Source organism: Papaver somniferum, chromosome 10 (assembly GCF_003573695.1).
Source record: "Papaver somniferum cultivar HN1 chromosome 10, ASM357369v1, whole genome shotgun sequence".
Classification (NCBI taxonomy): Eukaryota; Viridiplantae; Streptophyta; class Magnoliopsida; order Ranunculales; family Papaveraceae; genus Papaver; species Papaver somniferum.
In genome coordinates this window covers 70,405,345-70,477,433 of record NC_039367.1, presented here as the reverse complement: position 1 = coordinate 70,477,433, position 72,089 = coordinate 70,405,345, and the positions used below count along the sequence as shown (strand labels likewise).

General features: G+C 37.4%; 2 protein-coding genes and 1 pseudogene across 3 annotated transcripts; all 3 read right to left on the bottom strand.

The window, feature by feature from the left end:
* Positions 1 to 16,258: 16,258 nt before the first annotated feature.
* LOC113315152 lies at positions 16,259 to 20,953 on the bottom strand (annotated as a pseudogene).
* A 10,767-nt stretch (positions 20,954 to 31,720) lies between these two features.
* Positions 31,721 to 33,389, bottom strand: LOC113319430 (CST complex subunit TEN1-like). 2 transcript variants are annotated; one of them, XM_026567685.1, is made up of 4 exons: positions 33,152 to 33,257; positions 32,683 to 32,852; positions 32,270 to 32,426; positions 31,721 to 32,142 (listed from the first exon to the last, which is right to left on the bottom strand). In XM_026567685.1, exons 2-4 carry the CDS (start codon positions 32,814 to 32,816, stop codon positions 32,020 to 32,022), a joined length of 414 nt encoding a protein of 137 aa, XP_026423470.1. In that variant the 5' UTR covers positions 32,817 to 32,852; positions 33,152 to 33,257; the 3' UTR covers positions 31,721 to 32,019. The 2 variants fall into 2 exon arrangements, with proteins under 2 accessions (XP_026423470.1, XP_026423469.1); XM_026567684.1 differs by lacking the exon at positions 33,152 to 33,257 and adding an exon at positions 33,273 to 33,389 and having other exon boundaries at positions 31,729 to 32,142.
* Positions 33,390 to 33,683: 294 nt separating this feature from the next.
* On the bottom strand, positions 33,684 to 39,903 carry LOC113319124 (phospholipase D zeta 1-like). The gene is made up of 20 exons (XM_026567402.1): positions 39,442 to 39,903; positions 39,210 to 39,311; positions 38,981 to 39,099; positions 38,746 to 38,887; positions 38,440 to 38,610; positions 38,172 to 38,345; positions 37,822 to 38,064; positions 37,626 to 37,742; positions 37,361 to 37,500; positions 37,074 to 37,223; positions 36,795 to 36,951; positions 36,290 to 36,706; positions 35,999 to 36,109; positions 35,726 to 35,872; positions 35,456 to 35,653; positions 35,239 to 35,340; positions 34,989 to 35,120; positions 34,808 to 34,873; positions 34,660 to 34,721; positions 33,684 to 34,556 (listed from the first exon to the last, which is right to left on the bottom strand). Exons 1-20 carry the CDS (start codon positions 39,670 to 39,672, stop codon positions 34,304 to 34,306), a joined length of 3,234 nt encoding a protein of 1,077 aa, XP_026423187.1. The 5' UTR covers positions 39,673 to 39,903; the 3' UTR covers positions 33,684 to 34,303.
* Between the last annotated feature and the right edge of the window lie 32,186 nt (positions 39,904 to 72,089).

Here is a 72,089-nt window from a genome sequence, read left to right as displayed (position 1 = left end):
TTATTCCTTGAACCAAAGTTTGCAAACTTTGTTGATCAAGAGAACCGGCGTGGTGGCATGAGCCAAGTCCGCGAACTGGGGAAGTTCTCGTCCCGAGAATTTCTGCTGGAGTTTGTGAACTCCATCCGGGAACTTAAGTCCATGAACCCAGTCCGCGAACTTAAGTAGGTTATATCTAAAAACGATGTTTGTGACCTTATTCTTATATAAACTAAGGAATGCAAATTGCAAACGGTGGCTATATAGTTCATGAACCGATTCGAGTGAATCAAAACGCTTTTGCTTCGATTGTGTCTGGTGTAGTTACATAAGATTTCCTTGCAATTGAACAACTCTCTAACTAGTTCATTTGAGTCACTTGAACTAGTTAGGGTGAAGAAGAATATGGTTGATATGAAAGTGATCATATGGCTAACCATTTGGTTGACTATTGTTGAACCAACAAATGTACAAGTTTAGGTACGGTCACACAATCCTAGAAACGTGCATTTCATTTGTGTGTAACATGCTAGTTTTCGATCTTACGGTTGAAAGATATTAGCTCGAATCTAATCAGGTTTTCATCTAACGGTGAATATCGAATACTTTGTTACCAAGCTAACATTGATTGCAAACCCTGGTTTGAAAGACTATATAAGGGAGAACTCTAGCAACTGGGAAACCTAATCCCCACACCTTCTGTGTGATACTAGTTGTGCTAAGCTAGAGTCGATTCTCCTTTAACCTTTGGTTTCTTCTTCTAAACCAGGTTAACGACTTAAAGACTTCATTGGGATTGTGAAGCCAGATCGATACTACTTTATCGTAGTTGTGTGATCTGATCTTGATGTTTCTATCGAACGAGTACAATTGTAATAATTGGCTTGAGATTGATATCTCTGATAGGCAAGATATAAAAGTAATAACAAACACTTCGTCTCATCGTTTGTGATTCCAGAATATCTTTTTTCGTTGCGTCGATTAGGATTATTATGAGGTGATTGATAATACTAGGCTGTTCTTCGGGAATATAAACCGGTTTATCAATTGGTTCCTGTTCACCTTGATTTATCAAAAAACGGAACAAAATTCGTAGGTATATTCGTGGGAGATGGATTTATCTATTACTGTAGAATTTTCTGTGTGATACAGATTTGTTTATTAAAGTCTTCGACTTTGGGTCGTAGCAACTCTTAGTTGTGGGTGAGATCAGCTAACGAAATCAAGTACATAGCGTCCTGCTGGGATCAGAGATGTAGGAGTATAACTGTATCTTGGATCAGTGTGAGATTGATTGGGGTTCAACTACAGTCCATACCGAAGTTAATTTGGAGTAGGCTAGTGTCTGTAGTGGCTTAATAAAGTGTGCTGGACTAGGTCCCGGGGTTTTTCTGCATTTGCGGTTTCCTCGTTAACAAAATTTTGGTGTATGTGTTATTTCTTTTCCGCATTATATTTTTTTATATAATTGAAATATCACAGGTTGTGCGTTGTTCAATCAATTAAAATATCTGACCTTTTGGTTGTTGATTTAAATTGATTGACACTTGGATATTGGTCTTTGGTACCATCCAAGTTATCTCTCTAGTATTTGATAAAGACTCGCAGATTTCTATTTGCTTGAGTATATATCAAATCGAGAGATAGATATATAAACTCTTTGATGTACTTTTTACCTAGATTGAGTCGACTGTCTAGTTGATTCTCTAGAAAGTATATTGGAGTTTGTCGATACATATTTCTAAGCGAAATATTGGGTGTGTTTTTTTTACCCCCACTTTTTCAATTGGTATCAGAGCAGGCAAACACGTTTAAAAGACCTTACAAGTATGTGTTTGTGGCAATCTGAGTCTGAGGACAGAATCTCTGACATATACGCTTACCAAGATGTCTTCTAAAGCTTTTAACTATGCCAAATTTCTTGGGAATACCTCAAAGGATTACTCCTTAGCTGATTCTTCCGAATCCCGAGGTAAGAAGATTGGTTCATCTCGTGATGACATATCTCTCTCTGATGAGATATTGGTCACTATGGCAAAAGCTGAAATGAATCTCACCAGAATCTCAAAAAACTCTGCCGAGATTATTGATTTTCAGGATCATGATCATCTTATTGATGAATTTGAAAAGTCTCTTGATCGAGAACATGAACTCTATAGCATCATTCAGTCCTTCTCTAAGAATATTGATAAACTTCTCCAAGAAACTACTCTACAACGTGAAAAGATTAGTGTACTTGAGGATATTGTTAAGGAAGACTCAAGTAGAGAGAAACGTTTGATCGAGACGCATTCATCAGGCTTCGTGTCGAAAAAGAGAAACTAGAAGCATCCCTTACTCTAGTCGATGAACAGTGCAGATCCTCGGAAAAGGAAAACTCTGTCTTAAGAAGAAATTCTTTTGTACAAACTAATTCTCATGGATTGCAGTACATGAAGGATCTTCCAGAAGAAGGTTCTGTCAAGAAAGGTTTACATAACTTGCAATCTTCTCATATGGCTATGAAGTTAAAGCAGGTGTCGTTTATTGCTTCTCCTCTACGAACCTGTACATTCTGTGGGAAAAAGAATCACTATGTTATCCATTATTTTTCCAGGAGGAAACAAATTTCTAAACTTCATAATTTGCTTCTTTCCACCGTCAATGGAACAAATAGTCAGTTGACTACTGCAGTGAATCGCATGCCCATAGAAAACCATAAGCCTTATAAATATTATCTCTTTCCTAGAAATCATCACAGGGTTCAAATGCATTCTAGTGGTATAAATTCTTGTGCCGCCGATAAAATCATTCCCTGTGTTTATAAGACTGTTTCTGGTAAATCTAAGTCTAGAAAATGGATTCTTGTCTATTCTGATCCTCTTGAACCAGTTTCAAGAGGTCCTAGATTTAGTCCTCGGAGAAAGCCTTCTGACGGATATGATAAACACACCGTGTCTTACTCTTCTGGGATGAAAGACAACCGAAGAAAGGCGAAGAACACGAAGATCAAACTGTCAGATGATATATACAACTCCTTTTCTCGATGATCACAGTGGGATTAATTTCCACTCTACCACCTGACTCCAGTTATTCTTTTCCTTGTTTCTAACTTGAGAGGTGCAAGGAAATTTATTGAGAAACACTCAAGTATGTTGTATATTATTTCGGTTTGAGTTTTTTTTGTTTTTTGTGTGCTGACGGTCCATAAACGTCTGCGTCCTCCTCTTGAGAGTTCTTAGGGTTTCCAAAAACAAGAGTTTCATTCTCCTGTTTACATTCACATATATATTACTATATATTGTGTCTCTCCATCCCTAACAAAAATTATATGGAGAACTCTGCAAAATCTCAAGAGATTGTGAATCTTGATATGGAGGAAGACGCTCAAGGACGTGAGTCAATTCAAGAGCTGGTTCTAAAGAAGATGCTTGAAAGAAAGGATCACAATTCCTGGATTGATGATTCTGTCAAGGATTTGATTCGTGTTCAGAACGATTCAAAGGTAAAGTTTGCAAATCTTCAACTGCAAATAAACCAACTCTTGGATGGTCAGGCCATAATCCTTGCTAATCAGAATATTCTGATACAGAATCAAAAGAAGCTCATCATGGACTGCACCAAGGCTAGACAGCTTGCTCGGATTGTTGATCACAAAATTAGTGTTCTAACTCATGAACATGGTGTGTCTACAGTCAAGAGAATAAAGGAAATCAGTGATACCTTCTTTGATGGATTCATTGAAAGATATGAGGTTCTCAACGAACTTTGATTTTCTCCTTTACTTTGCTTAGTAAATCTTCTATTTTCTTGTTTCTGTCAGAAGAATAACTAGAGTTTAGAATAACCATTATTGTGATTACACATAGCTATGTCCAACGTTTTCATCTTCTTGTTTTTGGATTTATTGATTTAAATTCTAAATCTGTTTGGAAGATGATTTTTGTAGTATTAACCTTTATGGTTTTATATATTGCAATATTGTTATGGGATTTGTATGTTTACGTCCGTGAACTATGATTGTCCCATACCTTGTCAAAAGTAAAGTCTTGCGTATGTCGATATGCATGCATTGATAAAAGAATGAATAGACTTTTGACAAATACAAAAGTTAAGCCTATTATGTCAATTATTGATGAAAGATAGGTTAAAATCTTTTGTTTGCAAGGATTATGTCTACTGAATGTCGTTATGCGAATAGTGATGGAAAATAAAATGAATCCTTGTGTATTCCGCGGTATTGATCTTCCCTGATCCATATTTTATGTATTACTGTGAGGCTCCGTAAAGTGTCTTGTGTTGAGCATTAAACGACCAAGTTGATTATTTTTATGATTAGCTATGTTGTTGTTCCGTGAAGCACGTTATGTCGAGCATATTCAACTAAATTAATCATCTTGTTTGGTTATTTAGTTGTTTCTCCGTAAGTTTTCTTATGTCGAGCATGACCAATTAAATTGATTACTTTTGTGATTAGTTTTGTTGTGTATTTCGATTAGATTAATTATGGGATCTCTTGTGATTAATCTAATTGTATATTTTTGAGTCTCCATAAGTTCACTTATGTTGAGCATTTGTCGATTAAATTAATCATGGGTTCTCTTATGATTAACTTAATTGAGTTTTTTGGATTCAAATTCATTCTCGTATGTGATTCGTTATGTCCAAAGAAATCCTTTATTTCTTTCGAAATTAAGGTCGCTCTTGTTGTTCTTTCGGGAATGACATTATATGGGGGAGAGTTCTTAATTGAACTTGTGCTTAATTTCCAAATATTTGTGGGGAGTGCGGCTGTGGAATATTATATGGGTTATCTTGTATATTTATAAACTCCTTGATGAATGCATTTAGCTTCGGCTTCATGATTGCATCTAAATTAGATGATATATTTTTGCTTTGTTTGGTCAAGAAATGTCTCTTTCAGAAATTTCATTAGGATCTCGTTCTCGTACCTTTGCCAATTTTATTGACAAAAAGGGGGAGAACTAATATGTAGTTCACACTACAAATACATATGGTTTTCGGATCATTATGTAAGGGGGAGTGGTTTCCATGTGAGATGGAGTATTGACTAAGGGGGAGTGATACATATCACCATAGTATTGTTGTTGAAGTTGTGATACAATTGAACTTTGACGCTGTGTAATGATACTATGACACTGTATAACAATGATTGAGAACTCTTGTTTTCTCATTGTTATAGCTACGAATTTTCAACAACGATGATGCTGAACTTACAACCTTTGGGATCATTGAGTACTTGGAAGTGACGAAGATTTCAAGTAATGTTGAAGATTAGGCGTATGGAATAGGAGCTACAAAAGTTAATTTATTTATTTTTTGTATTCCATATGTATTGATAGTTTTGTCACTAAAATTGACAAAGGGGGAGATTGTTAGAGCATTGCTCGGTCGAACTCGCATGCGTTGCTATCTCAAGCATGTTTTTCAATGTTAGTGATCAAAACTATAAGTCTTGATCTCTAGTCTACTATAGCTAAGGTCTCAGAGTATGATAGAAAATGTAGTTGAGCTCAAGAACTCCATGGAAAATATCATACAAGACGAAGGACTACTCAAGGAACCGGTGGATCTTCATCGACTAAAAGGTATGTGGAGACTTGAACTTATCTATCACTCAAAAGTCTATTTATCTCCTATCTTGAGACAAAAGTCGTTTTGCTATATAGACTTAGATTATACACATTTGCTATTTCGAGCCGACTTTATCTTGCCTATATATTTCTCGAAATATGTGTTGGTAAGCTTTTGCTTTAACCAAGTTCATCTTTACCTAGTGACGAAAGTCATGACAAGTTTCAATCACTTTGAAAATTGCTTACTTTGGCGAAAAATAGTTTGTGAATAACAACTATAGAATATCAACGTCCTCTAAGAATGTTTCAACGATTGAAATGAGAGTTTAGATTCTATAACCATTGGGGGATATAAGCATTGTTGTGGAAACACATATATGTATAAGTCCTTATTCCTTGAACCAAAGTTTGCAAACTTTGTTGATCAAGAGAACCGGCGTGGTGGCATGAGCCAAGTCCGCGAACTGGGGAAGTTCTCGTCCCGAGAATTTCTGCTGGAGTTTGTGAACTCCATCCGGGAACTTAAGTCCATGAACCCAGTCCGCGAACTTAAGTAGGTTATATCTAAAAACGATGTTTGTGACCTTATTCTTATATAAACTAAGGAATGCAAATTGCAAACGGTGGCTATATAGTTCATGAACCGATTCGAGTGAATCAAAACGCTTTTGCTTCGATTGTGTCTGGTGTAGTTACATAAGATTTCCTTGCAATTGAACAACTCTCTAACTAGTTCATTTGAGTCACTTGAACTAGTTAGGGTGAAGAAGAATATGGTTGATATGAAAGTGATCATATGGCTAACCATTTGGTTGACTATTGTTGAACCAACAAATGTACAAGTTTAGGTACGGTCACACAATCCTAGAAACGTGCATTTCATTTGTGTGTAACATGCTAGTTTTCGATCTTACGGTTGAAAGATATTAGCTCGAATCTAATCAGGTTTTCATCTAACGGTGAATATCGAATACTTTGTTACCAAGCTAACATTGATTGCAAACCCTGGTTTGAAAGACTATATAAGGGAGAACTCTAGCAACTGGGAAACCTAATCCCAACACCTTCTGTGTGATACTAGTTGTGCTAAGCTAGAGTCGATTCTCCTTTAACCTTTGGTTTCTTCTTCTAAACCAGGTTAACGACTTAAAGAATTCATTGGGATTGTGAAGCCAGGCCGATACTACTTTCTCGTAGTTGTGTGATATGATCTTGTTGTTTCTATCGTACGAGTATAATTCTAATAATTGGATTGATATTGATATCTCCGATAGGCAAGATATAAAAGTAATCACAAACACTTCGTCTCATCGGTTGTGATTCCACAATATCTTTTTTCGTTGCGTCGATTAGGATTATTGTGAGGTGATTGATAATACTAGGCTGTTCTTCGTGAATATAAGTCCGGTTTATCAATTGGTTCCTGTTCACCTTGATTTATCAAAAGACGGAACAAAACTCGTAAGTATATTCGTGGGAGACGGATTTATCTATTACCATAGACTTTTCTGTGTGATACAGATTTGTTTATTAAAGTCTTCGACTTTGAGTCGTAGCAACTCTTAGTTGTGGGTGAGATCATCTAAGGGAATAAGTATATAGCATCCTGCTGAAATCAGAGACCTAGGAGCATAACTGTACCTTGGATCAGTGTGAGATTGATTGGGGTTCAACTACAGTCCAAACCGAAGTTAATTTGGAGTGGGCTAGTGTTTGTAACGGCTTAATACATTGTGTGTTCTATCTGGACTAGGTCTCGGGGGTTTTCTGCATTTGCGGTTTCCTCGTTAACAAAATTCTGGTGTCTGTGTTATTTCTTTTCCGCATTATATTTTGTTATATAATTGAAATATCACAGGTTGTGCATTGGTTAATCAATTAGAATATCCGACCTTTTGGCTGTTGATTTAAATTGATTGACACTTGGATATTGGTCTTTGGTACCATCCAAGTTATCTCTCTAGTATTTGATAAAGACTCGCAGATTTCTATTTGCTTGAGTATATATCAAATCGAGAGATAGAGATATAAACTCTTTGATATACTTTTTATCTAGATTGAGTCTGACTGTCTAGTTGATTCTCTAGAAAGTATATTGGAGTTTGTCCATACATATTGCTAAGCGAAATATTGGGTGTGGTTGTTGTACCCCCACTTTTCAGGTTTAACCCTCGCGATGCCCTTGATCTCTCTCATGTTCCTTATTTATAGAGAGTATATACTACTGCTAACGAGTTAATTCAACATCTCCAAGAGATTCATACTGGTACTGCCCAGAACCTGGTTGCCTCATCCAGAATGTATAAGGCAGCTACAGAAACATCGTCGTCATGTTGAGTATGAAGTTGGTGATTTTGTTTGGGCAATGCTTACTAAGGAATGTTTTTCAGCTGGTACCTACAACTAATAAATTGGAACCTCGAAAGGTTGGTCCACTAGAAATCATTAAAAAGATCAGCTCTAATGCTTACCATTTGAAGCTTCCAAGTCACATTCGTACTGCAAATATGTTCAATGTGCGTCACCTCATTCCCTAGTTTGGTAACTTGTCTGATGATGACCTACCTGACCTGCCTAATTCAAGGGAGAATTTCCTCATTCCTGGGAAGAATGATGTAGTGTACAACATTCCAGAAGCATACTTAGAAGAAAAGGGGGCCAACACCGTAGTCGTTAACTAATTATGATTATTTAGTCTTGAATATGTTATTTCAGTCTTAATTTGGTATGTTTAAGATATTTTAGCTAGGGAATAAAATAATTTGTCGGTGCTTATAGCATGAACTCATATTTGAATCTGTAGCTTTATTTTACGTTTTGGTTTTGGAGATAGGAAGCCTATATAAAGGTTGTGTCGTTTTTATGTTAAAGCATTGAATCAGAGATTAAATAAATATCACTACCAACTGAGAAGTTTATAAAAGTGGATTGATTCTATTATTTCCATTACCGATATCCTACACCACATCCCAAATAGAATCTCAAGTAATGCAACCAAGAACCAAATCTTATAGTTTATCTATCGATGACAGAGATTAACCTTGGCAACATCAAGTCAAGCAGAGTTCCTTGTAGGATTTGAGGAGGCATAAGCAGTCCAACATGAGGGTGTATATTAACAAAATCGCTGAGGGTTGGAGGAAATATGATACGTAAGGTCTCAATTTTCCTATCTTTTCATCAAGTTCTTTTTCTTGGTGCAACAAGAGTCCAGCTTGCACCTAGGCGTTATGATATGGTGTGTCATTAAAGTTACGTGTATTAATGCGGTAAATATCACTTTTCCGGGATTTTATTCTCTCTTGCTCTTAAACGAATAATATTTCTACTTTTATACTACTAGATTAAGATTCTTTTATGTGAAAATTCATGGGTACTAAATACACCACCAATGATTTAGCAGATATTTTGACTAAGCAATCTAGACATTATATGTATAAACTTAATTGGGATACAGTCCCTCTTTACATTAGAAGAAAACTTCAAGTAAAAAAATGGTAGCAATAGATTGGAAGTACATTGGAAATCTTCCAAACTTTACATGGAAGGGTGGGACCTGAGAGATTTACCATTCTCTGGTCCAGAGTTTACATGGACTAATAAAAAAGTAGGAGAAAATTTAGTTATAGAACGTATTGATAGAGCCTTAGTGAGTAGGGTTTGGGAAGATGCTTTCCCTCATACCCACACACTGCACTTCCCTATGATTAGCTCAGATCATGCACCCATTCTAGTCTCTTTAAGCCCTGAGGCTGACAATCTAAAAAAACCATATCATTTTATGTCAATGTGGACTAAGGATAATTCCTGCAAAATAGTTATAGAAAAAGGGTGGTCATTACAAGTAACATGCTCAAAAACATTTCAACTCAAACAAAAATTGAATCATGCAAAAATCAAACTGAAATTATGGAACAAAGTTTCTTTTGACAATTTAAATGTATCTCTACAAGATACTAAAGCCTAAATTCAGATGGTCCAAACAAACAGGGAAAGATATTTTGTCTTACTTGTATTCTTTGGAAGACATTTTGTGGAAAGATAAGTCTCGGGAGTTATGGTTAAATGAAGGGGATAAGAACATGCCTTATTTTCACAAATGCACATTATTTCGAAGGAAAAGGAATAATATTTCCTGGCTAAAGTCCATAAATGGTAACTGGCTTACTACAAGAGATGTCATTGGAGACGAGTTCATCTCATACTTCAACCAATTATATAGCACCTCTGATCCTGATGACCAGGATGTGGTATTAGATACTATCAAACCTAAATTTTCTACTCTGGACAATGATACCTTGGAAACCCCATTATCCGATGAGGAGATAAGAGTGGCTGCTTTCCAAATGGGGGAAAAAAGCACCAGGGCCAGATGGCTTTACTGGTCTTTTTTACCATACTTACTGGGATATTGTGGAGACAGTGTTACTCAAATGCTTAAACAGTTCTTTGAGACTAAACATCTCCTTACTCAGTTTAATCACATTAATTTAGCATTAATACCAAAAAATCCTATGGCTAATTTTGCTGACCAATTTAGACCTATTGGTCTATGCAACTTTGTTTACAAAGTGATTTTTAAGACTTTGGCTAATAGAATGAAACCTTTGATGGACAAAGTGATTTCACCTAACCAAAGTGCCTTCATCTCCAAGAAACAGATATCTGATAATGTTATTCTAGCTCATGAGCTCATAGATCTATAAAAAGGAATAAAAATTTTTTTGGAAGTGTTTCAATCAAGCTGGACATGTCCAAGGCTTATGATAGATTGGAATGGTCATTTTTGGCTAAAGCTATGGCAAAATTGGGATTTAATCCAAAGTGGATTAGACTAATTATAAACTGCATAAGTATTGTTTCTTATTCACTTCTCCTAAATGGAAGTCCTATTGGGAAATTCAAACCTGAAAGAGGTTTAAGACAAGGGGACCCTATGTCCCCTTATCTATACATTATATGTGTTGAAGCCCTTACTTCATATATTAAACACCTGGAGGATTCTAACCTGGTACATGGTATAAAATGTGCTAAGACTGGTCCTTCCATTAGTCACATTTTGTTTGCGGATGACAACCTACTCTTCACTAAGGAAACTATCTCTGATTTTCATGCCATCAAAAATTATCTGCAAAAGTATTGCAATGCAAATGGTCAAGAGATTAATTTCAATAAGTCAGGGTTATTATTTAGCTCTAAAGTCCATCCAAGGCATAGAAAAATGTTAGCCAAAATGATAAACATCACTACTCTCAATCTAGGAGAGAAATATTTGGGAACTCCAATTAGTATCCTAAAATCTAAAACACAAACCCATCTCTCTCTGTTGAGCGCAGTGGAGAAAAGGGTGAATAATTGGCTAACTCAATTTCTAGCTCAAACTGGAAAGTCCACACCGGTAAAGCATGTAAGACAAGCTATGTCACTTTACCAAATGACTACATTCTTATTTCCCAAAAGCATATGCAATAAAATTGATTCTCACCTGAATAGATACTGGTGGGGGGAGGATCTAGACACAAATAAGAGAAAATTGCATCTCATAGTTTGGGAGAATATCTGCAAAACCAAGAAAGAAGGTGGATTGGGATTTAGAATAAGTGAGATAAATAACTTGGCTATGATGGATAGAAGTGTTTGGAGATTTATAGAAAATCCATCATCTCTTCTGGCGCAAGTTCTGAAAGAAAAATATTATGCAAACAGTGATGTCTTGAACTCTTATTGTCCGGATAAGGCTTCTTGGGTATGGAAATGTCTTCATAAAACAATGAACAAAATAAAACCATTTATCTCATGGGTAGTGGGGGGAAGGAAATTTTACAGACCCATGGTGTGATAATTGGATACCTGGGAAAGGAGTTGCAACACCAAAACCAAACTCAATTCCTGGTAAGAACTTAAAAGTAAGTGATCTTATTAACCATGACACAAGAACATGAGAAACAACAAAATTAAGTGTTGTTTTTGATCAATCTTCAAAAGAGATGATTCAAAAAATCCCTCTTACTTCTGAATCTTCTACAGACAGAAGAATTTGGACTCCAACTAAAGATGGAGTCTTTACTACGAAGTCTGCATATACCACCTTAAGTGTGAGGAGGGATGATTCTGACTCTGATTTATGGAGTGCAGTTTGGAAACTGAAAGTGCCTGCAAGAATCCAAGTTTTTGTATGGAAGGCTCTAAAAGGGGCACTACTAGTGAATGAAATTCTACACAAAAGAATTCAGAATCAATAATGCATGCTTTAGTCTCCTGTAAAAAATTAACAAAGGTGTGGCAACTTATAAACATTCAGGCATTCAATTTCAAGATTTTACCTTTATACAGTGGACGAAATTCTGGTTGCAGTTGTATCATTATCAAGACCAATCTTCAAGAGCGGATCAATTTCCTTTGATTGCCTGTGTAATATGGTCCATTTGGACAAACCGAAATAGCATAGTTCACAATGATAAACAGGAAGAACCGATGGCTATAATATCAAGAGCTAAGTCTATGATGTTGAATACCTTTAAAAGCTCTATCATCAGCCGAATTGCAGGAATATCACAAAATCAATCAACACCCTCTCCTTGGATGTGTCCACATAGAAATTGGTTGAAGATTAACACGGATGGCGTTTGGAATCTTAATTCAGAAATTGGGGGAATGGGTTTCTTAATAAGAGATTCTTCTCATCAATTTATCTACGCAAAGTCGAAGAACCTGATTTGCTTTTCTGCAGAAGAAGCGGAGGTCCGTGGGATTAGAGATGCTTTAAGAGTTGCGAATGAGATGAAGATGGATCTAATAATAATCGATGCTGATGCCGCAGAAGTAAGATAAATAAAAAGATTTTTTTGGGAGATCTAAGAACACGTAGCATGTTTCAGGATATCAAATCCTAATCTATAATTTCCAATCTATTTCGTTTAATTTTGCTAATCGCACTTGTAATGGGATGCCCATGAGTTAGCCCAATGGGGTAAGAACAAGGGAAAATTAGGGGGAGACCCAAAAAAAATAATATTCTCGTTGTCAGACCCACAATTAATTTTAGGTACCGTGACACCCATAATTATTTCTGTGACACCCATAATTATATGAAATTATTAAAAATGTATGCATGACGGATTATGCTTCCGCATGACAGGTTATGCATCAGGGGTATAATTGGTAACGCAACTTGGATATAACATATCTAAAAATCCGCGCCTTGGAATTTTACAAATTTGATATCGTTGGAAATCTTTTTAAGAGAGCTACCCAACGAGTACAAACAAGAATATCGAATTTTTGTTTTTCACGAAAAATCGGAGGTGATCATCATTTTAGGCAAAGTTTTCGAAAACTTGATACATAACCATTATGCAGCCACCAAAAAAGATGCATAACACATTCTGCAGATGCATAACGAATTATGCAACTATTTTCTCCACTGCATAACAAATTATGCATTTGGATAACAAATTTATGCATCTATAACAAGTTATGTAACCATTGTTTTGGTTGATTTTAGTGCGTACATAAAAAATTGATGCATAATGCAGTATGCATCCATATTTACGGATGCATATCAGGTTATGCATCTATTTTCTCGATGCATAAAAGATTGTGCAACAAATTTCTCGATGCATAATGCATTATGCAGTCATATTTTTGGATGCATAATAGGTTATGCATCCATTTTCACGACTGCATAACATGTTATGTAGATATTATTGTAGGTGCATGACAAGTTATGCAGCCTTATTCTTTGTTGGTTTCAATACTAAGAAAAAAATAGTTGCATAACGTGTTATGCAACCGTTCTCTAGACTGCATAACAAGTTATGCAAAAAAAAAGGCCGCATAACTTGTCATGCACCTAAAATAATAGCTGCAGAACGTGTTATGCAACCATTTTTCGGATTGCATAACAAGTTATGCAACAACTTTTCTAGATACATAACATATTATTCAATCATTATGACTAACACCAACACCAGCAATAATTCCAAAAACTTCATCGATGCTCACTGACCATAGACCACCACGGTAACACCTCATTTGCATGAGACTTAGTAGTGGGACCATGTGCTTCAAGGAAATAAACAATTGAAAGGAAAGAAAGTAAATGTGTGCATGAGAGTCCTCATTCTATGAAGTGGTGAGAGTAGTTAATATTTAGAAAAAGAAGAGCATGGGTCATATGAGACTGCGCTAAATAAACTCAAGACTAAAAAGAGGAAAATGTCATCTTCGTTAACATTTAGAAAAAGAAGAGCATCACTTCCATCTTCGTTATCTGTAATTCTCACTGGCATGATCGGAAACAACCATGAACAGCAGCACAACGTCCTCAACGACATCAAGCCAATATACTTGAGTCTTAGCTTATTCTCCCTCACGAAAATGGAAGAAACCAGCACTGTTGTAGATTCTTCCATCAATCACCTCTTTGTTTTCTTGGTCGAGTTCACCTCAGCCCTCTTCAATGGCAGCACTTCACCATTCTAACCGATATTCATTATTCCATAATCGTGGAATCTCCACTGCATGACAACCAAGCTCCGGTATGCCTTCTAGCCAACACCATCAACCACATGCAGCAACAATAACGCCTACCAGAACTCATCTTAGTTCTCTTCTTGTATTAACAGCAATCCCTAGTTTCCATCAAAGAAATTTAATGGTGTCAAGCTTATTTTCAGTCCCTGCTTCTCGATCTTAAAACATCACTGAATATAAACACAGGTCTCAGATACATCTCCTTTATTTCAAAGTTCTTCAAGCTAGTTCAGTTCCGTTTATCATCAGAAAACTTAGCTCAAATCTCTTACCAGTTCTCTTCCCTGTCTCCTTCAATATCACAAGAAATTTCGGATACTCATCAATCTCTTTATCGATGGCAATAAAAGTTCTTCACGATTTTTTTTAAATCTCAGCATGATTCCAACAGTTTCTCGATCTGATTCCAAATCTATAGTTTTGGATTGTGGAAACTGAAATTAAAAGTTCTAGCGCATAAAGAAATTCACGGTAGAGAAGAAGAGGAAAAGAAATTGAAGAACAAATTTTAAAGAAACCTAATTTTATAAACTATGGGTTTGGGAGCAATTTTTTCGCCAAAATTGGATGCGTCCCTGAACCTTTTTGTCGGTGGGTTTCACAGTGTCCAAAATCTTAAAAATGGATGTGGCTGTAGTTTTCACTAAGAACAATGTAACCCAAATGACTTGGTATGTGCCCCGGTTTGGCTCCTACCTGCCCTGTGTGGCGACTTTAGGGACGGACCAACTGATGTTCTGTAAGTTCGTTTATACCTTTGCTTATGAGAACAAAAATAGATTGGAAATCTTCCTTAACTCCATATTATGGCTTTACTAATCATGTACTCAAATCTGGATTAGAAGTAGATTTTGAGATATGTGGTAAATTTTAGATCACAAGACAAACTTGAATGGCACTAGTAGTCTAAGTGGTCGATTTAAGATAAATAACGGCACTTTTGAGCTATGACGAATTTCTGGTCACACACAAGCTTGGCTCCCGAGCCAGCCCACACTGCAGGCCTATCAGAGGGGTTCCTCAAAGAGCAGACTTGACAAAATGTAGTATGCTTACTGTGCATATGCGACTCATCCTAAAGTAAAACAGAAGCATGGCATTAAAAAGAAAAAAAAAACAGGAGAAAATAATTGAATCCTGAACAGACATCTAACATCATGAGCATTTGTTATCTGTTGATCATCTCTGATTCTCTCCAATCAGTCTGGAATCCATATGACTTAGGTCTTTCAGTCATTTTTCTTGACTAATTTTAGATCTAAAATCTCAAAACTAAGACCCCCAATAATTGAGTCATTATCATTCACAAATCAATTGACAAACAAAAATACACACAAAAAAAAAAAAAAAATTACCCCCAAAACCAAGAATTTCCATCAAAATTAGGGTTTTCCAAATCGACCCCCACTATTTCGACCAGAAGAACAGAGGATTACTCTTACTACTAGTAGTGCTCACTTCACGAAGTTCTTCTTCTTTAATCGTATCGATCTGATGATTTTGCTGTTCCTGCTGCTGCTGCTGTTCCTGTTGTTGCTGTTGTGGTTCATCTTGATGAAAGGAAACTGGTGATTTGTTCTTACGAGATCCCAGTAGTGTTGATGATGAAGCTGATGGTGGTCTTGATTTGATGACTTGGTACGCATATACGGCAACAGATAATGGAGATGCAATTATGAAAAAACCTAATAATAGTGGTGGTGGATTACACCAAATTCTCTTTGGAAATCCTGCACTCTTTGTGTACCAATTACTATTATTGTTGTTCATCGCCATGAAAATTGAATACCTTGCAGAAGAAACAAGCAAGTGATGTGGATACGGTGAATTTAGGGTCTTCAGGGTGTTCTAGGTCTGGGACTTGTTAAACAAGATATTTGGAGGGCTCAAAGTGGACCTATAACGTGTATAGGACTCGCATGGGGCTGATCTGAAAACATGGGCTATTCCTTCTGGACCTCGAATAGATCCGAAGACCAAAACAGTCTTATCAATGACTTCGAGGATACATTCACTGATCTGAAACTACCCTTTTTTGATTTTTTAATTTGGTGTCCGCGAGCTTCGAACTCATCATCACCCAGTGACTTTACCACTGTATTACAACGATATCGGTGATCTGAAACTACCATGAAGACGTTCATAAAACAAGAGATAAGATATCGGAATTGGAACATACATAATCAAGGCCTAAAATTGATTTTGTTCTCCTTATTTTACAAAACAAATAAAATAAAATTTTAAGAACATATTACATGGTGAGGTATTTCATCAAATATATGTACATAAACATACAATGACCGGCACTAACTATCAAAACTACAAGGATAGAAAAAGAGGGGAAATCCTCTCACAATCTCTCACTTGGCTTACTCTGGTAGTCTAGGCAACTTATAAGTGGGATTGATCTTCTAAAAAGAGGGTTGTGCGGGAGAGTGAAAGAAGAGGCAGATAGCCGAAATGTCATCTATCGCAATTCCCCTTCTCTTGCGTTTCCACGCCTTCACTGCACACTCCACTAATCTTTTGGCTGATTTTCCTCTGTCCACTGTTGAAGAAACAATTCGCACTGCTTCTTCGTTCGATATCACATCCCATACCTAAATAATGAGCAGAAAAATATTTTCAAACCATGTGTGCACGTTTCGATGCCATAAAAACCAAAACAAAAATGAATTCATGAAGTTTCGAAACTTAGGACTACCAATGGTATAGGATATGTACATACCCCGTCTGTTGCAAGCACGAGAAACTGGTCTTTAGTTGTTATCCTCCTTTGTGTGACTTCAGGTACAGATGTAACGCCGTAGTCCTTAACACAATAGTCTCCGAAAGCTCTTGACATTGCCAATCCTGGTGCTTCTACATCTGGTCTTCAGACCCTATGAACCCCTGGTTCATCTTCTAAACAGAACACTCGTCCATTGCACTGGCTTATCCGCTCCGCCTCCTCTGTATTCCAATCGAGTTTGTTATTGGGTAAACACTCAAATGATAGAAGAAAGATTATATGACTTGATGGCAAAGAGAGAATTTTTACGTGGTAAATTTGGCTTGAAGTCCACAGTTAACTGAACTGGAACCAAAGAGCCATCATCAGAACTGGTGCCCAGTACTGCACGAGAGTCTCCAACATTTGCTATCACGACTAACTCACCCTACCAAAACATAGTGAGAAACTTTAGACTAATGCTGATTGAATTTTGACTAATCCAAACATACTACAGTAATTCCTGAACATGGAGATCTAACTGGTTTCATTATTTCAAGCGAGTTTCAGAAACCAATGAATCACACAACAAAAGAAAACACAAGTCAAAAAATTACTGAGTCAATGTTAAATAGGTTATTTACCTGTCGAACAATTGACAAAGCCGTTGTGCCACTGTTGAAACAGTCTATCTTGCGGTGCTGCGCAAGCTCCTCATCAACGGTTGCACAAGTCTTCACGAAAGATTGTTCCCATAAATCGAAATTATGAATCTGTATAGCCGAGTTCAGATCTTTTAAATCTGATTCAAGACAATATTGATCAAGAGCCTCCTCTTGCCAATTACATAGCAATAACGACGGCAATGATTCCCTGACATGTCTTGCAACAAAATGCCCCCATGGACCGTGCCCATCAAACACTCCACAGAACATCATGTCTTCTTGACACCCATATTCCTATTAACAAAAGAGAATCACAAACAAGAAAACCACATTTTTAGCTTAAAAATGCATAATTGCTTCATAAACGCTAACTCATCGAAGTAAAGTCATAGAAAGACCTGATTAATTACCTCCAATACAATGAGAGTATCCTGATTTATTCCTTTCTGCCCTCTCTTGGAATAAGCAGAAGCTAGATTTTTTGAACCTTCACCATTTACTACACCGGATGAACGCAATATCAGTTCGGTTTTCTTTGCGTCGTTAACCATGGTTCTGGACACTTCTTTTCCTAATTTGTTCGTGCAATTGCCTCCTTTCTTGATGGACAATGATCTTGAGAGTCCATTTAATAAATACGAAAAATGTCCCATTTTAATTTACCTGCAACTCAAATTCCAGAAAAATTTTAACAAAAGCGAATCCAATCAATGTTGTTGAAAGAATTTCCTCATGGATTCCAACAAAAAATCTCTTTGGAGAAAAAGAACTTTGATTTAAGGGAATTTTAACAAACTGACACACTTGCAAATCCCGATTCAAGAAAATGCCACCGTTTTTTCAGAGTTAATTAAATGCCACAACCGTTAAATATTCCGTCAGGGCCTACTAAACCGGTCTATATGTGTTGAACAAGTCAAGAAAATATGTTATCATTCCCTATTTACCCTTCACAATCCTTAAAGACTTGTGAATCGCTAATTAGGAGAAAGCAGAACAAAGAATCTGAGAGAGGAGAAAAGCAGCAGCTGCTGCTATTATTGCCGAGAACTAGGTCGAGAAACAAACAGAGAAATTGAGAGATGAAATCGAGTAAAAAATGAAGATGGGTCTGAGAATTAGATCTGTTGAGATTGTGAAGGTTCAAATTGAGGATTTGTTTTAAAATTGGAGGTGTTCTTGGTGATTCATATGAACATTTGGAGTTGATGTTGTTGTCGATCTCTAGAAATGGAAGATGAAGAAGAATTGATAGGGTACAATGATGATATTGAACTGAGCTACAGTCGTGGATAATTGAGAATAAATTGAACATTGGGTTTGATTTGCCGATAGAGATCAAGATATTGATCTGATGGATGCTGTGATGATTGTGGGTTTGAATCAAATCGAGAATTGGTTAGAATTTTGTGATGAAGCAAGAACAGTGATGAGATGGTATCAAAATCAGTTTTGTGAAACCTACATATAGGATTTGTCAAAATTCTTTCTTAAAGTTTTGGGAAATAATTTTAGGGTTCGTCAAAATTATGTTTAATTCATAGAATTCAGGTTGTTTTAAGAATAGGGTTTAGCTTGATTTTCATTTTTTTTCCAGTTTCGTATGTTAATTAGGGTTTCTAATTGTTTTTTACTGTAAATTGTTTTGATTATGATGGTTGTCGTGATGAAGCAGTATTGGTGGCTGATACTGGTGGTGATGTCATGGCTTGGGCCATGCTTGCAGGTGATGGCAGGTTGAAGAAGGAGTTGCAGAGACTGAACTGGTTGGTGGTAATGGAGATGTATGATGTTGGTTCCATGGGTTTGGTGACATTTTTTCTGATAGGTGTTGGATGAAACTGAAGATGGTTTTCCAGGGGATATATGGCTATAAAATGGTAGAACTGTCATGGGATTGAATTTGCAGGTGTTTCGGTGAGTTTAGAAGCGCTAGAAATTTCAATGTTACACCAAGATGAGAATCGCACATTAGGTGTTCGATAAAAGTCCTAAATGGTTTTTTCTTCACCTCTTCAAGCTCAGTTTCTACCAGTTGAGCCTGTGTACAAGGTGGTTTGTGCTTGGTTAATGTCACAGGAGCTGCAGGGAGTTGTTGTAGGCTCTTGAGATGAAGCAAGAGAAAATGACTGCGATGGTTGGTGATGAATTGCCATGGAACTGAAGTGTTGCTACAGAGTTCCATGGGTATTTGGTGACTTAGATGAATGCTAGGACAGGTGACATGACAGTGTTGATGCTGGAGAGTTTTACTGGTGGATGTTGCAGGTGCAGTGAACCCAAGAACAAGGAGGAATCGGTGATGGATTACGGATGGGTATGATGCTGTTGAACTGGACATGGCGAGATTGCAAGCGAGATGAGTAACAGATGTGCTGGTAATGAAATTGAATTGGCACTGGAAATGGTATGAAGAGATGTATGTTTATGAGATGAAATGGTGCAGCTGGTATTGTTGCCGCTGCAGTTTGGTGGTAGTTCTGATGTGTTCGCAGGCAGAGATTGCTGGAAATGAAGATAGGAGGTTAAGATGGTCGTGGTCCCGGTGAAGCTGAGTATGCCAGATTACAGGGTGATGGCTGGAGTAAATGGAGTTGAGATGTTTAAGCAGAGATAGAGCTGTAAGCTGAGAAGATTGAGCTATGAACTGACAGTGAAGGCTACAAGAAGTGTAAGAAAAGAAGGGAACTGCCAAAATAAGGAATGGGTTTGGTGAGTTGGTGACAGATTTGAGGGTGTATATGTCTTTTACTAAGCTGGATAAATGCCACCTATGCACTATGACAACAGCTTTTTTGGATGGAAAAGGTCAAACGTGTGGCATTAAATAAACTCTGGAAAAAACGGTGGCATTTTCTTAAACTGCAAATTGGAAGTGTGGCACTTTATTAAAATCCCCTTGATTTAATTAACAAAAATAACAACTTTAAGGAACAAATTGCTTTTCATGTAAATCACTTAAAAAGACGTAAAGTTTTATTCTCTGATCCTCATTTTCTCAAGTACTGACAATCCAAATGAAGAAAAAAGACTGTAGGAGATATGATCACAGATAAAGTTTCTCACCTTGTTGTTACCGAAACGATCGAGATAAGATGATTGAAGAGAGTTTATTAAAGCTGATAGTGACGCTGAGAATCTTCAAAAATAAGCTGGAAACTGGTGCTGCTAGAAGAAGAGTAAGTTGGATTGTAAAGAAGCTGTGAAGCTTCAGATCTCTTGCACTCCATCTAGCTAGCTACCAGGGTTTTCTTTTAATGTCTGTCTTATTCTATAGACTAGAGAAGAAGAGAAGAGAAGGAAGAAACATATGCAAGATAACAAACCGTCTCTTGTACACAAATACTGTCAGCTTAGCTTATAGGTACGTACGAAATTTAAGCTCTAGCTGTCTTCGAAAAGTAACTTCTTTTTGGAAAAGTTTGGAACTGTTTCAACTTTCATTTTAAAAGCCAGTTGTAGATATATGGATAAAGCTTTCGGTATTAATTGGCACAGATAAACCGCCTCACCAATAGCCCCAGGCCCTGGTTATTAAGAGTAGTTATTTTGGCATGTGGCATTGTAGTACAATGGTAAAATCATTGAGTGATGATATCAGTGACCTGAATTCAAATATCGCCAGCACCAAATTCTTTCTTTACCGATTAAAAACAAAAGAGTGCTACTTTGTCATTATATAGTTTCATAAGATGTTGGCTACATCCTTTTGTTAGTTCTTGATTTTCTGGACAATTTACGATTTTGCTGTCAACAGATTTTTTTTATGGTGGGGGAGTTTTTCTTTTCTTTTTGCCAAAAGATTTATCTCGTGTAGTTATGTACTTGATCACAATTCGTCTATTATTGAGTTTAAGAAAATAAAATTGATCATAGGATCCAGGCTCCCCAAACAAATCATTTTAATTAGTCCCAAACTTCACTAATTAGTCCCAAACTTCACAATAATGATATAGTCGTTTTCACTATACTGTATCATCCCATTGAGTTTTAATTAGTAAACTAATTATGTTTTGACCCTAAGCTAGTTTAAGTTATCCATCGAATTTAGTTTAATGTATATAGTACAATATTCTCCTCTGATTAGATATCCTCTTTTTATACCTAATATTTTTCATTATACCTTAACTAATTAATTAGTAAACTCAATTTTTATAATGAAATGCATCTATCTTATACTTATCATTATTATCTTTGATCATATAAAATAGCCATGCAATAGTGACTAGTTTAGAACCTAATTAATTATGTTAAATCCGTTGAAGAAAGTAATTTGTGGATTAGAATTAACTAATTTGTTTATCGAAATCAACCAGCAAAAGTTAATTAGTGGGAACAAATGAAAGAAAACCTCTTATAAGATACTAATCTCTTTTGCATGATCTATTTTAAACTTATACAATGGTCACAGCAATATCTACCGTACAAATGGACGTGTTTGTGTCGACTAAATTTAAGGGACTTGAACCTTTGTCAATCTTTTTTGTTGATAAGAAATTGGTGTTGATGGATTCGAATGATCGAGAGAACTCAGGTCACTGGTATCATTATCCAGTGATTTTATCATTGTATTACACTGGTATCGGTTGTGTTTTTTGACCTAATTATATCGAGAAGTCAAAAGTAAGTTTCTAAAATAATTTTTTGGAATGACTTTAAAAAAAAAATTATTTTTTTGTGAAGCAATTTTTTTTTTTGCTTTTGACTGTTGAGAACGATTTTTGCTTCTCGAGAAGTAAAAACACTTATGGGTTGCCAAACATGTTGTGAATGATCATATCGTGACTCCTCATGATATAAATAAGAGGGAGGATGTCATGAACATGGGTAGCGCTCCTCGTTGGAATTGGGTGCCTTATCATGAACCCTTAATCAAGCAATAAGTTTTGGTTTAGTTTAATTAATGATTCTAAAAACGATTAATTTTGACGGTTAGGATCTGATCACGTGGACAGAGGAGAGGATTTAGTGAATTATCAGGGTTTCGATTTCTGCTTTTTGTTTATGATGTAAGAACCCTTGCTTTTATTATGAATGAATTGAATGAGTGGTAGCTATTTACTCTGCGGAGTACAAGCTAGGTTAAGTTATTGTTAGCTTTGTCTCTATCAATCTCTCTGAAAGTAATCAATTCATTACAATTGGTATCACCCAGTGGATCTTAGGAGTGTTTTTGAAACCATGACCGGAGGTCCTACGATTAAGGATGTAGACCATACAACCAAAGAGCTGCAACAGCTGATGAAAACTCTTACAAAGAGTCAGATCTGTGCTCTGGATAGCCAACAACGTGCAGAAGAAAAAAGTGAGGCTGATGCAAAAGCTCAACAGATATTAATGAACAGATTGGTACAACTCACTGAAGATTCTTTAAAACTACTTCAAACCAATCATCGACCTTTAGATCTACAACAACAAACTCAAACCCCATTGTCCCATCAAAGTCATCAGTCTCAAATCTCAAAATCCACCGTTTGGATATTTACAAAACATCCACAAACCTGCAAAACTTGACTTTCCCATATTTGATGGCGAAAATCCAAGAAGCTGGCTTAGAAAGTACGTGATTGATTCTTCCAGATGTATCCCATGGATGACACACAAAAAAACAGGGGTTGCTTCCATGTACATGGATGAGAAAGAAGATTCATGGTTCTTTGACTACAGCGCTGGTAAAACTTCTATTAATTGGCTTGATTTTTCTAATCATCTCTGCCGTCGTTTTAAAGATCTAGCTAATAATAATTTTGTGGGATGTTTTAACAAATTAACCCAAGTAACCACTGTAGAAGAGTATTTTCAAACTTTTGAACAACTTAAAACCCTCATACTAAGTCAAAATTCTACTTTAGATGAGGAGTATTTTGTTATGAGCTGGGTTAAAGCCAGAAATCAGTAACTATGTTAGGATGCATAACTCAACATCCCTTTCTCAAGCTTTACTCCTAGCACGCTTGGAAAAAATGAGCTTACTCCAACTTTAAACACCCTGTTTCTAAACAACCCACCACTTCATCTTACTTTCCTAGACCAATAACATCACAAAAACCTACCTCATTCCCAGTTGTCTCTCAATCAACAACTAATTTACCTTCTAAATCACCTTATATTCCTCTTATTCGTCGTCTTACTCAAGAGCAATTAGCTCAAAGACGAGCCAAAAATCTATGTTACAATTATGATGAGAAGTATGTTGCTGGTCATAAATATAAAAAATTATTTATGATAGTTGGTGAGGCAGAACAAACTATATCTATATAGGAAGCACCATTAGAGACAATTGAAGAACCAGTGGTAGAACCCACTATGGAAATCTCATTACATGCTCTCACTGGCCACATAAGGGAAAATACCATACCAATTCCTGGTTCATCAAGAAACAAAAAATTACAATCCTAGTGGATACATGCAACGCCCACAGTTTTCTTGATTCTGAACTAGCTAGAAAATTGCATTGTTTTTTCCATCCTACAACCCAATTGCTAGTTACAGTAGCCAATGAAGATAAGACTACCAGTACATGGATGTGTAAACAGATGCAATGGAAAATGCAAGGAAACAAGTTTACAGGGACCTACATCTACTTCCTCTTGGGGGCTGTGGCATGGTCCTTGGTGATGATTGGCTTCGTACCCTAGGTGATGTGGTGTTCAACCTAGCAACTCTGTGCGTTTCCTTTCGTCATCAAAGTACTCACATCACATTAATTAACAAGTATATCATCCAACCAAACTCTTAAAAACATGAGTGGTAGGGCAGTCAGAAAATTTTTCAGGAAAAACACACATGGGTTAATATGTCAACTTTTTTCCATCTCTGTTGAGCAAGCACCTACAGTCATTCCTCCACCCATTCAAGACTTATTACATGAATTTCAAGATATCTTTTCTGAACCTTCTAGCCTACCACCACACAGAGTATTAGACCATAAAATTCCACTTAAACAGGTGCTCAACCTATTAACTTAAGGCCTTACAAGTGCCCATTTATCCAAAAATCTATTGTGGAGTCCTTAATTAAGGAGATTCTTCATACAAGAATCATTCATCACAGCCACAGTCCATTTGCTTCCCTCATTCTCCTTGTCAATAAGAAGGACAACACATAAAGATTTTGTGTTGACTATAGGAAATTAAATGAACTGACTATTAAAGATTATTTCTTATCCCTGTAATTGATGAACTACTTGATGAATTACACGGATCTAAATTCTTTACTAAGATTGATCTACGTTCAGGATATCACCAAATCAGATTATCTACACCTGACATACCTAAAACTGCATTTAATACCCATCATGGGCATTATGAGTTGAAAGTAATCCCTTTTGGCTAACCAATGCAATTGCAACATTCAAGACACTAATGAATTCTGTTTTTGGTGATTACCTGAGAAAATTTGTGCTTGTGTTTTTCGATGACATCTTGGTGTATAGTGCAACTCTCACAGATCATGTACATCCCCTATCTATGGTCTTATCTCTTCTTAGACAGCACCAACTATATGCCAAATACTCAAAATATTATTTTTCTCAGCCATCTCGAGAGTATCCTGGACACATAATTACATCTGAAGGAGTAGCACCTGATCCTGCAAAAATAGCTTTCAGGAAAACTTGGCCAGTACCAAAGAGCATCAAACAACTTAGAGGCTTCTTGGGCCTCACTGGTTACTACAAAAAATTTGTCAGAGGTTATGGCTTAATCAACAAACCACTCACTGATCTCTTAAAAAAGAATGCCTTTCAGTGGTCTAGTGCAGCCCCAACATCTTTTAACCAACTCAAGACTGCAGTGTGCTCCAATCATGTCTTGGCCTTGCCTGACTTTACAAAGACATTTGTAGTAGAGTCTGATGTTTTTTCTACTGGTATTGGTGTTGTCCTAATGCAAGAAGGTAGAGTCATTGCATGTTTTAGCAAACCTGTGGGTCCTCAAGCTATGGGGTTATCTACTTATGAAAAGGAGTTATTGGTTGTTGTGAGAGCAGTGACAAAATGAATCCATTACTTATTGGGACATCAATTTATTATCAATACAGATCAGCAAAGTATCAAGTAATTCATGGATCAGAAGATAACCACTGTGCTTCAACATGGATGGTTGATGAAACTATTAGGTTTTGATTACACAATTCATTACAAGAAATGGAAGGACAATACAGCTGACGATACTCTTTCTAGATTACCCTCTGACCCTTCTGAAAGATGCAATGCTCTATTTCTATCTACACCAAATTGGGCTAATGAAATCATTCTCAGCTATGCAAATGACCCTTTAGCTACTCAACTTATTCCAAATTACTGGTGAATTCTACTGCAGTTCCACACTACACTTAATTACATGGAATGTATTCTCATGTACAAAAACAAAATTTATGTAGGATTGGAACAAATCTTACAAAGACCATCTTGCATTTTGTACATGCATCTGTCATTGGGGGCCATTCAAGGGTCCAAAGAAGCTACATAAGAGCCAAAGCTTACTTCTTTTGGCAAGGACTCAACAAAGAAATGCTACTTTTGGTGAGCCAGTGTGACATCTGTTAAAGAAATAAAATTGATCTTGCTCATCATGTTGGATTATTGCAACCACTTCCGATCCCCACACAAGCATGGAAACACATAAGCATGGATTTTATTGATATGCTTCCCAAATCCAATAAGAAGGATGTGATCTTTGTGGTGGTTGACAGGTTTACTAAATATGCACATTTTATCAGCTTAAGCCACCCATATACTGCTTCTTTTGTGGCTCATGAGTTCCTTAATCATGTGTTCAAACTATATGGTCGTCTACCTGCAACAATAGTTTCAGACAGGGATAAGGTTTTCACTAGTCAGTTTTGGCAAGAGTTGTTCAAGGCACTGGGAACTAATCTTCACCTCAGCACAACCTACCACCCTCAAACAGATGGCCAGACTCAGAGAGTCAATTCATGTTAAAAGGGTACTTAAGATGCATGATTGGCCATAAACAATGGAGTTGGGATTCATGGTTACCACTGGCAGAATGGTGGTACAACACCAACTACCATACCAGTCTATAAATGTCCCATTCAAAGCTTTATATGGATACAATCCACTTTATCTTGCATTTCCCACTGACTGCACTACCTCTGTTGCAGTTGTTGAAGAATACTTGAAGGAGAGAGATGTTGTGTTGGACATCTTAAAAGAGTCCTTAGCTAAAGCGCGGGAAATAATGAAATGGTTCGCTGACAGATCCTTTGAGGTAGGTGACTGGGTTTACCTGAAGCTCCAACCCTACAGGCAATCATTCATTCAGGTTAGACGCAACTTCAAGCTTTCTGCCAGATATTATGGTCCTTATATTATTTTGGAACGCATTGGGGAAGTGGCCTACAGATTAGACTTGTCGGCTGGGTGTCGCATCCATCCAGTTTTCCATGTGTCTTAACTGAAGAAAAAGATTGGCGAAACACATACAACGGTTCCAACGCTACCACCAGTTGATAACTCTGGTGAAATTGTCATTCTTCTAGTAGCTGGGCTTGACACACGAACTATCACCAGACATGGCCACTATGTACCCCAACTACTGATTCCATGATCTCACATAACACAGGATGATGCTACATGGGAAGACCAAGCTCATGTACGTACGCACTTTCCAAAATTCTCACCCTTGTGGACAAGGGTGATCTAAAGTGCGGAGTATTGTCCTGAACATGGGTAGCCCTCCTCATTGGAATTGGGTGCCTTATCATGAACCCTTAATCAAGCAATAATTTTTGGTTTAGTTTAATTAATGATTGTAATAACTGGTAATTTTGACTGTTAGGATGTGAACACGTGGACGGAGGAGAGGAGTTAGTGAATTATTAGGATTTCGATTTCTGCTATTTATTCATGATGTAAGAACCCTTGCTTTTATTATGAATGAATTGAACGAGTGGTAGCTATTTACTCTGCGTAGTGCAAGCTAGGTTAAGTTATTGTTAGCTCTTGTCTCTATCAATCTCTCTGAAAGTATTCAATTCATTACTGAGGATTCGTGGAAACTCTTATATGCACACTATCATACATGATTTGCGCCATTTTATCCACAAAACTCAAATGACAATGAAGCTAAATCTAATATTTCGATAATATGTTCCTATTAAAAGACTCTATATTCCTACCAAAATGAGCATGATCCAAAATATCAAACTTCACCATCTACTGATCTTAATTTCAACCATTAACTTTTAACTGATGATTTTAAAAGGGGTAGATAGTGGTGTTATACCTTTCAAATAGTGCTCATTTTTGGTAGGAATGTGAAGTCTTAGGGCAAGCAATATAGTAAGGGATCCCTTAGCTATCTCTTAGTTGAAGTGTAGCTAAATGCATCCAAAAGTCATCTCACTATGGGAAAAAGGCATCCCTTAGCTAAACAACACGAAAACTATGTTTCCGTGCCAATAGTGCTAAGTGGATATTGAGTATCCGTTTAGTAAAAAAAAATTAGTAAAAAAAAAAATAATGAAAAAGAGAAGTACTGGCGTAAAATAGTAAAAAACCAGAAACGGATACTCAGTTTCCGTTGAATATTGCACGGATACTTAGTTTCCGTAAAATAGAAAGTCACGCAGAAACTCAATTTCCGTCTGATTTCTCTACGCTACAAACCTCATCAGATGTGATCAACTTTGAAACGTAGCTAAGGGATATCGCTACAATTAAGCTACACGGAAGACCATAATAGTTGGATTTCGATATAATCAAGCAATAGCGAAGCGATTTCGCTCACCATAGTGCTTGGCCTTACGAGAGGAATGTATCCTCAAAATATTAGATTTAGATAATTTGGGCCACTGTAGTCATTGAGGAGTCTGATTCACATATTTTATGACAATATCATCGTTTTACTGAAATAGCATGCTCTTTTCTTCAAAATTTTATTGTAGTCTTTTAAGAAGCCGTATTTAAGACTAGGTTATGGTAAAGTTGGTTTCTTCTTTGTAGGAAATAAATAACTTTGGAGATGGAAGAAATGTGTGTAATGGTTCATGCATTTTTTTTTTTTCTTAATTTTTTCCTATTGTCCCGATTTTTTATTTACCACTTAACATTTTAGTTGTCTTTTTCTTTTTTTCTTTTTCTAATTCATTTCAACGAGTAATGGTTAGATACGTTTTGAATTTCTTAATTCACAACCTGAAAGACCTAGTATCTTCACAACAATCCTGTTAAAGGGGCGACATGATCCATTAGAGGGGCGGCAATCTAATAAGACAAAAAGGGTCATTACATGGTAATTCATGCCACCCTTTATCCAAAAAATATGGAAATGACCAATTAACCCTTATTATTAATAATCGAGATTAGTGATGATAATCAAGATTAGTGTTGATAATTAATTTTCACTTATAATAACTCTAAAATCAAATTTTTAGAGTTGAAAAAAAAAAGTTGTGAGGAGAAGAAAAAAGACATTTTTGTGACTCTAGATTTTGATTCACTCAACCAAAATGAGTTATTCCAGTGACAAATTTGAGATGGGTGAATCTCTAAATTAGTTCCCATTAGCTTTTTGTCTCTCAAAATTATCTAAAGTACGTAAAAAAAATCGAAACTTTTAAAATTTCAGAAGAACTTACGGTTGGAATTTAGCTCGTTACCAACCGTAACTCTCAGTTACGGTTTCAAAAGTATCAAATACCAACCGTAACTGGTTCAATTTGGGGAAAACCAATCGTAATACCAGTTACGGTTGGTAGAATGACAACATATATCAACCGTAACAAATTACGGTTGGTAACTAATGAATCGAGATCAACCGTAATTAACCACGGTTGGTAAGGTTATTTGAGTTACAAGTCGTAACTCAAATACGGTTGGTAACAATGATGCAATTACAAACCGTACGCAAAAAGAAAATGAAACATCCAGGACAACTTACGGTTCGTAACTTAAGTAATGAGACCAACCGTAAGTAATTTACGGTTGGAAAAAAATTCGTAACTGAATATTTTATCTCAAAATCAAGAACTTACGGTTGGTATTTGAGTTAAATGAACCGTAACATCAACCAAATCTATAGTTACGGTTCCAATTGGAGTTATTACCTACCGTAACTCACACGCAACACAGAAATTTCAATTTCAATTTTGATCCAAAACCCTAATTTTTGATACAAAACTAACTTAAATCAAACACAATAAACAAAACTCTAACTGGGTCTTTTGGAAATATAGTTTTCAATCAACGATTATCAATTTTTCAAATCGCTGATTAATCGAGGACGATGAAAATTTCAATTTTAATGGAGGAGGAGAAGAGAAGAGAAGATGAAGAAAATCAAAAAAACTGTTTTGATTTTTCTGATTCCATTAGGTTAAAAATAGGAGTAGGGTAATCTGATCAACTTACATGCCCTATAGGACATCCCCTAACCAATAAGAGGGACATTGCTATCACCCTTGCCGCCCCCAATGGAACATGCCTCCCCTTTAACAGGATTGCTTCAAAAAAGTCTAGTGTGTCATTACTCATTACTAATTACTACCATAAGACTTGTTTAAGGTGTGTTATCTTCTTCAAGTTTTTATTCAAGTGCCGAATATCAACACAAAATGCCCAAAAAACAAGGAGTGGAGGAGGATGATTATTGGTTAATATATTAGCAAGCCTTATGTACTTGTATAGCGACCACTCCTTTTATAATTATAAAAAAGAGAACCTTACATGTACATCACATGTTTATCTTTATATTTCTTTTTTGGCTTTTCTCGTGAGAAAAGTTGCGTGCGTTAATAAGTTCAAAGGGATGAGAGTTAGATTTGAAAATAGGTTAGCTATGAATTATGATCAACCTAGATTTGGTTCTACATTGAGGGCAAGTAAAGATTGTGAAATGTGATAGCTAAAATTAAAGTTTTTCCCTGCCAGTTAGCGGTATAACAAATTTAATAATCCGCAACAGGAAGCAAAAACGAAAGAAAAACAAGAAACACACGAATATTTGTTGGTCTAGCTAATGATATTATTTGGTTGGGAGTTGCATAACATTTGAAACTAAAACAATTATTATTAGGTTTACAGCTCTAATTGCACCAGAAAGTCAAAGGGTGCAGAACCCACTAATTTAGGCAAATCATGAGACACAAGAATCATACAATTCAATGATATTATTGCTAACTACTACATATTCTTCTTTCACTTCTTCTCTCCATGTCCCCTAGCTAGGACAAAATCTTTAGTTACTTTGGGTGGTGGTGGAGGTGGGCTGTTGATGAACTTTTTACCAGTCACAGACATTTCCAATGGTGGTTGGACTACACATACTACAATTCATCCTAGTAAATATAAGCTCTCTTCTTTAGTTTTCTTCTCGAAATTCGAGGAAACCTGTTTTATTTCACTATGTGTCACTTTTACCTAAACTTCAAACAACATTTAAACATCAAACAACACTGGCAGGATGCCAGTAAAGAATAAAAGCATGTGAGGAGCAAAGATAAGAGGTTTTAGCTAGACTTTTAGTGCTGCAGGGTGCTGGATTGATGGGTCCAGGCCTGATGGTTATGTATTATTACCATGATTGATATATTTGAATAGTATCAAAATGAACGCACAGAATCTAAGATAATATGATTGCGAAGATCTAACTTCGATAATCTTAGTCATACTATAATTGAGATAACATCCAAAAAAAAACAACAATAAATGATGATGATGGTAGTGGATGATTTAATGATGAGAAATGGCTGATCCATGATCCACTGATCCACTATGTCATAAATATGATATTCATGTAAGCAAAAAATGAAGGATATTCACAGAAAGCCCATGATGATGTCGGTATGCACTAGTAAAAGTTAGTGGGCCCTGTCTTGAACCGAGTCCTCACGGCACGTCACAGTTAAGAAGACCAATAAGGGGTCTGGGAATTAGGAAGGAAGGAGAGCGATAGCAACAACAACAACACCAAGCCAAACAAACATTGGTGGGGCGGCAACTGTGATAGAGACTTTCAGGTTCAAAACCAAATATTCTAGGGAAAGAGTGATCAGCAGTTGTATGGTATAGACCCACTGAAGACTGACTGACTAATGTCCACAGAAATCAACTATAGGAGGTATGCCTATTCAAACAAGGTGCATGAATAATAAATTAAAAGTGAGATGAAGGGGCGTCATAACAGTAAGGGTTCAGTTTCCCACAAGAAAGCTTGATTTGGATTTTACTTTATCATATATGGAATTCCACAGAAACATGACTAGTTTCATCATATCAAAGGGAGTATACGGAGTTTACAGTGCTAAATGCCATCTAGTCAAGAAATAGACAGAAAAGAAAATGAGCATTTAAATTGGAGATCAAAAAGAAAAAAATGTGTGTATTATAATGTATGTTACAAGTCATGAACATGGGTTTTTTGTTAGAACATTCAACCTAGAGAAACACTTGTTACTTGAGCAAGCATAAGTTATATTGTTATCATTTGCCTTGCTAATGCAAGAAAAATAACAGTGGGTTTTGTTTACCTTGATATATAGACCTCGTTTATACCACCGCAGTTGGTTACCAAGACCAGTAAATACTATATTATGTTGTTGTTTCCTCTCTCATGTTGTCAGCTTGGAATCGTTTCAAGAGTTTCAGAGACTTTTTGTAGAGATTAAGGTCGATGCCGTCCACATTTCTCCCTACTCGCGCCTGCAGAACAGGCTAAAACCACACAACAGATAAAGAAGAATAAACACATGATATCTATAACATACACAGAGATAGAAACAGAAAGACCAAAACAAAATGCATTCAGACTAGAATACAAAAGAATGCACAAAATCCTTACCTCACTACTGTTAGGTCGAAATACGAGTTCACCAATGAATTGGTAGGTGAAGCCTACTTGGATATTGAGCTCATTCATTTGTTCTGTGTTGATCTTTAGTTGGTAACCTCCATCAATAATTAAAGCTGTTGAGGTCTCTAAATGATACTCTTTTAGCCTAAAAATGAGCCAACCGTGATTCCGTGAATGAGTTGAGAAAACAGGATGAGTACAGTTGTTGGTGGTGGCATTATTCAATCGAATAAGAAAAACTTATAACAAACTACAATTGAATAAAAAAAATGAACAAAAACTATACTGTTACATTATCAATTGCATTCATGGTTAGGGGATAAAATGGAGCACAATCTGGTGACACAATTAGGGTATGAGTGTTGTTATACATATAAAGGCTCTGATATAATGCTACTTACTTTCCGGTTACTCGAATTGAAGAACCATCTGTAAAGTGCGGGGAAGACGGGGTTAGGTCATCTAAAGACACCAATACACCATGCCTTATTGTATGTGGTTCTTCCTCTATCGGATCGTATACCTCTTCCTCCATATTTACACTTACACAACAAAACCACACAAATAGTTTCTGCAAAATTCGAGAATGAGCAACACCAATCAGATTACGATACTAGCAACTTAAAGTTGTTATAACATCTTTCTCCATATGGCACCGGTAAAATTACACATTACAAACACCTGAGTTCGCCTACTTTCCAGAAAATTGTGGCACCGAAACTAATTTAGAGATAGAGAAAACTTATCAAATAAATTAAGCCGAAACCAGAGAGCAAAACATTATCAAAGCTCTAAAAAGATATCCTTTTTCAGATATCTCAATGAAGGTACATAAAAAAAAAAGGGTAAAATGATCTTAAGTTCACATACCCTAAATTCTGTAACTCATCAAGTAACAAATTCAAGAAATAGAGAGAACTATGAGGATAAATGAGTAAAAAAATGCAGGAACTTAACATCAATTGGAACCAAATTTTAATGGAGATATTACCTAAGAAATCTGGTTGAGGTTTTTAGGGTTTCTTTCCTGGGAGAGACTCCAGTCATAAGTTCTCGACTATCCAGGGATTCTCCCGCTTAGCATTGGGTGGATATTCACACCCAACAGTTTATTTGCACCTTAGGCTTGCACCGGCCCAACTGTTTATATCAAAATGAGCAATGAAGAACCTGTTCCTTTAGGCTTGATATGATATCTTAAATTTTGAAAATATTTTTAAATGTGAAAAGTATGTGTGATTATCTTTTTGAATATATGTAATAAGGAATCTCCCTTGCTTGAATTAGCACATAGTGACTAGTAATGCAGTTATCACCTGCTTGTCAGCTTATGCAATGTAATTTGTTTACTTTTTGCTATTCGTAGCAATAGCATGATGTTTAATTTTAGGTGAATTTTAGATGCAGACAAGAAACATAAATCTCATTCTTAAGTTCTCTAAATATTCTGTACAGTTAGCCATTCTTGTACATGAAACCAATTAGTAAGGTGAAGCTATCACATATTTTCTTGATATCCTCGATGATGATTTTTTTCCCAACACACCATTTTAGAAATGCGCCACTCAACAGCCAAGCCTTTCTGGAAATGGAAATTGTGCAGCACCACTGATGGCAATGCACATCAACTGGCGAGATGCCAGTGCCAGGATGTTCGGTCACCCGTGAATACTTGAAAGCACTTCCATAATTTGCTCGTCTTAGTGACCGGTGACAACTTGGCGTTAAGAAAGCTTTTGCCAAACGATGTAGATAAACAGACATTTGGACAACTATCTGAGACTCAACAACCATCAGGGGAACTTTGGTTATGCTGGATCCCACGCCCAGCGCTAAAGAGTTAGCACTGTATAAATCTCGGCACATCACATAGTGAAGCACAACAAAGAACTTCGAAATGCCTTGTGTCATCAGTTGTCTCACCAGCAAAGAGCCTCGAACCTACAGCCTCCACATGAATGAAAAAGAGCAATGATCAACTGTGCGAGTACAGAATCATGTCCTGGCACGGATGGATCATTGTTAATGATAGACCTGAGGCTTTACATAGAACTCAGTGTGATTGAACATAGGTCTCAAGTCTTCTTCTTGACACATAAATTCCAATGGAAATAAAACAAGATGTCCTCTTATCGATTTTAACTTTTCCATGGGATCTGTAAATCTGCTATCTCCTCTGGGATGCGCCTCTATCTTTTGTGAAGCCACACCTAAATCATTTGTAGTATGACCTAGTTTCTCTTTCCAGTATGCCATGCTTTGTCTGACCTCAGATCTGAGTTTCATAGTTTTTGCCATGACATTTGTAAAATGATAAAATCAAAGTCTGTGAAATCAAAAAACAGGCAAAACTGACTTGCTCGTGATTGAAAATGTACCTCGAGTGTAAATGATCATTGGGAATGCATGCAAAGATGTCTTGGTAGATATCGGTATTTGTCTGCGAAGTCATGATATTTGTAAATACTACAATTCTAAACAGCGACTAGCTGACTCTACCACTGGAAAGAAATATTAGATTCTAACCTTAGCAGTAGTCATCCAAATATCTGTGTAAGTTTTGTCAGCCACAAGGTCATTAATTTTGCTTATCTGAAAAATTGACAAGCAGTAAGAAAATGCAAATGTTATCTAGGAAGCTTAGCATCAGTGTTGCCAAACTCGATTCACTCTCATCTGTGCAAATTAAACTACTCATTTTACTGACCTCATTATCACAAAGACCAAGGTGTTCCGACCATAGCGAAAGGCGAAGACTAAAACAAAATTTACCAGCCTTCCAAGGTTTTCCATTCATGGATGAATCAACAAATTCCTTGTCTTCAATAACTATACCAATCTGAAACACACATGATGGCAAGTGAAACTCGGATATAGGATAAAAGCAGACATAAAGCCAAAAATTTTGATGATGCAAAAAAATAAAGATATCACTCTAAGAAAATGCAGAAGATTACCTCGGAATCTCTTGATCCAAGCAAACTCCTATCATTAATATTTGATGAACCAATCAAGGCCGTCCGGTCATCAATTATCATTATTTTGCTATGAACATACACCTGGAAGAAATTATATGAAAGTTTCTTGAGAGAGTTCTCAGAAAAACTAATGCTTATTTCAGGATACCAAGTAAGTGGATACAAAAGCAGGATAATATTCATATTTTGAATTCACCTGATTGGTAACAAGAGGACCATCGTCACGGAGTCTACCATAGTTTCTGAGACTGTAAAAAGAAATGTAGTCATGTGTTCTAGGACCAAGCACCTCATATAGGTTTTGCAATATCGAATGCCTTCCTCTGCAAATGGTTCGATACTGCCAATGAATTAGTGCTCTAGCAGATGCTGAACCACTACCATCCAGTCCCCCCTGTTACACAAATAAAAGTTAAAAAAACAAATATAAATTGGAAGTGGAAGGAAGTATATCAAGTTTTATTACCTCGAAGTCCGGTAAAAGTGGTATGACAATAATAACTCTAAAACACTTCTGTTCCTTGTCTGCTCGTATAATACGCTTGTAAAATGCTTCTAAGACGCGGTTTTTTATCATCTCATCTTGTGAAAGACCTGAAATGAAAAATTGGTTCTGGAAACAAGAGACCATAAAAAAAAACTAGTTAGTATTTTGGTCTTGCCCCTGAATTATGATCCATGTAATCTTTTACAAATGGATGGTAAACATATACAGGCCTTTTGGTGTCGATTTCATTACCTCAATGTAGATATAGTGTTCTGCTTGTTCAATAAGAGAGCAATAAGCATTGTGAATGCTATCTTCAGTTTGGCTTGTTCCAGCAGACCATTGGCTGACACTTCTAATAACCTACACCAAAAGTTGCTCCAGATTGTAGCTTACACAATGTCGAATAGCAAAAAGAATACTGAATACTAAAGATAGAGTGTAATTGGGAATATATGGACAGTAAGCTCATATGATATATTAGCAAATTTCAATTTGTAATAAAATTCTTATAGAAATCAAGCATTTAAATATTTAACCAACCTGACAATGACAAGAAGTGCGAGGGCCAACTTGTCGAGCTTCATAAGAGGAAACAACCTGATCACCCCTTTCCTGTGTTCCCCACCATTCATCTAGATATTGTATACCTGATTGGCTTGGCTTAGCCTTGGAATCAGGGGAAGGGGCCGAAAAACTTCGACTGATAGTAAGAACTTGAGTTTTATTGAAGCCATTTACGTTTGGGTCTTTTTTTTCTGCATCCAGTTCATAACCTTCTGCAGGAAATAGTAATGGCATGTCCTCTAATGGCGACAATGACGAAAAAGAATTCTGTTTGATACTGTCTGTACGACCGTGTTCATTGCTCTTACTTTCACATTCAATTTTTGTGCTTCTTTCCATGTAATGCCTAGGAATAAGTAGAGGAATTGTATCCAGGTTTTGCGCTTTATTTCTCTGAAAGAAATTGCAAATAGTTATAACCCAGCTCCTTAAAAGCAACTTAACTTTGGAATGAACGATAAATGAAGCAACAAATATCAACCTTTGCAAGGTTCCAGCGTAGAACAAAATGTCTTGCAATATCAAGGCAAGGTGGACCCCAAAGAGCACAGTGGACATCATGCCATGGCATACGGGGGCACGTACCGCGTTCTAGTTCATCTGTCATGGTATCTTCCCAAGAATTTGGTTGAGATTCTCTGACAGGAAAAAGGAAATCGATGAATGAACATCATAAATTCGGAATGGAAAAGAACATATTACGAGTAAAGCAGAAGCTTAGCTTTGCTTTACCTATCTGAATGAAAATGCATAAACTTACCTCGGGTTATAATAGTCCTTGCCAGGCCATATGGTCGCAGGGAAATCACCTACTTTATGTTCAAAGTTGTCGTACCGACCAAAACATAAATCAAGTCCTCCAATGAAACAAATTCGGTAATCAATAATCACAAGCTTTTCATGGTGTGACCTAATAAAAGCCCAAAAACATTTCGTCAATGTATGCAAGCCAAAATTGATAGACAGTTCATATCATACAAACTACAAAGAACTATCAACTCCAGGGACAGATAATCATCTAAGCAGGGTTCACAAACAATTTCTTACCACAGGTAAATGCCGGTTGAGATATGGTCAGGATAACGCAACACTGTCACGTTTTCGTGAATGCTGAGAAGCTTTTGCTTACAAACTGCACTGTTGATGTTTGAGACAATAGGAACTTCCTTGTAAAGAAGAATGTAAATCTGCACACAGTTATAAATCAATTCAGATCAGAAGCCAAGTGCAATGCATACTAAAATGAATTTAGAAACAACAAAACTTAAGAAAAAGAACATAAATATTGTATAAAAGGATCATGTGGTGGCACCTTAACCCCTTGTTTAGCTTTGGCTTCAAGTAGAAAGTCAAGCCGAGAGGAAGCACAAGCATTAAAAGGGCGTCGAAGATACAATTCTGGGCACAACCACCAGTCCGTAATAAATATCTGCGTTGAATTAGCAATGAATTTAGAATGTCTCTAAATATTAATACAAGGAAACAACTGAATATCAATTTTGGCTAACCTCAGATTTTGCTTCCTCTATTGCTAGAGCGATGGCTTCGAATGCAGCTTTTCCATCTACAAACCACTGAGCCTGGCTAGCATCTTCAGTTAAACCCCTAGGTGGAGCAAAAGAACCGAAACGTTGAGGATAACACCATCCCTCAGGTGCTCCTAATCCAGCGTCGCTAATTGCAGTGACCCATTCTCTAACTTTAGCTTTAGTTCTAGTTCTTAAATTCAGACTCTGGCTACCCGAAGACACCTTTCCTTGCAACAGGAATATCTTCGTTCAAAACAATGATCCATGAACGAACCAAACAAGTCCAAAAGTTAAAATGTTTCCCAAGAGGCGAGAGATGAACAATTTACCAGAAATGAATAATGCAAAAGGCTGCTCTCAACAGATTCTTTTACTAAAGAAACATGGCTTTCTCCTTTTTCATTTGAAGTTGGTAATACATCGAACAGAACGATATCTAAGAGTTGTGTATCAAAAGGATCCTCGAGCAAGGCCAGGAACCCGGGTTTCAGTACAGCCCACACCTATATGAAACACAAAACACAACAGTTTATGATGCCATGTTTGGAGTATCACTCTTAATATAAGCCTTCATCCTCATGGATGAGATTATATTACCTTTTGCCAGTTGCCACTACAAAAGTTAAACCAATTACCCATACAACATCCTGCAACATCCTCTTCCATTGGAATCTTTGTTGGGTGGTTCACCATGACATAACCTTCTTTTAACTTAGGTCCATACTCAGGAGCAAATGATAATTTTGAAACTTCCAAGAAATTGCATACCTATGTAGTATTGATCAACCATATATACAGAGCCAATTAGCCAAGATTACATATTGGAGTTGAGATGTCATGAAATCTGTTAAAAGCGCATCTAACATAAACTTGACAATTAGTTACGATACGAGGTGTACCTACCTCTCTCGAGTTGACAATATCCATATTCCCAAGAAAGTGATTCAGATACTCTTGCATGGCCACCTTCGCTCTCTCCATGACATATTTTTGCCTTCCTAAAGCTGGTGTAATAAAAGGTAAAGCAGCACGAGACGGAACATAACTACATACAAACAAGTCATCCTTAAAACGTTTATACACACACTTCATAAGCTATCAAACAAACAAAAAAAGTGAATAGAACAAGCATACCGACCTGCTTTTAGTGGTTTCTTTATGATGTAAATGAAAATTCTCGTCGTCAGCTTCATCATCATCTTGTATGACTGTTGGGTGATAATCTCCTATTCCTAGGCAGTGAAGCCATTCTTTAACCTTTCGACCACGACACAATCACATAAAGTTTGGAATAAGACATTAGACGTACAGGCAGTACCATAATACATCCTAAAAGTATCAATAATATGTGATAGCTCTAAATTTACCTGCTCTTGTTTGTCATGAAACTCCTCGATAATTGCACGTTTCTTTAACCGTAGATGTAAGTAGATAAGTTGTGAAGCTTTCTTTTGTAATATCCAATTAAACTGGACATTAATTGAAAAGAACAAAAAAACGAAACCAAGAATTTAGACTAATTCGTTTCAAATTTTACTAAGAAAACAGAAAGTAGTTAATGAATACGGAGAGAAATGAACGCACTGAATGGAGAAATACCTCTTTATACTGAAATTCAATGGTATACGAAAGAACTCTGAGACTAAAATCGATGGCATCAGGGCGCGTGACTGAAATAACCGTTGCCTTGGGTAATTCTTCGAAAATGCGGTAAGTAGTATCCGGAGAACTACAAATTTGATTAGTGGATGACAATGACGACGATGGATTCAGAGGTTCAGATTGTGAGTCGACGAACCCAGATTTTATTAACTGTTCTTCCAAAGACATTTTGTCGAACACCAATGCAGAAGAACACTAAAATGCTAAAATTTTGAATTCCTGTAAAAGTTTATACTACAGAATGAAAGTTTTTGGATTTTTGTAGAATTCTAAGAAACTGGATTTGCAGAGTTCTAAGAAATTGGATTTGGTTTGGTCAGCATTGCTGGAGGGTGAGGTGAAATGATTAGTTTCCATGAAAAAAGGTGACGCTTTTTGCTTGAAAATATATGCTTTTACCTGATTAAATAATTTTGGTTTATTTGCGTTGCAATTTTTATCGACGTTTTGATTAGTTAAATGATTAAAAAAAGTGATTAATGGGATAGAAGTAGAACCAATAATAAGCATATGCGTATAGAATCAGGTACTCACATGGTTCCTTCATTGTTGCACTAAGAATATGTTTTTTATGTATTTAGAATATACTCTGTTGAACAGCTGTGACCAAACCAACTGTTGGTCAACGTACGCTGAAACTGAGGAGGATTACGGCTTTGTATTTGACTCATCTCACTCCTATTAAATTCCGGTTATATCAAACTACTACTCCCATTTTTTATTTTTTTTTCAAAACCCAACCCAGAATCGGGTTACGTTCATGCACTCATAAATCGATTCTGGGTTGGTATTTTGGTATTTAAGAAGGACATAAAGAATCGGTTAGAGTATGCATGTTTAAATTCCTCTCATATTCGGGTTTTTTTGGTGTCATATATATAAACCGATTGATTCGTCTTCGTAGGAAAAAAATAATCATCCATACTTTCATTCATTTCAAATCTACTTCTTTTTGTAGGAATCACGAATGCACCTAGCACGTGCATCAAGCCTTTGAACGCATAGGTGACCCTAGTGGACGAGTTATAGTCTCGTGATGGTTTACATAGAGATCTACCCACAAAATCTACACAAAAAACTCCTAAAACTGTCAATCTTCGTCGGATGAATCCGAGTCCGATTCACCCACCATAAAATCCCGGTCGTACTCCGAAATTTTGGATACCATGAAGTGATAGCTTTCATCAAATGTGAATGCTTCTCCCTTTTCCTCCAAGTAACGCGCTTTCACGGCTTCATGCTACAAAAACACAACACAAACTTACTTTGTTAGTTACAAATTTATAAAAGTAGATTGTGAATAAACCATAAAGATTTCATGCTTTGGTGATTGCCAAATCTTCGGTGGGGTCAAACGATGCCATTTCTTGTATGTGGAGGTATGAAATGAGTAGTTGTGGAGTATATGGAGTAGGAGCGAATAGAATGAGAAATTTTGAGGCAAATTGGGTCCCAGGATGAGGTCTCTATATATAGAGAAAGACCCCGACGACTAGTTTTTTCGAAAAAAAAGTGAAATAATTTGGCACAATCGGTCTTCTCGAATGTCCATAAAAACCGATTATATTTTCATGCCAAACAGAATCAGCCTTTGTGTTTGGAAACATAAATCGATTGTGCGCATGAAAAAAATCTGAATTTCCACCGACAGTAATCGATTTATATATATGCACATGCAATCCGATTCTTACTAGAAAAAGAAACAGAAAAATTTCTTTTCTAAGGCATGAAGAATCGTAATATACTGACCACCACATAAACCAGATTACATGATGGAACCTCATTAATCGGTTTATGTGGGGTGTCGTATAGCCTGATTGTTTGCCTGTATTTGGAAAACATAGTTTTGAGCATGCATAAACTTGTTTTGCCATAAACCCATTACACGCATAGTTTTAATTAAAACCATAATCATCCAAAAAAACAAACCTTAATCATCCAAAAAAGTGTTAAAGACTTAAACCACCCAAAATATTAAAAACTTAAAACTTAAAATATTTAAAAGAGATCATCAACATCAGGAGCAGCAGTAGTGGCTTCTGCTTCAGCAAAGGCTTGAGTTGTAACCATTTCTTCAAACATACCTTCTAAATGTTTGTCGCGATCCCTCCCAGCTACAATCACATCCCTCCTTCTCCTCGCAAACTTGATGAGATCAACAAGCTCTTCTAGTGAAAGCTTATCTGCCAATGCGAAGGCTTGCTTAAGATTGGTCTCACGGCCATAGGCTAACTTGTAGAGGCTCCTGTTTACCATGGGTTGTGGGGACCTGTGAACATCCTTCTGGGTGAGCTCTCGTGAATAAAATGCTAGGTGGCCGAAGTCCATATTTAAAAAAAAAAAAAAAAAAAAAATCTAGTTAACAATCAGTACATAAGACAACATATATAATCTGATTCTAACAAGAAAAATATACAGGAATTTCAAGCATCAAGAATCGGTTTATGTGATACATATATAAAAACCGATTATGAAATGGAATCTGAAGAGACAACTTCAGAATCAGTACATTAACCACGTACATAAAAAGTTATTGTATGAGCGCAGATTTCAAAAAATAATAATACTCAGAATCGGTTTATGCTAATGCACTTATAAACCGATTCTGGTGATGTCTTTGCATATTCCGATTTCTACCTAGAATCAGTCGATGCTAATTATCCGATAAACTGATTCCTCTGCATGTTCTTCATGGATGAAGAACATATCCCAGAAACGGTTGATACGATAGATCTAAATAAACCGATTCTTGGTAAATCAGAGATATTGTTTTTTCAAAAGTGTAGTTTTAAATATGTAAATCAATGAATCAATGCTAATAATAGAACAAGTTGTTGGAGATTTACGTTTTCTTGGTTGGATCAGAGATCGTTGGGGAAGAAGATCAATTTTTTAATTAGGGTTCATGGAATTTGGAAGGATTAGATGAGAATAGAAAGTTGAAAAAGCGGGGGTCCAACAACCACACCCAATATTTCGTTTAGGCAATCTGTATGGACTAACTCCAATATATTTCCAAGAGAATCAACTAGACATTCATACTCGATCAAGTAAGATACATCCAAGAGTTATATCTCTGTTTCTCAATGTAATCAGCAAATCAAACAGATAGAAATCCGCGAGCCTAATTAGTGTGAGAAACAACTTGAACGGTACCAAAGACCAATGTTCAAGTGTCAATCAATGTATATCAACAGCCAAAGGTTGGACAATCTAATTGATTGAACTATGCACAACCTTGATATTTCAATTATATAAAAATATAATGCGGAAAAGAAATAACACAGACACCATAAATTTTGTTAACGAGGAAACTGCAAATGCACAAAAACCCCGGGACCTAGTTCAGATTTGAACACCACACTGTATTAAGCCGCTACAGACTCTGGCCTACTAGAAGTTAACTTCATACTGGAATGTAGTTGAGCCCTAACCAATCTCACACTGATTAAGGTACAGTCGCGTTCCTTACACCTCTGAATCCAAGCAGGACTCTACGCACTTGATTCCCTTAGATGATCTCACCAACAACTAAGAGTTGCTACGACCCATAGTCGAAGACTTGATAAACAAATCTGTCTCACACAGAAAAGTTTATTGAATAGATAAATTTGTCTCCCACATAAATACCTATGAGTTTTTTTTCTGTCTTTTGATAAATCAAGGTGAACAGGAACCAATTGATACACCAGACTTATATTCCCGAAGAACAACCTAGTAATATCAATCACCTCACAATGATCTTAATCGTATGGTAGCGGAAAAAGATATTGTGGAATTACAAACGATGAGACGAAGATGTTTGTGACTACTTTTTATCTTACCTATCGGAGATTGAATCTCGAGCAAATCTTAGAGAAGATAGTACTCAATACAATAGAACAAAGTAAGATCAGAACACGCAACTACAGAGAAAATAGTTGGGTATGGATTCAGAATCCCAATGAAGTCTGTAAGTCGTTAACCTATAATGGTTTTAGGAAAACTAAAACCTAGGTTAAAGGATAATCGACTCTAGTCGTAACTAGCATCACACAGGAGGTGTGGGGATTAGGTTTCCCAGTTGCTAGAGTTATCCCTTATATAGTCTTCAAATCAGGGTTTACAATCAATGCTACCTTGGTAACAAAGCATTTAATATTCACCATTAGATGAAAACCTGATTATATTTAAGCTACTATCTTTTAACCGTTAGATTGAACTTAGCTTGTTACACCCAAATGAAATGCACCTATATTTAGATATGGGTAACCATACCTAAACGTGAACACTTGGTTGGCTCAACAATAGTTAACCGAAGTTAGCCATATGAACACTTTCATATCAACCTTGTTCATCTTTATCACAACTAGTTCAAATGACTCAAATGAAACTAGTTATAGAGTTGTTCAATTGTTTTTATTCTCATAGAAGTATACAAGACACAATTGAAGCAAAATCGATTTTGATTCACTCGAATCAATTCATGAACATTATAGCCACGGTTTGCAAAAGATTGCATTCTTTATTATATAAATGTATTTGTTCACGAATAAACCGATTTTAGAACTTAACCCACTCAAGTATGCAAATGGGTACGCTACGAACTCCATACTTGGTTTGTCCGCCAGTATGCGAACGAGTACGCATACTATCGTTCACGACCGAACTTAGTTGAATTAGTATCAAATGGGTATGCATACTAAATTCCCGGACTCGAACTGTTAAGCCAGTACGCATACGGGTATGCATACTAAGTTCTCGGACTTCAACTGTTAAACCAGTACGCATACGGGTATGAATACTATGGTTCCCGGACTTGGAGTAACATGCAACAGTTAGCATACAAGTACGCATACTGTGCTATATCCAATCAATGGTTAATTGTTCTAAACTCCATTTTTAGAATTGAAACATTCTTAGAAGACGGGAATAGCTGTCTCACACAAACTATTAGTTTCAAAGCAATTTTCAAGCGATCAATAGATCAATATGAAACATTCTGAGACTACATCAAATGACTGTCTCACACAAATCATGTAAGATGTTACTAGGAGATTTTCACATGATCATCTTTTGACTTTCGTCAAGAATAAAAGATGAACTTGGTTAAAGCGAAAGCTTACCAACACATATTTCGAGAAATATGTAAGCGAGTTAAACTCAGCTTGAAATATCAAATGTGTATAATGTAAAGTCTATATAGCTATACGACTTTTGTCTCAATAGGAGATAAAATAGAAATAGACTTCTGAGTGATAGATGAGTTCAAGTCTCCAAATACCTTTTGTTGATGAAGTTCCACAAGCTCCCCTTAGTAGTTCTTCGTCTTCAATCAATGAACACCGTGAAGTCTAAAGCTCAACTACATATTTTATCCTAATCCGAGACATAGCTATAAGTAGACTAGAAACCAAGACTTATAATTTTGGAAACTAAATTTGACAAACAAGCTTGAGATAGAAACGCTTGCGATTTCGACCGAGCAGTGCTCTAACAATCTCCCCTTTTGTCAATTTTAGTGACAAAACTATCAATAATATGGATTACAAAATAAATAAACTTTGTAGATTCTCATCCAAATGATTGATTTCCTTGGTTCTTCAACATTACTCTAGATCATCGTCACTTCCAAGTACTCTAGTGATTCTAAACGTGTTCAACTCATCATCATAGTTGTTGAAGATCTGTAGCCATAACAATAAGAAAACAATCGTTCTCAATTATTTTTATACAATGTCATAGTATTATTACACAACATTAAAGTTCAATTGTATCACAACTTTGACAATAATACTACGGTGATATGTATCACTCCCCCTTAGTCAATACTTCATCTCACAATGAAAACCAATCCCCCTTACATAATGATTTGTAAACCATATGTATTTGTAGTGTGAACTACACGATAATTCTCCCCCTTTTTGTCAATATAAATTGGCAAAGGTCCGAAAACTAGCGGGATCATAATGAAATTCTCATAGAGATACTTCATGACCAAATGAGAACATATCAACTTTGTTTCGATGATTTCACATAGTCGAAACTTAGTGTATTCATCAAGGAGTTTATACAAGAAAACTCCTACAATATTCCACACCCGCACTTCCCACAAAGATTTTGCAATTAAGTACGAGTTCAATTAAGAACTCTCCCCCATAAAATGTCATTCCCGAAAGAAAAACAAGAGCGACCTTACTTTTACAAGAAAATAAGGATTTATTTGGATTTTAACAAATTACATGATGTTAGAGCATAGCTCGGTTGAACCGACAAAGCGTTGGTATGTCAAGTTTGGTTGTCATATTTTAGTGAACCAAAACTTATTTAAAGAGTCGTTTGATTATTTACTAGAGTCAACTTCATATAGGTTAGCTTGAAAGTATTAGGATATGATACATTACAAGTATTACGTGAAGACTTGAAGAATGTGAAGAAGTAAGGAGCTACAACGACGACATCATCCTTCCACTTGAGGTTAGTAATATTTGACTTGAACTGTTTCATTCCCTAATGTATCTTTCAAGTCGTGCATATTGAAAACATAACTGCGAAACTGTGAATGATTATACTCTAGTTAGACATAGTATTAAGGAATACAATACGAAGTATAACACTTATCTTTTGAACTTCGTATATAAGACATCAACATAATCGTATAAATGCTATTGTGATTATGTATGGGTATGGGTGAAGATTTCGTCCTAGGAAACAATGTTTTACATCCGTTTAAAGGAAGTACAATTCATAAACTTGTTTTATGAGTCGAAAAGGAAATCGATAGGCTTATTGGTATTGTTATTCGTTGCAAATATTTGGATTACCAATATGTGTGTTTAGTATAACCACTCATGACTTGCTTATGTTCTTGGTAAAACTATTCACAAGGCCTGACTTATGTATTGGTATGACTTTTATTAGTGAAACCGATCTTAGGTAATCACCTGAGATGGTATGATCGATTTGTTGTAATTGTTATGACCAACTCTAGACATTGGGAGACCGATCCTAGTAAGAGGTGCAACCGATCACAAAAGGGGAATCGATCCTTGTAAGAGGTGCAACACGTTTTTAGTGATTGGGAACCGATCCTATGAACATGTGCAATACGTTTTTATTTATTGGGAACCGATCCTATGAACATGTGCAACAAATACAAGTTAGATACCATATATATGTGGGAACCGATCCTAGTACCTAGTCAACCAAGTTTTGGTAACTAGCGTGACTAATTCTAGTACCCACATGGAGGTAGAACCGAAACTTGTTTTGGTAGAACTGTGAAACCCGTGATTTGTGATTTGATAGGATAATCAATCACATAGTTCTTGGAAGTCAGATGAACCAATTCTAAACTTGTTTAGAAGTGTGGAAAATCGATTCCAAGATTGTAAATATGAAAAAGGGTTTACAAAGTAAAGATGTCGACATACTTTGAACATGTGCAGTAACTCTTATCATTTATTATTCAAAGATATTCCTTAATAGCTAAAGGAGAATTCCGGATCGAAATAAATTGAGAATCTTTTTGAAAATGCGGGGGTTTAACAACCACACCTAACAATTCGTTTAGCAATCTGAGAGGACTTACTCCAATACACAGTCTAGAGAATCAACTAGACAGTCAGACTCAATCTAGAATAAAGTATATCAAAGAGTTTAATATCTCTAACTCTTAATTCAATCCGTAATCAGCAAATAGAAATCTACGAGCCCGATTGAATCTAAGAGGAGTAACTTGAACGGTACGAAAGACCAATGTTCAAGTGTCAATCAATGTAAATCAACAACCCAAGGTTGGATATTTAAATTGATTGATCTTAATGCACAACCTGTGATATTTCAATTATATAACAAAATATAATGCGGAAAATAAATAACACAGACACCAGAATTTTGTTAACGAGGAAACCGCAAATGCAGAAAAACCCCGGGACCTAGTCCAGATTGAACACCACACTGTGTTAAGCCGCTACATACACTATCCTACTACCAATTAACTTCAGACTGGACTGTAGTTGAACCCTAATCAATCTCACACTGATTTAAGGTACAGTTGCACTCCTTACGTCTCTGATCCCAGCAGGATACTACGCACTTGATTTCCTTAGCTGATCTCACCCACAATCAAGAGTTGTTACGACCCAAAGTCGAAGACTTGATAAACAAATCTGTCTCACACAGAAAAGTCTATATGATTGAATAAATCTGTCTCCCACAGAAATACCCAAGAGTTTTTGTTCCGTATTTTGATAAATCAAGGTGATCAGGAACCAATTGATAAACCAGACTTATATTCCCGAAGAACAACCTAGTATTATCAATCGCCTCACAATAAACTTAATCGACTAGCGAAACAAGTTATTTTGGAATCACAAAACATGAGACGAAGGTGTTTTTGATTACTTTTCTATCTTGCCTATCGGAGATATAAATCTCAAGCCAATTTTACAATTGCACTCAATCACGATAGAAACAACTAGATCAGATCACGCAACTACAAAGAGAATAGTTGGTTATGGCTTCACAATCCCAATGAAGTCTTCAAGTCGTTAACCTACATAGTCTCGAGAAAAAACCTAAAGTTAAAGGAGAATCGACTTTAGTTATGCAACTAGTAACACACATGAGGTGTGAGGGATTAGGTTTCCCAGTTGCTAGGGTTCTCCCTTATATAGTCTTCAAATCAAGGTTCGCACTCAATGTTTCCTTGGTAACAACGCATTAAATATTCGCCTTCAGATGAAAACCTTATTATACTCAAGCTAATATCTTTCAACAGATAGATCGAACTTAGCTTGTTACACATAAATGAAAAGTGACTTCATTTAGATATGAGTAACCGTACCTAAATGTGTACACCTTGTTGGCTCAACAATAGTTAACTGAAGTTAACCATATGAACACTTTCATATCAACCATATTCATCTTAACCATAACTAGTTCAAATGACTCAAAAGAAACTAGTTCTAGAGTTGTTCAATTGTTTATATTCTCATAGAAATATACAAGACACAATTGAAGCAAAATCAATTTTGATTTGCTCGAATCAATTCATGAACTTTATAGCCACAGTTTGCAAAAGATTGCATTCCTTATAATATATATATATAAATGTATTAGTTCATGAACAAACTTATTTTAGAACATAAACTACTCAAGTATGCAGACGACTACGCATACCTAAGTAGCCGGACTTGGACTGTGTTTGCCAGCATGCAAACGGGTACGCATATTGTCGTACACTTCCAAGCTTCAGTTGAATCTAGTACGCGTACATATATGCATATTATAGTACCCGAACTTCAACTGACTTCGCCAGTACGCGTACAGGTACGCATACGGGTATGCATACTATGGTTCCCGGACTCGGAGTAACATGCAACAGTTAGCATACAAGTATGCATACTGTGCTATATCCAATCAATGGTTAATTGTTCTAAACTCCATTTTTAGCATTGAAACATTCTTAGAAGACGGGAATAGCTGTCTCACACAAACTATTAGCTTCAAATCAATTTTCAAGTGATCAAATGATCAATACGAAACATTATGAGTCTACATCAAATGACTGTCTCACACTGTAGATGGGAAAAAACGATTTGCTGGTTTTTATGGAATTGAGGAGACGAACGTACGGAGGAGACTCCTTGAATCGAGCGAAATGTTCAACCTCACACAGATGCACTGCAAGAAGGGAGTGCTTTGAATTCGAGAGATCAATATGTAGTACTCCGGCCTAAACCAAGGCAATGGTCGTTCCAGAGTAAATTCGTTCACAAGAGAGGATGGGTCGATCTGTAGGAGGCAAGCTGAGAAATGTGTGGAATCAATGGTAATCAAAGATTGTAGGTGTGTTGTGAATTCTGAATAAGATAAGTTCTGAATGATTGAATTTGCTATCTTGAGGGTAATTACTCAGATGATGAGTTGTTAATCTCGTGTTGTCTGTGAGACGTGAGATTTTCGTTTTTTCAATCATGATTCAGAGACTTATTTATATTGCTGGAATTGTAGACACCATGATCCCATGAAGTGTGACAGTTGATGGAATCAAAGAGTGGGGAAGTGGAAATCGTGTTTGAAACCAGTTGCTCATCGTGCGGAGACTTGGTCGATTTTCCATCCACTACTTTGTTAACTCCTCAACTGATTGCGCGACTTGCTCACATTCCATCGTGTGTATGAACACACGTGCCGTAGACCGCCAGACCTAAACCCTAGTTTATATCCCCCCAAGTGACACGATTGATGTCTCGTGAACGTGGAGTCTGCAGGGCAGACGTGTATTTAGTCAGTTGCTGACTTCATGGGACGATAAGTCCATGTATTTGCTTAGTTGAACATGATTCTGCAAAATGTTCTGAAAACTCATGAATTGAACGTGTCCGTTGAGACAGAGGTGTAATTCTCACGTTGAGGTGAGCAAGTATTGGTCATTCGATGATTGTTGAATATTGATAGTTGAACCAATATTCCTTGGTTTGAGCAAATATTGCTCATCTGAGCAAGTGTTGCTCGTCTGATGAATTATTGGCAGCGTAACCGAAATAAAACATTAATTATAATATTGGTAGTTGGACCGAGTATAATAAAATTGTGATCATGAGATCGTCGTAAAATTATTAGCGTTCGAATCTGGAATTATGATCCTTGGACTCAGAAACCCTAATTTGATTAATTGATGACCAAGTGATAGTTTATTGAAAATTTAACCGTGGAATGAAGGAGGACCGGATACATGAGACCGTGGGTCGACCATGTAGCGTCCATATGCTCGCGTGAGCAAATACCAAGACCCCTTGAAGAGTTGGTGAAAAGATGATCAAATGCTGGTTCAATCATTTTTCATATAATGCTCGTCTAAGATTTGAGTGATAAAACCTAATTAATTATGGAGAGGTGAGAGACCAACCAAGGGGTCATGAAACCAACCCTGGATGGTCATGGGATCGAATGACGATCACTTCATGAAATTTCAAAATTATTTGGAAGAGTCTTGGACCTAATACGTGCAATTGCGCAAATTAGGTCAAACCATGAAAATATGTGGGACCAGCTCATTGCGAACCAAAGAGCCAACCTTGGTCGGTCAAGGTAACATGCTCACGTCGTCAACGCATCCGCGTCTCAGTCCTGAGAATTTTGATATTTTCTGGCGTGCGTTTGAGCAACCATTTGAGAAAATACAACAAAATCAGGGTTTTGCTGAAACTGAGGAAACTTCATGAGATGAAGGAAAATAATTATAAAATGAAGGAATGATGATGCTTGGGACCGCTGAAGCCAAGGCATGGCCGGCCGGCCATTGACCACGGTCACATGGTGCCTTTTCCTAAATTTATATTATTTTTCATGATTTTATGAAAATATCATGAAATAAAAGAATTTGTTGAAATTAAGGAGTTTCCTTGAAGTGAAGGAGTTCCATGGGATCAAGGAAGTAAATAATATTAAAATAGTAAAAATAAGGGCGTGTGGGAACGGCTAGGGCATGGACGGCCGGCTTAGGCCCGGTCCCACGAGTTTCTCTAATTCTTATGTATTTTCCGTGTATTTTTCCATGATTCGAAGGAATTTTCCTAATTTGAGAGAAATACCATGAAATCAAGGAGTTTCATGGGATGAAGGAAACCTTACAATAATAATAATAATAAAATAAAGGGGCGTTTGGGACCGGCTAGGGCATGGCCGGCCGGCTGGGCCCCGGTCCCACAGGTTTCCCTGATTTTATATTATTTTTCATGTATTTATGAAAATACCATGAGATGAAAGAGTTTTCATGAGATTAGGGAAATAATAATAAAATAATGAGGAACCATGAGGTGTGGGGCCGACCAGGATCAAGGCATGGCCGGTTGGACAACAATCACGGCCCCACAATATTTTTCCCAATTTTATATTATTTCTTTCGTGCGAAGGAAGCACCATGAAAATGAGGAGTTTCCTCAAACGAAGGATGTTTGTTCAAATGAAAGGATTTTCATAAGATCAAGGAAAATAACAAAAAATATGATAAAATATAAAACTGGCGTGGGATTGGCCACGACACGGCCGGCCGGTCGGTGAGCCCAATCCCCTGGCGCCTTGGTCAATATTTTAATTATTTATTATTTTCCTTCCTATTTTGCATAGGTTCATCGTTTCGTCGTATTTTGAAATACTCGTTCGTGCGGTGATTGTTAGTGCATCATCGTTGAGTACACTTGCACCTTTTGAGCCGGGGCTTACTCGGAGGTAGCTCAGATGCCCATGCGTTGAATATTTATTACTAACCCATGGAATTTGGTGGCTCTATAAAAGAGTCACAGAAATGATACCTGCAAGTGCACATGGTCTGTTGTAGTGAGTGTGCAAATACGGGTCGAATCCACAGGGACTAGGGTGTGTATTGAAATTCTCCTAAGCTACTCTCTAAGTGCAAGGCAGTGAAGTAAAGAGCCAAAGAAACAAAGTAAAACAGTGGTAGTGATGGAAATAGTGCATTGAATAAAAGAAGCAAAGAAGATCAAAGTAAACAGTTGTGGTAACACTACTAGGGTCTTGAATCCACCTTCTTATTCCTATGCTAAGGCAATATTTATTCAAATTATGTTCTTGTTCCTTTCCAGAGAAAACTACAAAGAATGATTTATCAGTTAATCTTCCTAACTCACCCCTAGCATAGGCTGCCTTCTTAAAGCACAACCTATCACAGGCTAATTTGGTTCAATTAGCTAACTCTCATTCCTTTCTCAATTAAGCACAGTTCTTATTCTATGGTGGGATCTCAAATGGATAACTTATCAACCAACTTCACTAATTCCCCCTAGCATAAACTGTCTTCTTACAATATAGCTTATCACAGGTTCATTTGATCAATGTAGCTAACTAGCATCCCTAAAGCTATGAAGCATTATAAGAACAATAATATGAACTTGAATTATCTTAACATGTGATTAAGGGTTTCATCTAAACCCTAGCATATTAATTTAGAACATGAACTGAAATTAAATTCTAAAATGAACTGAAATTTACAAAACAATTTAAACTAAGAACTAACCATTGAGGCACTGGCTATTCCAGTCCTCTTGGGTGAAGCACTGGCTAGCCCAGGCATGCCCATTACAACATCCCAAAGCATCTATTTATACTCAATTACACTTTACAAGCAAAAACCCCAAAACAGTAAATTAGGGTTTCTGAAAATTGAAATTCAGTTTACCTAATCTTTGATAATGGCTTCTGTACGTCGACCCATTCTTCTTCTGACTCTCCTGCTCCTCTCCATGCCTTCCAATTTATTTTCTAACTCGACCTATTCTATTGATTTCTTACCTAGGGTTTCAGAGAGAAATCAGGGAAGAAATCGAGAGAATAGATGGCTAGAAGTTTAGGGGAATGATGGGTTTCGGTGAGGGATAACCATGATGGCTTTTGGTGGTTGATTGTGGTGGTTGAGGCAGTGGAGTTGGCGGAGTTGGTGGTGAAGGTGAGGCTGTTGCAGACGGAGGTGAGGGAGGTGAAGTCGATGGAGAAGAAGGAGGGGAGTGTTTGGTTGATGGGTATAGGTATTAGGTGCTTGGGTGTTGAGCGGTTGCATCAAGTCTCGATGATTCGCGAAGCTGAGCCGTGGGATGCGGAAATGATAGATTGATCTAACGGCTACAAGTGAAGAGGCTGGTATCGACCGTCGGATGCCTGATACAACGAAACTGACGGCTCAAGATGGAGTTAGGTGCTGTAGTGTTAGACAAGAGCTTCAGACTTTGATGTACTGGCGATGCTGCGACCATTGGATTCAGATGTGATCCAATCTGACGGCTGACGAAGGAGACGGGTATGGATATTGGAAATGGGTTTGGGTAAGGGTTTTGGACCTTGGGTATGCCAAGCCCATATCTTCTTTAAGAACAATTCTTCCTTGTTAAGCCCATTTCTAGCCTTTTGGTCTTGTGCACAACATTCCTCGCGGCTTCCTTGCGTAATTCCTCCCGACTTTTCACTAGTTTTCTGCTCTTTTCGCTCCGCTATTCATCTAGTCTTTATTTAGTACCTAAAAATGCAAAATTAATTAATAAAAATATTTATTCTTGAAAACAATGAAAATACAGAATATGGGATAAAATGTAGAATTAATGAACAAAAGATGAGTTAAATGCCAAGAAAAATATATAGAAATATGCACTTTTTAGGACTCATCAAATACCCCCAAACCTGAATTTTACTTGTCCTCAAGTAAAACAAAACTAAGGAAATCCTACCTATACCACTGTCGCTGGTCTCTCGAATGCATTTAGCATATGCACTAAGCCTTTTAAACCACTAAGTGTCCCTAGTGGACGAGTGAAGTCTCGTGAAGGTTTGCTTAGAACGTACCTACAAAGTTCTAGGACAAAATATAAGCTCATATTCCATGAAATGTGACATGTGCAAGACAGTAGAAGCTCACAACAAAATGGAGGTGTCAATCTAGCTATCAAAGGCACAATCCTAGCACTGATAACAAATAAAGACATGTGATAAGAGTGTTAAGTGTATCTACACATGTGTCAAGAATGACCTGAAGTTATGACTACTAATCACCAAGAGATAGTTTTTAGGCTAAGAACCGAATTCTAAGCCAAGCTAGCTGTCCGGCTTTACGAGAATTGTGAATGTTCACCCAATGAGTTGGTGATATTTCAGTTTACCCGCGTTATACATCGATGGCTGCACCCTCCTTGCTTATTACAATAAAACAATAAAAGATGACTCTTTACATGACTCTTATTTACATTGATTACTCTCTTTTATTTTTGGAACAAGAGAGAACTATTGTCTTTAACATGACAAAACATGGAATAGATAAATACTTGATTTTTTATTTTTATTTTTTTTCTGATATTTTTTTGATTTTTCTGAATTTTTCTGATTTTTTTTTTTTTTTTTTGAAGAAATAACTTTGATCTTTACAACATAATGACACTTTTGATACATGAACAAAAAGAAAAACATAATTACATGACTCTTAGCAAGAGGTGGCCCTTATCGAATGCATCCGGTCAAATTCTATGGTTGCTTTTCTTAACGTATCCTCCAACTTCTATCCCAGCCAACCAAAGAACAAGCTAGTCAAGTCTCATTCAGTATTCTAAAGTGATTGGCAATCTAACTTCCTATCAAACACCTTGAAGATCGTGGCTATACATGTATTGGTAGATTGTGCGTGTGCAAGTTTCTTATCACTATGTAAATTGTGCTAGAATCAGGGTGCCTAAATATCTAGACTAAGAATCCTAATAAAAATACATATTTGCACAAGAGTCAACATTTTAATTTTTTTTTTTTTTTTAAATTTAAATTTTTTCAAAAAGAAGGAGTTCTTGTTTTCAATTATGGCATATTATCATGGTATCTACTCTATACCCCCAAACTTAAACTAAACATTGTCCTTAATGTTTCAAAAGATGTAAAGAATTATAATACAACATATGAAGAGGATTATGCTGAGTAGAGAAAAAGGAAAGAGAATACCCGATTTCGGCGAAAGCAATATTAGAACTCCGTTATTCAAGACAAGAATCCAACATATGTCGACTAAGAGTCACATTGGATTAGCACAATATATACAAAAGAAACAAAAGATTTAACTAAGAAATTATCTACTAGATTTTATACAAGAAAATTTGGTTTTTAATGGGATTGGACTTTTTGGGAAAAATTTGGTTTTGTCGGGAGACATTTGGTTTTTATGGGAAACTTTTGGAAAACTTTGGTTTTTTTAGGGAAAAAGGGGGGTTGCAGTTTGTTTGAGGCCCAAAATTCAGTTTAAAAAGTTGGCCTAGATTTTGGTTTTCAGAGTTACAATTATAGGCCCACAGTAAATTCAAACAAGCCCAAAACAGTTTTAAACAAACTCAAAAACAAATTAATCAAGCCCAAAAACAATTAGAACAAGCCCACAAACTGGGTTCAGAAGCCCAGTTGGGTATTTGGCTGTTGGGCTCTCATAGAGTAAAAGTACGAGGCCCACTTGGGCTTGGAATTTGTTTTTCAAATTTTAAATTTGGGTCAAACCCAGTGTTCAGAAACAAGCCCAGAAGTTCATTTTCAGTTGGGTTTTGGGCTAGCAGTTTAGCCAAAAGCTTAGGCCCATCGGGGCTTGAAAATGTTTTTCAATTTTTTGTTTGGGTCAAGCCCAGAGTAGAAACAGGCCCAGAAGTGAGTTTTAGAAATGGGTTATCAAAATCTTCAGAAACAGAATTTGTTACAAGCCCAGAATAATTACACTTTCAGAATTTCTACTTTTAGTTTAGGCTTTTACACTTTGAAAAGGGGAGCCCAGTTGGGCTCCTTAGTTGCACAGCCCAGTTGGGCTTGGTTCTCAGCAACAAGCTCAGACCAGCAACTCAACAACAGCAGAAGGAAAACAGCAACAGCACCAGAGGCTGGCTGTAGCAATGGCCCAAGCACCAGCAGCAGCAGGAACTCAGCAGCAGCAGGGAGAAGAAGAAAGTAGCAGCACAGCTGCAGCAACAACAACAAGAGCACCAGAGGCTCAGCACCAGCAGCAGCAAGTGGCAAGCCCAGCAGCAGCAGCACAGCAGCAGAGGCTGGAAGCAGCAACAGGAAGCAGCAGCAGCAGCAACACCTGTTGGCTCAAAAAGAGAAGTAAGTTTCTCTTGAAAAGGAAGCAATGAGGGATCAATACAACAGTGATATGCAAACTAAGCTGCAAACTAATATGCAATATGCAAGATGCTAATGCAAGTTACACTAAGATGCAGTTAACCTAATATGCAATGCAAAACAGTAAGATGCACATCAAGTTATGCAAAAACAGCAAACTAAGATACAAGAAAAACTTCAACAAAACAGCAGCCAAGTCCCCGGCAACGACGCCAAAAACTTGGTGGCTCTCTAAAAGAGTCACATAAATGATACCTGCAAGTGCACAGGGTCTGTTGTAGTGAGTGTGCAAATACGGGTCGAATCCACATGGACTAGGGTGTGTATTGAAATTCTCCTAAGCTACTCTCTAAGTGCAAGGCAGTGAAGTAAAGATCCAAAGAAACAAAGTAAAACAGTGTCAGTGATGGAAAGAGTGCATTGAATAAAAGAAGCAAAGAAGATCAAAGTAAACAGTTGTGGTAACACTACTAGGGTCTTGAATCCAGTTTCTTATTCCTATGCTAAGGCAATATTTATTCAAATTATGTTCTTGTTCCTTTCCAGAGAAAACTACAAAGAATGATTTATCAGTTAATCTTCCTAACTCACCCCTAGCATAGGCTGTCTTCTTACAGCACAACCTATCACAGGCTAATTTGGTTCAATTAGCTAACTCTCATTCCTTTCTCAATTAAGCACAGTTCTTATTCTATGGTGGGATCTCAAATGGATAACTTATCAACCAACTTCAATAATTCCCCCCTAGCATAAACTGTCTTCTTACAGTACAGCTTATCACAGGTTCATTTGATCAATGTAGCTAACTAGCATCCCTAAAGCTATGAAGCATTATAAGAACAATAATATGAACTTGAATTATCTTAACATGTGATTAAGGGTTTCATCTAAACCCTAGCAGATTAATTTAGAACATGAACTGAAATTAAATTCTAAAATGAACTGAAATTTACAAAACAATTTAAACTAAGAACTAACCATTGAGGCACTGGCTATTACAGTCCTCTTGGGTGAAGCACTGGATAGCCCAGGCATGCCCATTACAACATCCCAAAGCATCTATTTATACTCAATTACACTTTACAAGCAAAACCCCCAAAACAGTAAATTAGGGTTTCTGAAAATTGAAATTCAGTTTACCTAATCTTTGATAATGGCTTCTGTACGCCGACCCATTCTTCTTCTGACTCTCCTGCTCCTCTCCATGCCTTCCAATTTATTTTCTAACTCGACATATTCTATTGATTTCTTACCTAGGGTTTCAGAGAGAAATCAGGGAAGAAATCGAGAGAATAGATGGCTAGAAGTTTAGGGGAATGATGGGTTTCGGTGAGGGATAGCCATGATGGATTTTGGTGGTTGATTGTGGTGGTTGAGGCAGTGGAGTTGGCGGAGTTGGTGGTGAAGGTGAGGCTGTTGCAGACGGAGGTGAGGGATGTGAAGTCGATGGAGAAGAAGGAGGGGAGTGTTTGGTTGATGGGTATAGGTATTAGGTGCTTGGGTGTTGAGCGGTTGCATCAAGTCTCGATGATTCGCGAAGCTGAGCCGTGGGATGCGGAAATGATAGATTGATCTAACGGCTACAAGTGAAGAGGCTGGTATCGACCGTCGGATGCCTGATACAACGAAACTGACGGCTCAAGATGGAGTTAGGTGCTGTAGTGTTAGACAAGAGCTTCAGACTTTGATGTACTGGCGATGCTGCGACCATTGGATTCAGATGTGATCCAATCTGACGGCTGACGAAGGAGACGGGTATGGATATTGGAAATGGGTTTGGGTAAGGGTTTTGGACCTTGGGTATGCCAAGCCCATATCTTCTTTAAGAACAATTCTTCCTTGTTAAGCCCATTTCTAGCCTTTTGGTCTTGTGCACAACATTCCTCGCGGCTTCCTTGCGTAATTCCTCCCGACTTTTCACTAGTTTTCTGCTCTTTTCGCTCCGCTATTCATCTAGTCTTTATTTAATACCTAAAAATGCAAAATTAATTAATAAAAATATTTATTCTTGAAAACAATGAAAATACAGAATATGGGATAAAATGTAGAATTAATGCACAAAAGATGAGTTAAATTCCAAGAAAAATATATAGAAATATGCACTTTTTAGGACTCATCAGAATTCTACTGGGAAGAACCATAGATTGAAGTAACGAAATATTTGAATATTTTCGGAAATTCAGTGGATGAATCCAAGAATTTAGGAATAATCAACTTATGGCTCTATACTAGCAGAGCAAGCTGCCTAGGAGCATTAATTATTCTGACATGAGCTTGTTGGAGCTTCATATCCTTTATATAGTCAGGAAAACTTGTTGTTTGTATCCTGAAGACGTTATCGCTATATACTAGCAGAGCAAGCTGTCTAGGAGCCGTCAATCTCGTGATTCTATATAGAAATAATTACTGAAGTGTTCAGTATTCATGAGATATGTCGTTGTCCAGCCGAGAGACTACATATCTGCATGTACTCTGAGAGACAGTATTCTCAGTCAGAAGATTCGATGAGAGACCCGTGTCTCAATACTCACACCTGATTGCTGTATCAGGAGTTCGTATAATTATGGGTTTACGATTTTAGCCTTTGTCGAAAATCCACCATCTACATTAAGTCCCCTGCTTAGTGAGGAAAGCCGTGTTCCTCAGTCAACATTGAATGGTGATTTTCCGGTCATAAACAATATAAGTAATTGAACTTAGTCGTAAGTTAAGACGTTACCGGATTTTGATAGTACGAGCAAACCATGAATTGAATAAAGATCCCAGTGGCATGATAAAGCATCGTCTAATGAGCATAGATTGGTGTTGAACCGCTGCTTTGGATGACGGGACCTTGGTCGTTTAGGATTCGCGGGCTGGGCCCAATAAGGAAATCCTTGTTTTAGGAATAGACGCTCGTTTGTTCGTTAGTTTAAGGAACAAACAAAATAGACCCGAGTCTAATGATATAAAGTTTTGTCTATGAGCTATCACGAAAACCAAAATTTTATCTTTGCGAGATTTCACAAAAATGGAATAAACTCTCGTTCCAAAGGTGAATGCTCGTACGAGAGAAAAGTTTATTTATTATTATTATTTTTTTTGAAAATACGTGCGTCTGTGATATGTGAGCGTTCACGAAAATTTTTATTTTCGATATGTGAGCGTTCACAAATTTTTGAAAATATACTCTCGCTTCAAAGACAGACGCTCGCACGAGGGAGAAAAATATATAGATATATTTTCAAATTTACGTGAGTTTCACGTTAAATATTTATATATTTTGTAAAATCATGTTTTGATTTTGAACAACTGTTGAAAGTAGACAATTATATATGATGAAATAATGTCTGTATGTGAGTTTTCACAATTATAAAATGGACGTCTGTCCAATTTTTTAAAAACCAGTGGATGTTAAAATTCATGTGGGTTGTTCACGGTTTTATGAAAATCAAGTCATGATTTTGAATAATGAATTTTGCTCGACTTTGCAGGTTTGAAGGAACAAGATTTTCAAAATTTTGACGTCATAATCATTACAACTAGTGAAATTGTAAATAGGCAAGAGTTGGATTGTTACCGTTTCAGCGCGTACTTGTTGTTGGTATATCCATGACTCCATTTAGTTCGCCTTAGATAGTGGTGACTTCTGGTTACAACCACCCTTCTGGATCTTCCGGTGAATGCTTCAGAAATATCAATCAAACATGAAGACTTTTGCAGATGTTCATCCTGGGATGAATCAACCTTTCAGAGACGCTGGAAAGCTGGTACTTTGTATGTCTCTCGATCATCTGCGAGTCGTCCCTTATCAGCATAAGCACCGCGGACTTCAGCAAATGAGACCATCGGCTGACGATGAAGTCAGGATTTGCGTTGATGGTGTAGCTCCTAATTCAGATGTGGATGAATGAAGAATTTCGTCATAATTCGTCATCAGAAAAATTCAGAAGTTAGGTCTTCATTGAAATTGTTGTAGAATCTTCGTCTGATGTTGGATTATTGCGGTCTACCCATGTATCCTCATGCCCAGGAAATTTCCAAACTTTATCAAAGAAGATTTTTGAGTTTCGAGCATGTTTAGGATCCGAAATTTACGAAACAGTAAACTTCCAGAAGACCTTCAGAAAATTTTCAGATTGTATGTTGTCCAATGTTTCGGCCACGTTTCCTTGCTCGTTTCTTCAATTTCTTTGAATTTTGGATATGTTGTAGAGGACATTCATACGGAGAGAATAGTATATGATCCATCCCTAGATTCTTCACCAATTGATCCCAGCTCGTCGGTTTTTACATGACAGTGTAAAATCATCTCAGAGGAGCTTGCTGTAAAACACTCATGTTGTGTCTTTAGACCATTCACTTGTGTCTTGAATGGTTGGTGAAGGATTTTAATGTCATTGATTCGTTTGAGATAAGGACCCCTTGATTGATACATGATCATGGTGCTTGCAGTGCCATCTTTCTTTTGTCAGTCGTAGAAACATCACTTCTGAAACCCTGGTCACGGGACCATAGCTGAGGTTGCTCTCGAGAGGGGATGATGTCATGACTATGGTTTCATGTCCCGGTGGTAGCATTAATTTTATGATGAATGATTAGAACCGGAGAGCCCGGCACCAGGACTGTGAAATTGACCGTCATGATCAGTGGACCGTCAGTCCCCAGTATTTTGTTGAATATCTCTCTTTCGTTTTCCCTTCTTCTGGCAGGACCTAGATAGAGGATCCGGGTTGAAAAATTGATGTAAATACCCAGGTGGTCGAAGTTGGAGATACCTTGACGAAGGACTTAGCGAAAAGACCCGGTGGACACCGATCGACTGTGGAAGTTATGAATCCCGTCTAAGAATTGCTGCTTGCATGTTGTATGCTCAGGAAGCTGTAGGAACCTCATACGACGTCGGAATCTGATGCTTGACCCCAACTGTTGAAGCTAAGAGACTGAATTGTCACATGAGAAAAGAATCACTCAATTCGAAGTTGTAGAGGTCAGACAAAAAAGCGTGCACATTTGTGATTTGTAATCCCGTACAGATTTTTCATATTTCATAAACCTGACTGTAAAGGCCATATCTTTCAGCTTGTATGTCCGATCAATGCGCCCTTTTGGTATGTTGTAGAAGAGAACAGACGAACATATTTTGTTGAGGAAGCATTGTCCCATTCCTCACCCATTGGTACGTTTTTGCAAACCCATGGCCTGAAGTGTGTTGTATCTCATTTGTAGAGGTGATGAGAACATCTTGTAGAAGACTTTGGATTATGCCCACCAGTCGTTCCAGCTTTGGGAAGACTTTTATGTGAGCATGTTATCAGGTATACACATCTTGATATGAATCATTGGTTCTTAGAGGGGTCCGCTTTATGTGTAACACTTCAGAGAATGATTAGTTGATGAATCCCTGAGGATGTTGCTCCTGAGACCGTTGTTGGTGCTGAGACCATGATTACGCTCCAGAGATCCTTGTCGATGCTGAGATCATGGATGGTGTTCCTCTAGAGATTATTGTTGATGTTGATACCATGGTTGAAGTTTCTCCAAAGACCGAAAATGCTAGAACCATGATTATATATATAATCTTTGTTACTTCATCCAGTGAGCCTTTTACATTCACGAACTAGTTTATGAGTTGAGCGTCCGTAAGATGAAGGTGTACTGACAGTCCAACCTGAATGCTCCTGAAAGCATAACTTTACCACGAACTAGCTTTGTCAGTGAGTCGACATTGTTGCGGTAGATGGCGTCAAGAGTTTTCATACTGGATGTGATTGGTGAAGAGAGAAAGTTTATCAATCATGCAGGGGCTTGTGATGTAGCGAAAACCCGTTAATGAAGTTTCACCGAATCACCTCAGGTTGCCCAGTGTATATTGAAGGAGTTAGTGCCATCCATGTATGAATGATGTTGCATATGCTTCAGAAGTCTCATCATGGGATAATGAAGACTTATCGTTTAATTACACTTTGATCGTGCTGGTGTTGAATCAATGTGTCATCGTCGAGATATTTGTGCTGAAGCTGTACTCTTTGATTGGGTGTACAATTTGATGGCTTTTTTATATGCTTGAGCGTTGAAGCGTATATTCCTTAAGCATCGAATGTCTTAGGGGTTTGATCGTCTCGGCCCTGGAATATCTTCTGTTGATTCAGCATCCCTTTCGTTGCAGTAGTGGGATTCGACACTTGTGCAGACATCAGAGTTTCTGATTTTGTGGAACATATGGAATTGCAGGAGAAACGCCCAAAGTGTTCTTTGCCATGTTTGGACGTCAGTAATGAATATTTCAGTGCTTGATTCGGAGAAACATCAGATTCAACCACTTGGTAAAATACTAATGCGGTGAAGCTACCATTCATAACGTCTTGTAGAGTTGCTAGCATAATTAAGTCCCCATACTAGGATAGCATGTGGGGAAACAAATGATATAGACATGGAATGAGACTTGCCTGAGCGCGAAACCTGTTGATGAATGTCTATGCATATTTTGCAGGTTCTTGCTTCAACCTCGTCGAAATTACTCAAAGTACTCTGATAATGGAATGTCCGTCAAATCTTCTGGATTAGAACTTTCTTCGTTGGATAGATGTGTAACTAAAGGCGCTTTGTAAGTACTCATCTTTTCAGCATGAATCCACGCACGTCTGAAGGACATGTCATATCCTGGATCTTCTTGATTGATTATGTGAAACTTGGTTTATATCCAGGTTGAACTTATGTTCAATTTGAGAATGATGTAACCATAAGTATTTCCGAGCGCTCCTTCAAGGTCTCTGATTGAGATGGAGCATGAGTATGTTCTTGTCGAGTGATGCATGTGGATCCGATGGTTTTCAGTGGAATGTTGTTGATGGAGGTGTCAGCATCGATCAACGTTCTTCCAAATTCGTTTCTTCTGAGATTGATTGTGGTAAGCAGTCCCCAGTCGTACATATCCTAGTCTGTGGTTGGAGGGTCAAGAAGTATTTTCGGAATGGACTTCTTGACACGATATGGTTCAGTACTGTGAACATGTCTCTCCTTTGTGCTTTCGACAGATAACGCAATTCATGTTCGACCAAGGATTGAACTGCCCTTTGATAGGTTGTTCATAGAGTGTAAAGGTTCTGACCGGGAGAGGATTCTTGTGTACTCCTTCAGTCCCCAGTTGAAGTTATTGTGGATCAACCTTATTTTTGAAAATGTGCTTCAAAACTCCGCAGTCGCTCGTGGGATGATTGAAGAACTTGTGGAAGCAGCAGTAACGAGGACTTTCCATGTCTTCTTCAGTTGGTTCTTTCTTGACATATGGCAACTTGATTGCACCATCTTGGACCCAGGCATCCAGGATTTCGATCACCAATGGAAAAAGGAAAGTCAGGTGCTTCTTGATCAAGAACTCTTGTGTGTTGGTCAGAGGCTTGTGCATCTTGCTTATCCTTCCTTTGTGCTTTTGAAGAAGCTAAGGTATGCTTGCGCGGGGGTTTGACTTTCCGTTTTCTTCCTTCTTTCCAGTAAAACGGGCGCAGTAGTTTCCGATCTCTTCGCCGCTTCATGAAGCTCTGAGAAGGTCTGGAAACGAAGATTTTCAATAAATCTCTGTAGACCGGGATCATGTCGTTGATACAAAAGTCTACCACTTGCTGCTCCGTGACGTTTGGATCATGACAGTCCAGGGCCTGAACTCTGAATCTTTTCACGCAGTCATTGGGATGTTCATTGTTCCTCTGAAGCATTCTTCCAAGATCGGAGAGAGTAATTTGCTCTGACAAAAAGAAGTACTTTCTATAGAAGGCATTAATCATTTCTCCCCAATTGTTGATAGTCCGTGGTGCGATGTTGTTGTACCAGGTGTATACCCTTTTGGAAGAGGAATCCTTTGCGTAGAAGCAGGGTACGGAGGCTGGTGACGATGGACATGTGGGTTTTGTCTTTTCCACGGTTCTCCAGAATGCGTTCCAAATCCTCCCGAGTGATGAAGTTTGATGACTCCTTCGCCGATGGATCGTCTGCAGCTTTGCGGACTTCATCATCATCTACTGTATGAATCGGAATTACCTCAGGATCAGCGTCTGAGGATTTTTCCTTCTCTTTTCCTTTTCCTTGGGCCTTCCATGACATTGTATCAGTGAGAGCCTTCTGTTGATTAAATAGATCCTTCTGTGTTGTAGCCATATCGGTTTGATTCTTTGCAAGAGTCTCTTGTACTTTTATGAGATCAACAATGGTAGGTGGTAGATTCCCTCTGACTTCCTCAGGGTGTCGTCCGAACAAAGGATGACCATCCGCGTTGACATGAGGAGGAGTGACATCACCACCGTCAGTGTTAGAAGCCGGAATCATTTCCGGGATATCCTCGTTGTTGTTGTTGTTGCTAGTGATAGCGTCGTTTGCGTTGGAACCTGTGACTAACCCAGACCTAAGACCGGCCATTTTGTGAAATTGTGAGATTGCAACCGAGAGAATGATCTCCCACTGTGGTCGCCAATCTGTAGATGGGGCAAAACAATTTGCTGGTTTTTACGGAATTGAGGAGACGACCGTACGGAGGAGACTCCTTTAACCGAGCGAAATGTTCAACCTCACACAGATGCACTGCAAGAAGGGAGTGCTTTGAATTCGAGAGATCAATCTGTAGTACTCCGTCCTAAACCAAGACAATGGTCGTTCCAGAGTAAATTCAGTCACAAGAGAGGATGGGTCGATCTGTAGGAGGGAAGCGGAGAAATGTGTGGAATCAATGGTAATCAAAGATTGTAGGTGTGTTGTGAATTCTGAATAAGATAAGTTCTGAATGATTGAATTTTCTATCTTGAGGGTAATTACTCAAATGATGAGTTGTTAATCTCGTGTTGTCTGTGAGATGTGAGATTCTTGTTTTTTCAATCATGATTCAGAGACTTATTTATATTGCTGGAATTGTAGACACCATGATCCCATGAAGTGTGACAGTTGATGGAATCAAAGAGTGGGGATGTGGAAATCGTGTTTGAAACCAGTTGCTCATCGTGCGGAGACTTGGTCGATTTTTCATCCACTACTTTGTTAACTCCTTCAACTGATTGCACGACTTGCTCACATTCCATCGTGTGTATGAACACACGTGTCGTAGACCGCCAGACCAAAACCCTAGTTGATATCCCCCAAGTGACACGATTGATGTCTCGTGAACGTGGAGTCTGCAAGGCTGACGTGTATTTAGTCAGTTGCTAACTTCATGGGACGATGAGTCCATGTATTTGCTGAGTTAAACATGATTCTGCAAAATGTTCTGAAACTCATGAATTGAACGTGTCCGTTGAGACAGAGGTGTAATTTTCACGTTGAGGTGAGCAAGTATTGCTCATTCGATGAATTGTTGAATATTGATAGTTAAACAAATATTCCTTGGTTTGAGCAAATATTGCTCATCTGAGCAAGTGTTGCTCGTCTGATGAATTATTGGCAGCGTGACCGAAATAAAGCATTAATTAGAATACTGGTAGTTGAACCGAGTATAATAAAATGGTGATCATGAGATCGTCGTAAAACTATTAGCGTTCGAATATGGAATTATGATCCTTGGACTTAGAAACCCTAATTTGATCAATTGATGACCGAGTGATAGTTTATTGAAAATTTAACCGTGGAATGAAGGAGGACCGGCTACATGAGACCATGGGTCGACCATGTAGCGTCCATATGCTCGCGTGAGCAAATACCAAGACCCCTTGAAGAGTTGGTGAAAAGATGATCAAATGCTGGTTCAATCATTTTTCATATAATGCTCGTCTAAGCCTTAAGTGATAAAACCTAATTAATTATGGAGAGGTGAGAGACCGACCAAGGGGTCATGAAACCAACCCTGGATGGTCATGGGATTGAATGACGATCACTTCATGAAATTCCAAAATTATTTGGAAGAGTTTTGGACCTAATACGTGCAATTGCGCAAATTAGGTCAAACCATGAAAATACGTGGGACCGGCTCATTGTGAACCAAAGATCCAACCTTGGTCGGTCAAGGTAACATGCTCACGTCGTCAACACGTCCGCATCTCAGTCCTGAGAATTTTGATATTTTCTGGCGTGCGTTTGAGCAACCATTTGAGAAAATACAATAAAATCAGGGTTTTGCTGAAACTGAGGAAACTTCATGAGATGAAGGAAAATAATTATAAACTGAAGGAATGATGACGCTTGGGACCGCTGAAGCCAAGGCATGGCCGACCGGCCATTGACCACGGTCTCATGGTGCCTTTTCCTAATTTTATATTATTTTTCATGATTTTATGAAAATATCATGAAATAAAAGAATTTGTTGAAATTAAGGAGTTTCCTTGAAGTGAAGGAGTTCCATGGGATCAAGGAAGCAAATAATATTAAAATAATAAAAATAAGGGCGTGTGGGACCGGCTAGGGCATGGCCGACCGGCTTGGGCCCTGTCTCACGAGTTTTCCTAATTTTTATGTATTTTCCGTGTAATTTTCCATAATTTGAAGGAATTTTCCTAATTTGAGAGAAATACCATGAAATCAAGGAGTTTCATGGGATGAAGGAAACCTTAAAATAATAATAAAAAAATAAAGAGGTGTGTGGGACCGGCTAGGGCATGGCCGGTCGGCTGGGGCCCGCTCCCATGGGTTTCCCTAATTTTATATTATTATTCATGTATTTATGAAAATACCATGAGATGAAGGAGTTTTCATGAGATTAGAGACATAATAATAAAATAATGAGGAACCATGAGGTGTGGGGCCGGCCGGGATCAAGGCATGGCCGGTTGGCCAACAATCACGGCCCCACAATATTTTTCTCAATTTTATATTATTTCCTTCGTGCGAAGAAAGCACCATGAAACTGAGGAGTTTCCTCAAACGAAGGATGTTTGTTCAAATGAAAGGATTTTCATAAGATCAGGGAAAATAACAAAAAATATGATAAGATATAAAACTGGCGTGGGATTGACCACGACACGGCCGGCCGGTCGGTGAGCCAAATCCCCTGGCGCCTTGGTCAATATTTTAATTATTTATTATTTCTCTTCTTATTTTGCATAGGTTCATCGTTTCGTCGTATTTTGAAATACTCATTCGTGCGGTGATTGTTTATTGCATCATCGTTGAGTACACTTGCACCTTTTGAGCCGGGGCTTACTCGGAGGTAGCTCAGACGCCCGTGCGTTGAATATTTATTACTAACCCATGGAATTCTGCGGGGAAGAACCATAGATTGAAGTAACGAAATATTGCGAATATATTTGAATATTTTCGGAAATTCAGTGGATGAATCCAAGAATTTAGGAATAATTAACTTATGGCTCTATACTAGAAGAGCAAGCTGTCTAGGAGCATTAATTATTCTGACATGAGCTTGCTGGAGCTTCATATCCTTTATATAGTCAGGGAAACTTGTTGTTTGTATCCTGAAGACGTTATCGCTCTATACTAGCAGAGCAAGCTGTCTAGGAGCCGTCAATCTCGTGATTCTATATACAAATAATTACTGAAGTGTTCAGTATTCATGAGATATGTCGTTGTCCAGCCGAGAGACTACATATCTGCATGTACTCTGAGAGACAATATTCTCAGTCAGAGGATTCGATGAGAAACCCGTGTCTCAATACTCACCTCTGATTGCTGGATCAGGAGTTCGTATAATTATGGGTTTACGATTTTATCCTTTGTCGAAAATCCACCATCTACACACAAATCATGTAAGATGTTACAAGGTGATTTTCACATGATCATCTCTTGACTTTCGTCAAGAATATAAGATGAACTTGGTTAAAGCGAAAGCTTTCCAACACATGTTTCGAGAAATATGTAAGCGGGTTAAACCCAGCTCGAAATATCAAATGTGTATAATTAAAGTCTATATAGCTATACGACTTTTGTCTCAAATAGGAGATAAAGTGGATAGACTTTGAGTGATAGATGATTTCAAGTCTCCACATACCTTTTGTTGATGAAGTTCCACAAGCTCCCCTTAGTAGTTCTTTGTCTTCAATCGATGAACGCCGTGAAGTATAATGCTCACCTACACTTTCTATCCTAATCCGAGACTTAGCTATAAGTAGACTAGAAATCAAGACTTATAATTTTGGCAACTAGACTTGACAACAAGCTTGAGATAGAAACGCTTGCGAGTTCGACCGAGCAGTGCTCTAACAATCCCCCCTTTGTCAATTTCAGTGAAAAAATTATCAATATTATTAGAGCACTGCTTGGTCGAAGTCGCATGTGTTGCTATCTCAAGCATGTTTGTCAATGTTAGTGATCAAAACTATAAGTCTTGATTTCTAGTATACTATTAGCTAAGTCTCGGACTAGGATAGAAAGTGTATTTGAGCTCAAGACTCCATGGAGATCATCATACAATGATGAAGAACTACTCAAGGAACTTGTGGAACTTCATCGACTAAAAGGTATGTGGAGACTTGAACTTATCTATCACTCAAAAGTCTATCTACTCTATCTCCTATCTTGAGACAAAAGTCGTATATCTATATAGACTTTGATTATACACATGTGCTATTTCGAGCTGAGTTTATCTCGCTTATCTATTTCTGGAAATATATGTTGGTAAGCTTTCGCTTTTGCCAAGTTCATCTTTACTAATGACGAAAGTCATATTAAGTTTCAATTACTTGAAAATTGCTTTGACGAAAAATGGTTTGTGAATAACAACTATATAACGTCCTCTAAGAATGTTTCGATGATTGAAATGAGAGTTTAGAATCTATAACCTTGGAAGGATATAAACATTGTGTGGTAACATATACGTGTGTAAGTCCTTATTCCTTGAACCAGAGTATGCGTACTTTGCTGCTCAGGAAAACCGGAACTAAAGTCCGCCTACCAGTACACGCACTATCGGAAGTTCACGTCCCGTGAATTTCTGTCGGAGTTTGTGAACTGAAAACAAACTTATTTCGGGTACTTAAGTCCGCGTACCAGTATGCGTACTTAAGTTGGTTATTTTAAAAAAACGGTTATTCGTGAACTTAAACTTATATAAACTAAGGAATGCATAATTGCAAACCGTGGATATAAAGTTCATGAATTGATTCGAGCGAATCAAATCTTTTTTGCTTCGATTGTGTCTTGTATACTTCTATAAGATCTAAGCAATTGAACAACTCTCTAACTAGTTCATTTGAGTCATTTGAACTAGTTGCGGTAAAGAAGAATATGGTTGATATGGAAGTGCTCATATGGCTAACCATTTGGTTAACTACTCTTGAACCAACTAAGTGTACATGTTTGGGTATGGTTACACAAACCTAAATAAACGTGCATTTCATTTGTGTGTAACAAGCTAAGTTCGATCTAACAGTTGAAAGATATTAGCTTGAATCTAATCAGGTTTTCATCTAACGGTGAATATTGAATGCTTTGTTACTAAGCTAGCACTGATTGCAAACCCTGATTTGAAAGTCTATATAAAGGAGAACTCTAGCAACTGGGAAACCTAATCCCCACACCTCCTGTGTGATACTAGTTGTATTAGATAGAGTCGATTCTCCTTTAAACTTAGGTTTCTTCTCGAGACCCTGTAGGTTAACGACTTGAAGACTTCATTGGGATTGTGAAGCCAAACCCAACTATTTTCTTTGTAGTTGCGTGATCTGATCTTGATGTTTCTATCATATTTGAGTACAATCGTAAGGCTTGAGATTGATTTCTCCGATAGGAAAGATGTAAAAGAAGTCACAAACACCTTCGTCTCATCGTTTGTGATTCCGTAATATCTTCTTTCTCTAGTCGATTAAGATTATTGTGAGGTGATTGATAATTCTAGGTTGTTCTTCGGGAATTTAAGTCCGGGTTATCAATTGGTTCCTGTTCACCTTGATTTATCAAAAGACGGAACAAAAACTCGTAGGTATTTCTGTAGGAGACAGATTTATCTATTACCATAGACTTTTCTGTGTGATACAGATTTATTTATTAAAGTCTTCGACTTTGGGTCGTAGCAACTCTTAGTTGTGGGTGAGTCAGCTAAGGGAATCAAGTGTGTAGTATCCTGCTGAGATCAGAGACGTAAGGAGCGCAACTGTACCTGGGATCAGTGTGAGATTGATTGGGGTTCAACTACAGTCCAGACCGAAGTTAGTTTGTAGTAGGCTAGTCTCTGTAGCGGCTTAATACAGTGTGTGTTCAATATGGACTAGGTCCCCGGGTTTTTCTGCATTTGTGGTTTCCTCCTTAACAAAACTTCTGGTGTCTGTGTTATTTCTTGTAGATGGGGCAAAACGAGTTGCTAGCTTTTAAGGAATTGAGGAGACGACCAATATTCCTTAGTCTGAGAAATATTGCTCGTTTGATGAATTATTGGTAGCATAACCAAATAAAAATATTAATTTAAAATACTGGCAGAACTGAGTATGATAATTAAAGTGTTGATTACGGGATCAACATAAAATTATTAGTGTTTGAATCTGGAATTATGAACCTTGGATTTGAAACCCTAATTTTGATTAATTGATGATCAATTGATGATTTATTGAAAATCAACCACGGAGTGAAGGAGGGACCGACTACATGGGATGATGGGTCTACCATGTAGCGCCCAGGTGCTCGAATGAGAAAATACCAAAGTCTCTTGAAGACCAGTTGGTGAAAAGATGATTAAATGCTGGTTTAATAATTTTAGTAAAATAATGCTCGTCTGAGCGTTAGGCAATAAAAACTAATTATGAAGAGATGAGGGACCGACCAAGGGGTCATGGAACCGACCCTGGTTGGTCATGGGACCGACTGACGATCGTTTTATGAAATTCCAAGTTGTTTGGAAGAGTTTCAACCTAGTGAATAAATTAGGTCAAAATGGTGAGAATGCGTAGGACCGGCTGCTTGCAAGCCAAAAGGCCAACCTTGGTCGGTCAAGGTAATATGCCCATGCCACCAAAATGTTCGTGTCTCAGTCCTGAGAATTTTGATATTTTCTGATGCGCGTTTGAGCGACATTTTGAGAAAATATGAAGAAATCAAGGTTTTTGCTCAAATTGAGGAAATTTCATAAGATGAAGGAAATAATAATAAGTGTGGGACAGTCTATGACTAAGGCACGACCGGCCGGCCAATAAGCCTGGTCCCATGGAACTTTTCCTAATTTTATATTATTTTCATGATTTGAAGGAATCATGAAATCAAGGAGTTTGTTGAAATAAAGGAGTTTCCTTAAAGTGAAGGAGTTTTCATGAGATGAAGGAAACAATAATAATAAAAATAATAAAATAAGGGGCGTGTAGGACCGGCCACGGCTAGGGCATGGCCGATCGGCTAGTGTCCCGGTCTCGTGAACCTTCCCTGATTTTATATCCTTTCCTTGGTGTGAAGGAAATATCATGAAATTGAGGAATTTCATGGGATGAAGGAAATAATAATAATAAAATAATAAGGAACGCAAGGTGTGGGACCAACCACAACTAGGGCATGACCGGCCGGCTAGTGAACCCGGTCCCGTGACACTTTTCCTAATTTTATATTATTTCCTTGGTACAAAGGAAACACCATGAAACCGAGGAGTTTCCTTGAAACGAAGGAGTTTTGTTCAAATGAAGGAATTTTCATGAGATCAAGGAAAAATAATAAAATATGATAAAATAAAGAACTAGGCGTGGGACCGGCCACGACATGACTGGCCGGCCGGTGGGCCCAGTCCCCTAGCGCCTTAGCTAATATTTTATTTTATTTTTTTTCCTATTTTGCATAGGTTCACCGTTCCTTCGTATTTTTGAATGCTCGTTCGTGCATTCAAGTGCTCGTTAGTGCATTATTGCTGAGTACACTTGCACCATTTTGGTCGGGGCTTACTCGATAGCGGCTCAGATGCCCGTACGTTAAATATTTATCACTAACCCATGGAATTCTGCTGGGAAAAACCATGAACTGAAGTAATGAAAAATTATGAAGAATGTAGGATATTTTCTAGGGATTCAGTTAATGAATCTAAATGATTTAGAAATAATTAATTGATGGCTCTATACTAGCACGATCGTCTAGGAGCATTA

Excerpts from the sequence above, each read along its gene's own strand:
- LOC113319430 (XM_026567684.1), bottom strand. The coding sequence starts at position 32,816 with ATGGAGGAAGAGGTATACGATCCGATAGAGGAAGAACCACATACAATA. Across the intron at positions 32,427-32,682 it reads TCAATTCGAGTAACCGGAAA|GCTAAAAGAGTATCATTTAG; the intron begins GTAAGTAGCATT and ends GCTCATTTTTAG. Across the intron at positions 32,143-32,269 it reads TTCGACCTAACAGTAGTGAG|CCTGTTCTGCAGGCGCGAGT; the intron begins GTAAGGATTTTG and ends GTGTGGTTTTAG.
- LOC113319124 (XM_026567402.1), bottom strand. The coding sequence starts at position 39,672 with ATGTCTTTGGAAGAACAGTTAATAAAATCTGGGTTCGTCGACTCACAA. Across the intron at positions 36,707-36,794 it reads TACGCTGGAACCTTGCAAAG|AGAAATAAAGCGCAAAACCT; the intron begins GTTGATATTTGT and ends AATTTCTTTCAG. Across the intron at positions 34,557-34,659 it reads AATGATCATTTACACTCGAG|ATCTGAGGTCAGACAAAGCA; the intron begins GTACATTTTCAA and ends TATGAAACTCAG.